Source organism: Ursus americanus, chromosome 16, assembly GCF_024610735.1.
Source record: "Ursus americanus isolate L20-20 chromosome 16, mUrsAme1.1.p, whole genome shotgun sequence".
Lineage (NCBI taxonomy): Eukaryota > Metazoa > Chordata > Mammalia > Carnivora > Ursidae > Ursus > Ursus americanus.
The window spans coordinates 19,071,797-19,143,885 of record NC_142142.1 but is presented as its reverse complement, the minus strand read 5'-3'; the positions used below and the strand labels follow the sequence as shown (position 1 = coordinate 19,143,885).

The window sequence follows — 72,089 nt, the reverse complement described above, 5'->3', positions numbered from 1 at the left end:
GGGATAGGCCGGTGATGGGTATTAAAGAGGGTATATATATATGGGTATATATTGCATGGAGCACTGGGTGTTGTATGCAAACAATGAATCATGGAACACTACATCAAAAACTAAGGGTGTACTGTATGGTGACTAACATAACATAATAAAAAATTTAAAAAAATTAAAAATAGAGCTACCCTATGACCCAGCAATTGCACTACTGGGTATTTACCCCAAAGATACAGACGTAGTGAAGAGAAGGGCCATATGCACCCCAATGTTCATAGCAGCATTGTCCACAATAGCTGAAATGTGGAAGGTGCCGAAATGTCCTTCAACAGATGAATGGATTAAGAAGATGTGGTCCAGGGGCGCCTGGGTGGCACAGCGGTTAAGCGTCTGCCTTCGGCTCAGGGCGTGATCCTGGCGTTATGGGATCGAGCCCCACATCAGGCTCTTCTGCTATGAGCCTGCTTCTTCCTCTCCCACTCCCCCTGCTTGTGTTCCCTCTCTCGCTGTCTCTCTCTCTCTCTGTCGAATAAATAAATAAAATCTTAAAAAAAAAAAAAAAGAAGATGTGGTCCATATATACAATGGAATATTACTTAGCCATCAGAAAGGACGATTACCCAACATTTGCGGCAACATGGACGGGATTGGAGGAGATTATGCTAAGTGAAATAAGTCAAGCAGAGAACGACAATTATCATATGGTTTCACTCATTTATGGAACATAAGAAATAGCAGGGAGATCGGTAGGAGAAGGAAGGGAAGAATGAAGGGGGGGGTAATCAGAAGGGGGAATGAACCATGAGAGACCATGGACTCTGGGAAACAAACTGAGGGCTTCAGAGGGGAGGGGGTGGGGGATTGGGATAGGCTGGTGATGGGTATTAAGGAGGGCACATATTGCATGGAGCACTGGGTATTATATGCAAACAATGAATCATGGAACACTACATCAAAAACTAATAATGTACTATATGGGGACTAACATAACATAATAAAAAATTTAAAAAAAAGAAGCAGTGGTGTATATATTTACAATGGAATACTACTCAGCCATAAAAAAAGAAATCTTACCATTTACATCGATGTGGATGGAACTGGAGGGTATTATGCTGAACAAAATTAGTCAGTCAGAGAAAGACAATTATCACATGGTTTCACTCATATGTGAAATATAAGAAACAGTGCAGAGGATCATAGGGGAAGGGAGGGAAAACTGAGTGGGAAGTCATCAGAGAGGGAGAAAATCCATGAGAGACTCTTAACTATAGGAAACTAACTGAGGGTTAGTGGAGGGGAGGAGGGTGGGGGGGATGGGGTAACTGGGTGATGGGCATTAAGGCGGGCACGTGATGTGATGAGCACTGGGTGTTATATGTAACTGATGAATTGTTGAACTCTACATCTGAAACTAATGATGAACTATATGTTGGCTTATTGAATTAAAAAAAAAATAGACCCAGTATGATTAGCAAAATGAAAATGTAACCTACAGAATGTGGGGAAAATTTTTGCAAACCATATATTGGAATATGTAAAAAAACTCATACAACTCAATAACAAAAACACACACAAAAAACAATTCAATTAAAAAAATGGCAGAGGAACTAAATAGACATTTTTCCAAAGATTTCCAAAGGGCTAACAGGTACATGAAAAGATGTTGGAAAAAAAGAAGGATGTTGAACATCACTCATCATCAGGGAAATGCAAATCAAAACCACAATGAGATATCACCTTAATGAGATATCATATTGTGTGTGTATATATATATATATTTATATAATGGAATATTATTCAGTCACGAGAAAGAAGAATATCCTGCCATTTGTGACAACATGGGTAGATTTCAAGCCCATTATGCTAAGTGAGATATGTCAGAGAAAGACAAGTACTGTGTGATATCACTTATATGTGGAATTTATACAATGTCAAATATATTTAAAAAAAAGACCCAGTACAAATGCTTCCATTTGGGAGCCCTTAACAATAATCCTTCCATTCTCAGGCATAATTTTTCTTTTCTTTATGGTATCACAGCACTCACTTCTATTACATTCTATTCTATCCAGCCCCCCTCCAACTTCTCCAGGTCAGAGAACTATATGTTAGATTGTTAAATATTTTACTTGTCCTAATGCATGGTAGGTGCCTTATGCAGAGTAAGTTAATAATATTTTTGAAAGAATAAAAGAAACAATATAAATAAGTTATTAAATTAGTGCTGGAGATAGACTTTAAGAATACTTTTCTGTTCTTTTATGATCTTGTTGAGTAAGGCTCATTGAGCTATCTGGAGTTTGAAGTTTGAAATATCTACCATATTACTATTTTTTGGCACTTGAATAGTATTAAATGATATACATAGCATGATTTGAAGCTTTTCCTATAGCACAGAGATCACTTGGTGAAAATGATATATTCCAGGTAGAGGTGATCAATCCTGGTTATCCAAGGGGATTGTTACTTGTTTAAGATTTAAAATGCTAATTTTTATTGTCTCTTTTTCACTCTCCAAATTGTATATTTATGTGTTTTATTTTCATCTTTTCCATGATCTTTTTTGCTAAAAGCCTGTCTATTCCCTACCCCTTATTTATTTATTTATTTATTTATTTATTTATTTATTTATTTATTATTTATGATTTGAAGAGAAATAGGAACGTGGGGTTTGTCTATTCTGTTAGTCTTTTCAGGAAACCAGGTTTTAGTTTTGTAAATTTATCCTTTAAAAATTTTCTGTAGCTTTGATTTCTGTTTTACTGTTTTCTGCTCTTTATTACTTCTTTCATTCTGTGTTCTTTAATTTTATATTTTTCTTCCTTCTTAATGAAGATACTTTGCTAGTTTATATTTGGCTTCTTTTCTTTTCTAATATAAGCATTTAAAGATATAAATTTTCTTCTTAGTGCTACTTTAGCTCTACACTGTCCAATATGGTAGTTATGGGGCTATTCAAATTTAAATGAATTAAAATTAAATAAAATTTATTTCCTTACCTGCATTAATCATGTGTCTATAGCCTTTGTGTCTATTTGAGCAGATAGACAACTGTTTTATCACTGCAGAAAGTTCTATAGAACTTTTTAAAAATTTTTATTTATTTGATAGAGTGAGTGAGCACTGGGAGGGGCAGAGGGAGAAGGAGAGAGAGAAACTTTAGCAGACTCCACATGGAGTGCAGAACTTGATCTCCTGACCCTGAGATCATGACCTGAGCTGAAACCAAGAATCAGGCGTGCTTAACTGACTGCACCACCCAGGTGCCCCAGTTCTACAGAACTTTTATGTAGAACTTTTTATAGACAATGTTGCTCTATATCTGTGTAATTGTAATTGAGAAAAGAACTCAAAAGAGCATAGTTTCCTCCCTGATATATTTTGTAAGTTGGATTTTTAGAAGAGTTCATTTTTTAGAAAATTCTTTAGAATTTAAAAATCTATCTTACCCTTTAGAACAGCACAGCCCATCTTTGTTTCCTGGTTCACCTATCAATTACTGAGAAAAATGGGTTTTAAAACCTCACCGTGATTGGGAGCTTGATAATTTTTTCTTGTAATTTTGTCAAATTTTGCTCTATGCATTTTGAGGCTGTTGTAAGATATATATAGAATCAGGTTATTTTTTCAGTTTTTGTTTTATGCATTGAGAGATCATGTTGTAAAATAAATATTGGTTCAGGCTTGTTCTATCTTCTTGGTAAATTTTTCCTCTGATGATTACATAAATACTTTCTTTTAAAAAACTTATTTATAACTTTAATTTTTTAAAAACACATTCTTTACCAATAATAATCCTAGCTTTGAAGTCTATTTTAGCTCATACCAATACCAATGTAACTATACAACTTTTTTATTTAACTTTTTCATGAACTGCCTTTTTCACATGTTTGCTGCTAGCTTTTCTTCATTATCATACTTTAGGTATGTCTTTTGTAAGCAGCATATAGTTGGATTGTAAAAAAATATAATAATTTAACAATTTAATATATCTTTTAAGTATCTAATTATTCTTTTTACATTTATTGACGTTTCCCATTTGTTTGGAATTATTTCAACCATCTTATTTTTTTTGTTTACTAATTTTCCTATGTTTCCTTTTCTTTCTTGCACTGTATTAGATTGATTATTTTCTTTATTCAATCTTCCTTTTATTTATTTAGAAGTTGTGATTTATTTTCTATTCTTGTAAGACTTCTCCTTATATTTTAACATGCCAATTTGACTCAATAAACTCTAAATTCAACCAGTATCTCTACTCTTTTTCTTAATCATAGAACACTATCTTTTTTATTTTTTCTATCTTCCATAAATTGTCTAATATATTATTTTCATCTTGATTTTTAAATCTTTAAAAAGTGCTCATTATTTTAATACTTTGCTTTTATAGTCAAAGCTTTTTCAAATGTACTCACATATTTACTAATTTATTTCTTCATCTTGGGCTCTTCTTTGGTGTTCAATTTATATCTTCATTAAGTATTTTCTTTAATAGTTGATTTTTTAAAGCAAATATATACTAATGGTAAACTATACCTTTTTAAAATCTGTTTGAAACTGTTTTTCTGTACCTTTGTTTCTGTACCTTTGAATCATTATTTAAGTGGGCATAAAATTCAGGATTGATAATGATTTTACCTTATTATGTAGATATTATCCTATTATCATCCAGTGTCTATTGTTGCTCTTAAGATGTTATATTCGGTAAAGGGTTGTATCCAAAATTTATAAAGAACTTATACAACTCAACACCCAAAAACCAAATAACCCAATTAAAAAATGGGCAGAAAACATGAACAGACATTTCTTCATATCCAGATGGTCAACAGACACATGAAAAGATATTGAACATCACTCATCATCAGGGAAATGCAAATCAAAACCACAATAAGATATCCCCTCACACCTGTCGAAATGGCTAAAGTCAACAACACAAGAAAAAGCAAATGTTGGTGAGGATGTGGAGAAAAAGGAACCCTCATGGACTGTTGGTAGAAATGCAAACTGGTGCAGCCACTTTGGAAACAGTATGGAGGTTCCTAAAAAAGTGAAAAATAGAAATACTATATGATCCCAGTAATTCTACTACTGGGTATTTATCCAAAAAATACAAAAACACTAATTCAAAAAAATAAATGTACCCCTATGCTTTAGTGTAGCACTATTTACAATAGCCAAATTATGGCAGCAGCCCAGTGTCCTTCGATAGGTGAGTAGATAAAGAAGAAGTGGTATATATATAATGGAATATTACTCAAGCATAAAATAGAATGAAATCTTGCCATTTGCAACAACATGGGTGGATCTAGGACATATAATGCTAAGTGAAGTAAGTCAGTCAGAGAAAGACAAATACTATATGATTTTACTCATATATGGAATTTAAGAAACAAAACAAACAAACAAAGGGAAAAAAAAGAGACAAACCAAAAAACAGACTCTTTTACTATAGAGAACAATGGTTACCAGAGTGGGGAGGTGGTTACCAAAGGGGGGAGGTGGGTGGATTGATGGGTGAAATAGGTGAAGGGGATCAAGAGTACAATTATCTTGATGAACACTGAGTATTATATGGAATTGTTGAATCACTATATTGTACCACTGAAACTAATATAACACTGTATGTTAACTAACTGGATTTTTAAAAAAATGTCGTGTTGCGGTTCATTGTAGGTAATTTTATTTTTTATAATCTAAGATTACTTTAATAATTCTTTGCCATTGGTGCCTACATTTATGTGTTTATTTTTAATTTTGTGTGCTTATTCAACATAAAAAGTTATATCTTTTCATAAACTCTTGAAAAATGTCTGCCTTTAGTTTCTTTAAGAGTATTACCTCTCCCACATTGTTGCTATTTATTTTCTAGGACTTCTCTTAGGTATATATTGGACTTGATCATTCTAACCTTCGTATTTCTTAACCTTCTTTGTTCTTTTTCTCGTCTTTATTGCTTTGTATTGCATTGGGGTAAGAATATTAAATCTCTTTTTTCTATTCACTGGTGCTTCCTTCAGTATTGTCTAACCAGTTTTTAACCAAAGCCATTGAGTCCATTGAGTTATTATCAGTGACTACATATTTTCATATCTAGAACTTTTCTTTGATTCTTTTTCAAATTTGCCTATTTTTTTCTTCATGTTGTATTATTTCTTCCTTATAGTTTTATGACTTATTTTATCTTTTTACACAGTTTAAATACTGCTATTTTATGGCCTATTTCAAATTGTTCTCCTTTCTCAAGTTCCTAGGGTGCTCATCCTTCTGTTTGATATTTGCTATCTTTCATGGTAAATTATATTCCTATGTTTTTGTGAATTTAGATTTTAAATGCTAAGTTTTAAGAATCCAAATTTATTGTGGCCGATGTCAAAGGTATTGCTGCCTATGTTCTGGTTTAGGATTTTGATGGATTCCTGTCTCACATTGAGGTCTTTCAACCATTTGGAGTTTATCTTTGTGTATGGTGTGAGAGAGTGGTCAAATTTCATTCTTTTGCATGTAGCTGTCCAATTTTCCCAGCACCATTTATTGAAGAGACTGTCTTTTTTCCACTGGATGTTTTTTCCTGCTTTGTCAATGATTAGTTTCCCAAAGAGCCGAGGGTCCATTTCTGGGTTCTCTGTTCTGTTCCATTGGTCTATGTGTCTGTTTTTGTGCCAGTACCATGCTGTCTTTGTGATCACAGCTTTGTAGTATAGCTTGAAATCCGGCAACGTGATACGCCCAGCTTTGTTTTTCCTTTTCAACAATTCCTTGGCGATTCGGGGCCTTTTCTGGTTCCACACAAATTTAAGGGCTGTTTGTTCCAGTTCTTTGAAAAATGTCATTGGTATTTTGATCGGGATGGCATTGAAAGTGTAGGTTGCTCTGGGTAGCATAGACATTTTAACTATGTTAATTCTTCCTATCCACGATCTTGGTATATCTTTCCATCTTTTTATGTCTTCCTCAATGTCTTTCAAGAGTTATTTGTAGTTTCTAGAATATAGATCCTTTATGTCTCTGGTTAAGTTAATTCTGAGATAACGTATGCTTTTTGGTACTATTGTAAATGGAATGGATTCCCTAATTTCTCTCCAAATGCAAGAGAAACAAAAGACAAAATGAACTTGTGGGACTTCATCAAGATAAAAAGCTTCTGCACAGCCAAGGAAACAGTCAACAAAACAAAGAGGCAGCCCACGGAATGGGAGACGGTATTTGCAAATGACACTACGGATAAAAGACTGGTATCCAAGATCTACAAAGAACTTCTCAAACTCAATACACAAGAAACAAATAAACAAATCAAAAAATGGGCAGAAGATATGAACAGACACTTTTCCAATGAAGACATACAAATGGCTAACAGACACATGAAAAAATGTTCAAAATCATTAGCCATCAGGGAAATTCAAATCAAAACCACACTGAGATACCACCTTATGCCAGTTAGAATGGCAAAAATGGACAAGGCAGGAAACAACAAATGTTGGAGAGGATGTGGAGAAAGGGGATCCCTCCTACATTGTTGGTGGGAATGCAAGTTGGTACAGCCACTCTGGAAAACTGTGGCGGTCCCTTAAAAAGTTAAAATTTGAGCTACCTTACTATCCAGCCATTGCACTACTGGGTATTTATCCCAAAGATACAGATGTGGTGAAGAGAAGGGCCATATGCACCCCAATGTTCATAGCAGCAGTGTCCACAATAGCTAAATCATGGAAGGAGCTGAGGTGCCCTTCAACAGATGACTGGATTAAGAAGATGTGGTCCATATATACAATGCAATATTACTCAGCCATCAAAAAGAACGATTTCTCAGCATTTGCAGAAACATGGACGGGACTGGAGGAGATAATGCTAAGCGAAATAAGTCAAGCAGAGAAAGACAATTATCATATGGTTTCACTCATTTATGGAACATAAGAAGTAGGAAGATTGGTAGGAGAAGAAAGGGAAGAAGAAAGGGGGGGTAAACAGAAGGGGGAATGAACCACGAGAGACTATGGACTCTGGGAAACACACTGAGGGCTTCAGAGGGGAGGGGGTGGGGGAATTGGATAGGCCGGTAATGGGTATTAAGGAGGGCACATATTGCACGGTGCACTGAGTATTATACGCAAGTAATGAATCATGGAACTTTACATCAAAAACTAGGGATGTACTGTATGGTGATTAACATAATTTAATAAAAAAATTATTAAATAAAAAAATAAAATTTATTTTTATTGTGAATGTAAACATGAGATTTCTGCAGCAGAGATTAAAGCTATTATTTCTTATATCAGTTAGTTCTCCTTGCCCTAATTGTTTCCTCCTTCCAGGGTGGTATGTTGAGAGTCAAAGTCACTCTACTCTGTCTGTACTACAAGAGAGGGACCCTGGAATTATGAATCTGGCAGTTTATATAGGATTGTTTAAACAGCTGTGGCACTCCTGGCACTCCCGGCACTCTGGTAGAGAGAGGAAGAGAAACCTCATCTATCTAATGTAAACAAGAAAGGGAAGAGGAAAGAAAGGTTTCTGGGTTCTTACTCTTTGGAATGTGAATACACATCTCCAAGGAGAAAATAAGACTATTGTCTCTGGGTTTAGAATGCCTGGTATGTCTCTCTGTTTTAACCACCTTTGAAATCTAAGCACAACTTCTCAGGAAGTAAATCTCTAGGAGCTCTCTTACTGTCTATCTATTCAGTCATCATTTAATTTCTGGCTGTAATCTAACTCAGGGTCCAGTAAAATTTGCTCAGAAAGTCCTAAACCTGTATAAACATGAAAAATCTCATTTCCTGACAGTAACATCTTCAGTGGAACTTGTTTTCCGTCTCATGGGAACCCCATGTGGCCTAGTTTATAAGAATTTTCATCTGAAATGGTTTTGTTTTTCTTCTCCCCAGTGTCCCAGGGATATCACCAGGCCAGGATTATTATTTTTTTATGTTAAATTATTGGATTGGGGATTTCTATAAAAAATGGGTAGTTTAACTTGGTTTTTATACATTTATAATTTCCCATTAGAGAATGGGAGCTTTCTTTGCCTTGTGGGTATCTGCCTTGTGGGGTGAAAATGTTCAAGCAGAAGGAATAGCAAATGTGAAACTTGATGGGGTTATTGGGCAATGTGGCTGGAGGGGGAATCAGTGATGGGCAGAATGGCAAGAATGAAGTTAGGGGTGTGTTGGGAATTAGAGCTAAAGTAAGGGCTTTGGGTTCTGCCCCAAGTGATATGTGAAACCACTGGACGGCTTGGAATGGAAAAGGGTTATTATCTGACTTTTGATTTAAATGGGTCACTTTCACACAAATGGTTGTATTAAGGATGGGTTATATAGATGCATAATTGGTTGGATTATCATATTTAATACTGATCCTCTTCGATCTGGCCTTTGAGAAAGAAGGTGACTTCTTTTAGAGCTCCATGGAAACCAAATACTTAAGGCAATCAATCTTGGTAGAACGCCAAAGAGCAAAATAGGTCACTAGTCTGTAACATCATATGATAGCAACTACAAGCTTGCTACACCCTGGGAAAAAGTATGTTCTCCTAATTAAAGAATGCTAACATGGTAGAAGAGGGTTGAAGACCAAGTTTCTGCCATGACATAATTACTATAGTTGGATCTCTTTGTAATCATACCAGGGTAGAGATTGGTGCTTCCCTAATTAGGTAGCTTAAAAGCCCTACAACCCAATGGCTGGAATTTGATGTCCAATCCTGTTAGATCCTTGTTCATTACTTCAGAACTCAGTGGGCAAAGGGCAACTCAGACACATGCTACTACTCCTTTCACTATGAAATTCCTGCAATAAGAAGTGTTCCAGAAAGCATGGTGTCACATTGTTTGCTCTTGTTTTCATGACTGGGGGCTGGAGGTTAGGCTAGGAGGTGGAGTGTGGGTAGGAGCAGGGAGAAAAAGTAGCTATTGAAATTACTCAGGTGAGAGATGATGGCTTCTTTGACCAAGGTGGTGGGATAGAGTTGGTAAGAAGCAGTCATATTTGAGCTATATTTAGAAGGGAGAGTTGATAGGATTTGCTGATGGATTGAATGTGAGAGAAAAAGATCATTTATAATAGTTTCATAGTTCTTGTTTTTCCTACTTAGAAGAATTGAGTTTCCATTTACTGAGGTGGGAAGAATATGCACATGCAATAATTACATGTTTAATGAAGTATGAAGGAAAAAATGAATAGAAGATTTAAAAAAAAGTGTATGAACAAAAGATCCTGTACCATCAGCATGCTTTTGGTAACTAAAGTATAGGTCCAGCAAGGCAGGGACTATTGTATTCACCATTGTATATCTGGCAGCTAATATAGTAGCTAGTATATATAATGCAACCTGTCTGTCTGTAACTCTGTTTTTCTCTGTGTGTGTGTGTGTATATATATATATATATATATATATATATATATATGTATTTATACATATGTCTCTCTTTCTCTCTCTCACTCCACACACACACACACATGCACGCACACACATGCACACACACGCATGCACACACACACACACTTTAAATGAAGGAATATAGGAATAAAGAGATGGATGCACGTAACATGCTTTGCTTTTTAGGTGCTGCAGAAATTTCACAATGAATACTGCTTGCTTGGTGCCAATTTAAGTCTCTTTTTTGGGACTGATGGAGACTTAAGCTTTGCACTTGTACTTGTGCTTATGATCTTACCATAGCATTATAACTTAATGAAATTAGTTTTTCAGTATTTAATATGGCAAATATTTTTTGTCTAGAGGAACTTTACTGTATAAATGCTGCAGAGAGCTAGAAATTATCACTCTGTTTTTTTTCTTCTCCTGGTAATAATAATTCTTTATCTTTTTAAAAACTTGCTTAGAATTTATGAATATATTCACAATTGTATGAGGCAGGCAGGGTGAGCATTATTAATCATTATTTTAGCTAAGAAGATCTGAGATCAGAAGAATAACTTGACCTAGATCACAGAACTAGTAAGCTATGATGCCAGGATTTAAATTGAGTCTGTAGCTATTCACCTAAAGGTTTCTGCCTCTTAACCAGTTGTAGTAGTAGTACTAATACCAGCATTTAAGACTAAGCACTTTGTGTTCTACAGAGAGATCTGTGACATACTCAAGGAGATGATGGAGTAGAGGACAATGGCTTGAATCCTGGCCTATAATTTCTTTTTTTTTTTTTAAGATTTTATTTATTTATTTGACAGAGATAGAGACAGCCAGCAAGGGAGGGAACACAAGCAGGGGGAGTGGGAGAGGAAGAAGCAGGCTCATAGCGGAGGAGCCTGATGTGGGGCTCGATCCCATAACGCCAGGATCACGCCCTGAGCCGAAGGCAGACACTTAACTGCTGTGCCACCCAGGCGCCCCTCTTTTTTTTTTTTTTTTAAGATTTTATTTATTTATTTGAGAGAGAGAGAGAGAGAGAGCATGAGCAGGGGTGGGGGAGGAAGGAGTGGAGGGGCAGAAGGAGATGGAGAAGCAGACTACCTGCTGAGACCCTGAGTTCATACCTGAGCTGAAGGAAGATGCTCAGCTGAGTCACTCAGGTGCCTCAGCCCTACAGTTTCTTTACCAGGCTTTTTTATTCATTTCTCTAAGATTCGCTTTCCTTATCTGAAAAAACAGGTACAAATCTACTATCTCGAAGGGTTCCTGTGAGAACTGAGTAAGGTAGTATATTAAGTACATAGTATAATGCTTCCTTACAGAAAGTACCAAGATAATAGAGCCTGCCATTATTATTATATGCTCCGGTGCTTTCTATCATCACTGTCTCTGGTATGGTTCTCTCTCATGGAGTAAATACCAATACCTGGGGATGATTTTTTTTTAACCTGCTCCCACATTTCTCATCTCACTTATCGTCCTTTTATCTCTCCTTAACCTTACATGGTGTATTAATGTGCTGTGAATATTCTGATGCTTTCTCTCTCCGTGAACATTATCTGTTAATGATACCTCACAATTCTGAAGGATGTTCAAGAAAAGCACAGTATTGCCTATTTTTCCTCTGACTAAATTTTCATTTTTTACCAGTTTTCAGTTATTATTGACTAATTCTGTATGAGGCCCTTGAAGCAAAGAATATATCCAATCTGAAGTATTCCATAGATCATCTGGATTGGTTTTTGTTCTTAGCTCTATAGCGTGAGCCACTCCAGCCCCAAATTCTGTATATGGTGAACATATCTAACTAGAATAGTTTCCCCCGTCAACTTTGGCAATACTGTCTATATGCTTTCGTTTAGTTCAACAAACATTTATTGGGTCCCTACTATACCGTTGGGAATTACATTCACCTGCAAGTAATAGATACCTCAATATTGTGCTTATGAAATGAGTTTTTTTTTCTCTTTTGAAACAAGAAGTCCAGAGGAAAGCAGGTTGGTACTGATGCAGTAACTCTATTAGTTTATCAGTTTCTCATCTTCCTACTGTCTTTCAGTTCTACTGCTCATAACATGTGGCTTTTGTCCTCATGGTTGTCATCTCATTATAGCAAGATAGCTACCACACATGCAAATTGCCAGGTTGGAAGTGTAAGAAATAAGGAAAAAAAATAATTGGGAGCATTAAATGAGGGAAAAATAAGATCTTCCCTTGTGCTTACTGCTCAGAACTGAGTCACAGTTACATAGTTCTACTACCTGAAAGGCAGTCTAAGAAAGTGAATATTTTAGCAGAAAAAAAAATGGGAAAAGGGATTTTGGGTAGGCAGCTGGCAGTGTTTATCACATCTGTGTTTTGCTTAATACTGGGACAATATAAAGATAAATAAGTCAGAATTTTTTTCTTTTCCACAGTCAAGGGAGAAAACATGGAAAGAAATTATTATGAAAAGATATAATACTGACAAATTGATAATAATAGTTGAAATGTGGTATGATGGGAACACACAAGAGGAGAGGAGGGACTGAATCAACCTTCAATTTTGATCAAAATCAACCTACTGGTTACTGAATGTTCTAATACTCTTGGGGATGCAAAGAAGATTAAAACATATTTCTTCATTTTGGGGAGTGTGTTAGTTTTCTAGGGTTGTCATAGCAAAATACTGGAGACTGGGTGGCTTAACCAAGAGAAGTTAATTTTCGCACAGTTCTAGAGGCTAGAAATCCAAGATCAAGGTGCCAGCAGAAGTGATGTTTGGTGAAGGCTCTCCTGTTGGGTTGTAGACAACTACTTTCTTGCTGCGTGCTCATGTTACCCCTTTTATGTTCATGTGAAAGAACAAGCTCTTTCATCTCTTTTCTTATAAGGACACTAAACCTATCTGATCAGGCCCCCACCCTATGACCATTTAACCTTAATCACTTCCTTAGAAGTTCCATCTCTAAATACAGTCTTACTGGGGTTCAGGGCTTCAACATATGAATTGTAGGAGGACACAAACATTCAGTTCATCCCAGGAGTTTATCACATGCTTGGCTGACATCTCCCCTCTGCAGTGTCCATGTCCTGAGGCTGTGTGTGGCTTGGAAAAGTGAAGACAGTAGAGACAGTGGAGGTCAAAACCAGGGAATATTCTCTCTGGTTTAAGTAAACACAGTAAAAGCACTGAAATATTGGCTGAGTCCCTCCATCTTTGGTCTCCCCAGTCACAGGAGCTCAAGGACTTCTCTTATTCTCCCAGCATTGCTGTGCAGAACTGCAAAAGTGGCAGTCACTACACACTGAAACTGTGTGTAATAGACATCACCCAGGAAACTGCTAAGCTATTTTTTGACCAGTGTCATGTTTTCTTGTCTTCCCTTTCCTTATAAAAATAAGTTTTGTCACAATTGTCAATACACCTGAAAGGAGAGAATAATCTGTTTTCCCCGTCAACTATATTCTTTTCTCTCTTCTATTCATTTTGGCAAGCATCCTGACATTCAAATGGAGTATATAATAAACTTGAGGCTGAAAAAGGAAACCAAGAGAGGAAAGATGACAGGAAAGGTGTTTTACATCAAGCAGGGAGAAAAGATTTTAATATATATCTATTCTATAGCCTTTCTGTCTTTATATATGCTGGATTCTGTAGTGTGTATAACTTCCACAGGAACCCAAGACCAACTAAAATAATTGCTATTTCTTGATGAAGAGTACATTAGGAATAGAAGCTGCTAAAAGAAAAATATCTTTGGGGCAATTCTTTGAAAAATTACCCTTCATTTTCTAGTGAAAGCTAACAGATAAGCACCACCAAAAATTAAAACAGAGCAAAGCAAAATAATCCAAGCACAAAACATGAAACTCTAAAAGCATGAAACTCTAAAATTCCAACTGCCCCTCCTAAATAAAAACTTAACCACCAGCATCACCAACAACAAACCTCCCAAATACATATAAATTATAACACACCTAATCATGCTGTCAATGTATAAAAGCAGGAACTTAACTCACAAGACTCTTCACAAAGAGCAGGGAACTAGAGCTTCTCTTTAGGATCTTCTAATGGAGAACAGCTATGAAGAAATTGGAGCAGAGACAAAGCAAATTGATTAAAATATTGAAAAGTGGAGGATGATTTTGTAAAATAAAAGAATGACTTTTCCAACATGCAAAGATCTTGAGTGAATTTGTATGATATAAAAGGAATTATCACCAATTGTTTTCAGTTTCTATAGGGAACAACATAAAAACAAAGTAAAACAGTAAAAAAAAATGCACTAGGTGCTTACTGCATGCCAGGTAGTGTCTTATATACGATATAAATATTATTGAATTTCATCTTATTAAATTATCACAATAATTCTATGAGTTAGATATTTTTACTGTCCGATTTAATAAATGTGGGAATTGTGGCTGAAGGGTGTTAAAAAGCTTAAAGGAAGTTATAAATAGTAGCAAGTTGTAGCATCAGAATCAGAATCAGAACCATGCAAAGAGCCGTGGAAAGAGTTCTGGGCAGTAGAACTAGAAATGTTAAAGCTTCGAGGTCAGGAAAAGTTTGGTATGTTTGTGTATTTGAAAGATAGCCATTGCGGCTGATGTTCAATAATGACCCTGATGAGATAGGCAAGGCTAGATAAGCTTGACCTTTCTTTTATGCCTAGTAAAGAATTTTTTTTTTTAATCCATGGGCGTTAAGAAGTCTTTAAGCAGGAGAGTGACATGATCCAGTTTAATAGTTGTAGATCAGGTGGGTGTGTGGCTGTTGCTGAGTGAAGAGTGAAATCAATTATCTGTTGCAGTAATGTGAGTAAAAGATGATGGTGACATAGTCTGGTGGTGAAGATGGAGAAGTGGGTAGATTCAAGATACATATATTTTTAGGTAGTATATTTGAGATTTGGTGATGGGTTAGTTGTGGGTTAATGGTAGAGGGGTTGAAGAAGTTATCAAGGCTAAGTACTGGAGTTTTGCAAGAATAACTGGGTGGATGGATGTATCATTTGCAGATATGGGTTAGACTGAAAGATGAAGTCTAAGATGCGTGTTAGAAGTTCAGTTGGAGATATCATGTAGGGAGTTGGATATGTAGATTTTTGAACCTAAAAGAGAATTTTGGGTTGGCGATACACATTTGGGAGATATTGGTATATGATATTTAATGCCATGAGAATAATTGAGATTTCCTAGTATTATAGGATTTTTTCTCTGTCGGTTCCTGTGGTTCTTGGTCACGCCTTTTTGGAAGAATAAAGAGGTAGACCAGACAGAGTGGTGGGCAGCAAAGGAAGGTTTATTGAGTGATGGCAAAATGATAGTACAAAGATTCCAAGGAGGGAGGGGACCCAAGAGGGTTGCCACCAGAGTTTCTAAGTCTAGGGGTTTTTATGGGCTTGTTGGCAGGCTTTTAATCTGATTAACCCTCCCTACACTTGTCATCCAATCAGGTTTTTGTCACATGGGAAAGGGTGGAGGACTCTTTCCAGGATGGTGTAAAATCCTTTTAAGGGTGGTTTCCTTTTAGGGCAGGAGGCCCCTTGTCCCTATCTGCCTGCCTTCCAACTATCCTTCATCACTAGGAAGTGAGTTAGGAGAGGAGAGAAGTGAGTAAGAGGGTTAGAAACAAACTCTGAACAGCTCCAGTATTTAGAAATAGGGAGGAGGAGGAACAGACAAAGGGGTTACAAAAGGAAAAACCAGAAGAATAGGAGGGAAACAGGTTATGGAGTTTTAGAATGTAACTCAGTTATAGTCATATTATGGAAGCCAAGAAAATAAAAGAATGAAAGAGAATTCAACTCCTTTGAAAGCTTCTGAAAGGTCAAATAAAATGACTCATGGAAAACGGCAGATGAGTTTTACTTTTGTGAGTGTAGTTTTAATGTTGTGATGGACGTAAAAGCCAGTCTGGAGTAGGCTGAAGAGTGAATTGAGTTCCATTACCAGCAAAATTGCAGATAAGATGTCCTGAGAAAACCCCTGATGTAAAACACCTAGAAATACTAGATAGAAGAGCAACAGTAATGTTATTTGCACAGGTAAGCGCGCAAGTAAGTAGGAGAAATCCCTGGGGGCCAAAAAAGGAATTGGAAATCAGAGTTGTAGGTGGTTGCTGATATCATGGCTGTCCCTGAGAGCGTTTGCTGATTTTAATGACTCTAATGACAATGGCAGGGCTGGAGAAAAAGGATCCTTCCTCTCACACAGGCGGAATGGTATTTCTGAAAACCCACAGAAAGCCATGACTTTACCTTTATGATTCATGTGAGGGTGGAGTTGAAAATATTATATCTCTCTGTCAATTAAGGATGATAACAAGGCAAATCGTGTCTTGTGGGCTTGGCCCTGAGTAGAAAACAATATACATATCTGCCTTGAGAATTGATAACCACAAAAGCCTACCCTCATGTGACTTTTAGTTTAGAATTTGTGTCATTTTTGTGGTCTGAGTAATCCAGAGCTGAGAAAAATAAAGTTTTTAAGTAATTCTGGGTTGATAGCACTTTTGGGTGATTGGCAGAAGCAAACACCTATCATCCTTCAATGAATGCAGCTTCAATCCAGGCTTCACAATTTCCTCAGAAAAAACTTCAAGAAAACATGAACTGGGAATCCAGATTACAAAATTCATGAGAAATATGTCACCATGAGTGAGACTCAGAAGAAAATATCCCTAAACTCTTTGGGTAATGTTTAAAATGTTTAAATAAAGAGCGGACTCTCTAAGTATAAGAAGGGAACGAGATGCAGTAAGAGATGAGGCAGGTTAGGGATATACAAAATAGAACTTCTAAAGATGAAGATTACAATAATTGAAATAAAAAAGTTAATTAGATGTTAATGAGATAAGAGATGAAATTGTAGAAATTGTCACAAAGAGATGAAAAAACGTTGAAGAGAGATTAAGAGGCATTAGAATGAGAAAGCCTGTCCCTCTCGTAGTAGTTGCAGAAGAGATTAGAAATCATGTGGCAGAAGCAATTGGCAAGACCTGAATGAGAATTTTCCAGAATTGGTGAAGGACAAAATTCTCTGTTTCAGGAAGCACAGAAAATCCCAACCAAGAAAAATAAACATATTAGAAAAGAAGAAAGGATGGAAATTAATGGCCTGGGAATTTAGAAAGTTGGAAAAAGGACAGAATAAACTCAATTAATAGTAAAGAAGAAAATAACACAGTGGAAAAAACACTGAAAGAGAAAATAAACAGAATAAAGAGAACGTTAAGGTAAATCAGCTTCTGGCCAGTTTGATAACAGAGAGAGAGAGAGTGAGAGAGAGAGAATGAGAAAAAGAAGGTGGGAGGGAGGGTGGCGAGGGAGGAAAGAACAATTAAGAATGAAAAATGGGAACTACTTTAAATGTGTCAGTGTTTGATAAGCTAAAAGGAGAGAAAAGATCAAGGCCGTGTGTAAGTGATTCAAGTATTGGTGTCAATGTGTACTTATGGTCCTGTTTCCTTGAAAGCAATAAAGTCAAGATAGATTTGGAATACAGTGTCCTAAAAACCCTGCCCTTATCTGAAACTATTTGCCTGGGTCCTAAATAAAGGCTGCTTATCTGTGTCAAAGTGACTTAGATCCTCCAGGAAAGAGTGGGATATTTTATTCTTACTGATATAATTTCAAAAGCAGTCTCTGATCGTTTATGATTTTAGAGTAAAAAGTTTCTCAGTGAATGGAAAGCAATAGTCATTGAAAAAAAGGAGTTGTTATGACATTTTATAGCTACAGCATGTCCTTGGAAGAAATATTGCTTCCTATTAAATTTGCAGCTGGCTTTATCTGGGTCTATATTCCAGTTTTATGAATGACAGGGCAGATTTATTATGTCCAATTTTTTTTTAACTTTTTCAGCACAAATCTGGTCTCAGGGCCTCTGCTCAACATTTGAAATTTCAAGGAGAATTGAGGAAATGTTAGAATATCAAATATAGTGTTTTAAAAAAGAAACTAGTAAACTTGATGTTGCTTGTCAGTATTCTTAGATTAGAAAGTCATTGATATCCTTTTCTCATAGGGTTTTTTAAATTGGTAGATTAGGAAAATTATTCCTCATCTTTTTAATATGTTTCCAAATGTACAAATTATTTTAATTTTGATTATCTCATTTGATTCTCACTATGAACTTCTTAATTTTCATATTAGGAATTGAGGCTAAGAAATGCTAAGGAACTTGCTCAGGGTCATGTAGCAGATTTATCTGTCTTTAAGGTCCATGATTTACCCATTGCTCTGGGCTGCCTTCAAGTTGAAAGAATTCCTAAGAATTAGACATTTGGGAAGAAATTTGCAAGGAGGGGGGTTGATATCAATTTGGGAAATGATTGTGTGTTTTGTTTTGTTTATCTCAAAATCGTTCTTTTCCCCTCCCCATTTTTATTGATATACAACTCTAATTTCAGTTAACTTTCCAAAATGAAAATTCCCAAGCGTTCTCTGATTCTTGGGATTTCACCATGTTCATAGTTTTATTTGGGAACTTTAAAGCTTCAAATTTTCACATGAGTGTTTAGGGTCATTATTGTAATAATAATAATAAATAAATGTAATAATAAATGTATGTAATAATAAATAATCATTACATAATAATTATCCTAATAATAAAAGCAAAATGTGTTTTAGTTTTCTAAGGCTGCTGGAACAAATGACACAGATGGCATAGCTTAAACAAACAGAAGTTAGTTTTCTCACAAATCTGGAGAGTAGAGGTCCAAGATCAAGGTGTCAGCAGAGTTGGTTTCTTCTGAACCTTTTTTCTTGGCTTGCATATGGCTGTCTTCTGTCTTTGTTTTTAAATAATCTTTCCCCTGAGTGTATCTGTGTCCTAATCTCTTCTATGACACCAGTCATGTTGGATTAGGGTGCACCCTAATTACCTCATTTAATTAACTTAAATACCTCTTTATTTCCAAATATAATCAGATTTTGAGGTACTGGGAGTCAGGGACTTCAAAATAAGAATTTTGGTATGGGGGGAGAGACACAATTTAGCCCGTAACAGATATATTGTTTATCATATTTCTGGAGTTTATTACAGTTATTACAGTTTGTTATAGTTTCTAAAACTTAGTATTTGTTGAATTAAAAAAAGGAAGTTAAATTATCAGGATGGGAGAAGTTTGAAGACTTGAAATCATCATAAACTTAAGATTTACTATCAGTCAACATACTGTCAGTTACTGGGACTCATTCTCCCTGTAGGGCTGATAGCTTAGGATGATCTTCAAACTTTTGTGGTAACCATTTCTCACTTCAGCCATTCACTTTTTTATCCTACCTAATTGGTGTATTGTCAAAATTGTAGCCATCTTATTCAGCAAAGTGAAATTACCTGAAATAAGAAAACAAAGGGGCAGATTTCTCATATGAATAGTTAAATTTAGAAGCCAATTTAGTTACACATAAAAGATTAAGTGGAACAGCTACTTACTGATAATTACATTACAATTTGACTTTTTATACAATCAGTGAACATTCTGTTGTCTTTTCTCTTTCTAAATAATGTAACATAACTGTGATTCATTAGACTAAAAGGTTTTGTTAAAATAACAGAATGTATTTTTCTTTAATATAAAAATGTTTTTAATTAAAACTTTATCATTTAAAAATAAATTTATATTCTAGGGGCGCCTGGGTGGCTCAATTGGTTAAGCATCTGCTTCAGCTTAGGTCATGATCCTGGAGTGCTGGGATCGAGCCCCAAGTCAGGCTCCCTGCTCAGCAGAGAGTCTGCTTCTCCCTCTCCCTCTGCCTCTCCCACCCACCCCGTTCACGCTCTCTCTAGCTTGCTCTGTGTCTCTCAAAAATATAAAATCTTTAAAAAAACCAAAAAAATTTTTTATATTCTAAATTTAAAAAGGATATATATATATATGTGTGTGTGTGTGTGTGTGTGTGTGTGTGTGTGTGTATAGAGAGAGAGAGAAAGAGAGAGAGAGCAGTAAAAATACTTGTAAAATACCATAATGATGGATACATGTCATTATACATTTGTCCAAACCCATAATATGTACAGCACCAAGTCTGAACAGTAATGTAAACTATGGACTTTGGGTAATTATAATGTGTCAATGTAGGTTCTTCAGTTGTAACAAATGGACCACTCTGGTGGAAGATTTTGATAATGGAGGAAGATATGCATGTGTGAGGGCAAGAGGTATGTGGGAAATCCCTGTACCTACCTTTCCCTCAACTTTGCTATGAATATTAAATTTCTCTTGAAGTATGAATGAAAAAAATATATATTCATATGCACACACATACACGTATATACCCCTTCCCCCCAAACTGAAGGTGCCACTGAGTAATACCTTTTGTAAGGTGGATCTAATTGAGACATAGAGGAGTTAGCGTGGGTGTTAGAGTTAGAACCATGTGGGTTTGCACTGTGGTTGTATTATTCATGCTGTATGACTTAGTTAAGTATTTAAGCCTTATAAGACTGTAAAATGTGAAAAATAGTATGCTGTCTCACAGAGTTGAAGTGAGGATTAGATGTTTGTAAAGTGCCTAGAACATTTACCTACTCAATAATTTACTAAATATTATGACTGATTATTATTTAACAAATTCATTTTCATGAGAATCTCAAAAGTTTATCATTATTATCATAAGTTGTTATTTTTTAAAAAGTATGAGCAACACTTTGCAGTTACAAAAGTAAAATCCCACTTATTTCCCTTAGAAATATGTAACAAAATAATTTCCTTCAAAGTTAACAAATGGCACTATTATTTATTATGCTATTTAACAGAACTTATTTTGGATTTGATCTGTAAGCATGATTGCAGTAGAGTGTGCATTTTGTGGAGGCATGTTAACTCAATCAGACTTGAAATGCCTAGTGGAGTTAAAAGATCTTCAAATGTCCTCATTTTATCTTTAATGTGTCTCACTTTAAAGAGTTTATTGATTTATTTTAGAGAGGGAGAGTGCAAAAATGTGAGTGGGAGGGGGAGGGAGAGGGACAAGCAGACTCAGTGCTGAGTGTGGAGCCCACTTGGGCCTTGATCCCATGACTCTGAGATTGCAACCTGAGCCGAAATCAAGAGTCAGCTGCCTAACCCACTGAGCCACCCAGGCTCCCCAGTATGTCTCACTTTTAAGTAACTCAAAACTGTGGAAAGAGCCAAGATGCCCATCAACAGATGAATGGATAAAGAAGATGTGGCATATATATACAATGGAATATTACTCAGCCGGCAGAAATGATGAATACTTACCATTTACATAGATGTGGATGGAACCTGGAGGGTATTATGCGGAATGATATAAGTCAATCGGAGCTAGTTATAATATGGTTTCACCCATATGTGGGATATAAGGAACAGGGCAGAGGACCGTAGGGGAAGGGTGGGAAAACAGAATGGGAAGTTATTAGAGAGGGAGAAAAACCATGAGAGACTCTTAACTATAAGAAATAAACTGAGGGTTGCTGGAGGGAAGGTGAATGGGGGGATGGGGTAACTGAGTGATGAGTATTAAGGAGGGCACATGATGTGATGAGCACTGGGTGTTATATGCAACTGATGAATTATTGAACACTACATCTGAAACTAATGATGTACTATCTGTTGACTAATTGAATTTAAACAAAAAAATAAAGTAACTGAAAAACACTATGCTAACACTTTATTTTTCAAACTGATAAATTCAGAATATTATAGTTTGTAAGATAAAATTTGTTATTTTTTTTAATGGGTAAGGGATCCTTTAAAAAACAAAGCCACAAGTTATAAGGGATGGGTTTTGAAGCAGCAAATGTGTGTGTGGCTTTGGACAAATTGTTGAATATCTCTGTGCTCATTTGTACAATGCGTACAGTGTACCCGATTACATAGAGTCTTTCAAGATACTGAATTCCTCAACAACATGCTGTTTAATACATAGCAAGTTTGTTGGGGAAATTGGTAAAGGTTAATCTATCATTATTTTAGTGTATGTAGATTACCTGGATTTATGTTTTATCTGTTCTTTTCCTTTGTTTATGAATCTCCTTATCAAACTGCATTTTTATTAATTTTCACTGTATTTTATTTTGTAAATTTCATTTTCTTTATTACTTTTAATACGTTATCTTTGGTAACTTTAAAATTTTTATTTCATTGGTTTTTATGCTTTTAATCTCTTTTAAGTTAATCAGATTTATTGCGTCTGTCTCTTCATTTAAAATTTTTGGTTTTTTGTTTGATTTAAAAAACCCTCATGTCTAGATTTCACTTTTATTTTTTGAAGTTTTTCCACTTTATTCTCATTCACTGTTTTCCCCTAAACATTGAATTTCTATAATTTATTTAATTTTTCTTTTTATATTTTATTTTGTGATTTGTTTATTAAGTGTCATGAAGCATGGGTTTAGGGTGGTAAAAAGAGGAAACTGCACAAAGAAGAGAAATGATCACAATCTGCCTTCCTCCTGGTGGTCTCTATTGTTGTCCCCTGGCTCTCCTACAGATATTTCATCACTTTCAAAGGAAACTCCTGAAAAACACCACTCCTATGTGACTCATCAGATTCAGGTGGCTCATCAGATACAGGGGTCTACTTGCCTCACTGCAGGAATTATTCTTTCCATCCAGAAGGCACACTTGATTTTCTGTAGTAATGCCACTTTCCAACATCCCACACACTCTGGACTGCTCACTGCGAATTGGACATTGTGAAATCCCAGCTATGTGACGTATATAATCATTAAATTTTGAGGAAGCTGCCAATGGCATGCTTTAATCTAGAAGGAGATGGTAGGCAGGAGGTGATTTGCTGGAAAACATCTCTGGTCTGAACTTCTTGAGAAACCTGCTGGAAAGGGACACAACGGCCAACTGTTAGAGTATTAGGGCTTTGACTTTACACAAGGATGCTTCTGATAAGTGTATGAGAAAGAAACTGCCTTTCTCAGCAAGACTGCACTTGCAAGACTCATTGAAGGCCACCATGTTGCCAAATCAAATATCTATTTGCTGATTCTCACCTAACTTGTGTCCTCAGAAACATTTACAAGGTTGACAATTTCCTGTTTCTTCAAACACTTTCTTCTCTTGATTTCCAACAATTTTTCTGGATTTTCTCCTGCCTCACAGGTTTCTTCTTAGTCTCCTGGGCAGATTCCTGCTCTTCTGCTCTGTTTTCAAATATTGGTGATTCTTGGTCTTGGTGCTCTCTTCTCTCTCCACTTTTCCCAGCTGATTGCATATGTTTTCATGAGTTAAGAGTTTACTTATAGACTGATGACACCTCAGATTTTATTTGTAGCTAAACCTCTTCCCTGAATTTATTCATTCAACAAAAAATTTTTGAGCACCTCTTATTTACATGTTGATCACGCACAGTGAACAGCATATACATGATTTCTCATAGAATTTGTGTTTTAGTGAGTAAAGAGAGACAATAAAATAAATAATATATATAAAATGTCCAATGGTGATAAGGGCTATAGAAAATAAAGCAGGGAAGGGGGAGAGAGAGTGCCAGGATGAGAAGAATATTGCAATTTTAAATAGGATGGTTTGGGAAAGTCTTACTGAAAGGAAACCTTTGAGCAGGGACCTAAAAGAGAGGAGGTACAAAGCAAGTGACTAACTGGGCAAGAGTATTCCAATCAGAGAGCATAGCAAATGCAAAAGCCTTATGGTGGAGTGTTACCCTGAGCTATCTCTTCAGCTAGTGGGTTTGGATCTGAAAATCGGCTCAGATCTGGATGCTGAGTAAGACACCCACCTTCAGCCTCCTGCTCCTTTATTCTTGCTTTTTGTGATTTGGGATGTTGCCGTGAGGAACACTGTGCTCTATTAATCACCTCCAAAACTCCCCCTGTGTCAGCTCTTGGCTGTTCCTCTGACATTGCCACTCATAACAGTAATTATGGCCTCCTGGCTTTTGGCAGTTAAATTCTTCCACTTTTCTAACTCTGTGACCATCTCTCCTTCCATCATCTTAGGCCTACAAAGAAGAGTCTCTTCCTAATTTCTTAGTGATTCCAGTGCCCTTCTTCACCAGTATGTTCCTTATGGCCTTGGTTAATGATGTGTTCTCTGGGGAGTTAAATAGGTCCTTTGGCCTTTGAAATATATCTATTCCAGCATGCCTACTTCTCTTTATTTTTTATTTTTTTCACTATGTTCAGTTAGCCAACATATAGTACATCATAAGTTTTTGTTCTAATGTTCAACAATTCATTAGTTGTTTGTAACATGCAGTGCTTATCCCACCATGTGGTCTCTTCAATACTCATCACCCGGTCACCCCATTCCCCTCTCCCCTCTGTAACTTTCACTTTGTTTCCTGAGTCCAGAGTCTCTCATGGTTTGTCTCCCTCTCTGATTTCTTCCCATTCAGTTTTCTCTCCCTTCCCCTGTGGTCCTCCATAGCTGCAAATGTTTGGTCAAGCATACTTTCTACCAGTGCTTGCACCCCCACCCCTGTTCATTATTTTCTTCCAGTATTTTTAGATTGTCTAAATTATGTTTCATATTTTAAAAATTATGTTTACTTATGTTTCATCACATATTTTTGCATTTTAAAACATTTTCTATATTGTTATATCTTAAATTGGGATAAAATTTTTTGTAGTAGGGAGGGCACGTATTGCATGGTGCACTGGGTGTTATACGCAACTAATGAATCAAGTCTTACATCGGAAACCGGGGATGTACTGTATGGTGACTAACATAATATAATAAAAAATCATTAAAAAAATTTTTTTTTCACTGCAAAAACAAATTGAAGTAGAAGTTAAATAACACAGAACCATTGAACATAAGGTGAATGTTGTGTAATTGGAGATACATTCTTGAAAAGTTGCTTCCCAATCAAATCAAACTTTGCCATTGGTAGATATTAATAATTAGAGATTTGACAGAATGATAAAAGAGTGGGTTGGTTAAAGAAATATAAAGATCCAGAGGAGGTTATAGACTTGAGTTATATCTTATAAATACACTCCTAAAAAAATCAGGACATACTTTGTTGTCCTTGTAATGATTCACACACAAAAGAACAGCTTGATAGAAGATGAAACAAAGAAAAATCATTAGTTATGAGCGTATCTTTTCAAAATGCAGTATGGCATAATTTAGCAGGTAACGAGCCTCATCTCTTATCACAGATCATGTTAGAAAAAAATTCCCTCATTTACAGCATTCTGCTTACTATTCTAATCATTTGACATTTAAATATGGTGTGCATCATCAATGAGATTTTCATTGAAGGAGAGCATATTTTAATTTGCATTTCACACATGAAGAAATGGAGGTATTGACTGTGTAGCACATTTAAGGTTCACATAAGTCTGGACTGGAATTCTAATTGATTGCTTCTGACTTTCAAGCTTAATGTTTCCATGTATCAGAGAAACTTTAATCACAGACTATTAAGGTTGAAAGTGATCTTGAAGAGGGTCTGCCTTTTATAATTGAGGAAAATGAAGCTCGGAGAGACTAAGTAACTTGACTATTACACAGCTAGTTCACCCATTTAATGCATGGGTATGTAACGAGCACTAAGTTTTAGTTATTGTGCTAAATTCTGAAAGTGAATCCTGCCTTTAAGAGACTCATAGTCTGATGGAGGAGACTGACATCATGAGGTGTATTCAGAGAAATTGTGTGATAGTTGATCAAAAGTCAGTGGTGGATCTTAGGCAGGGGAATTTTCTAATTCAGTTTATATTTTGTAAAGATTATACTGATAGTATTATGGAGATTTTATCCCGTTCTGCTTTTTTTTTGTTCAGAACATTTAAGGTCTTTTTTTCCTATGGGAAGTCTTTCCTGGTACCATCAGTTTATATTGTTTGCTCCTATAATATGCTGTTATATCACTGTATTTCACCTAACAACTTAGACCTGTCCAAAAGAAACGCTTGATTTCCCCCTTGCTATCCCTCACAAACCTTTATTTCTCACGTCCTCATCCCATTTAACAGCAGCACTCTACACCTAGGCTTCTCATACTACACTCTTTGATTCCTCATTTTCCTCACCCCCATGTCCAAACTATTCTCAAGTCTCAGTGACTGTACCCTCTAAAGATACCTCAAATATATTTTCTTGCTTATTCCATTGTGACTACTCTAGTTCTAAGCCACCTTCATCTCTTGCTTGGATTGCTTTCATAGTTGCCTTACTGGTCTACCTGATTATACTTTAATTCCTGGAATCCATTTTTTAAACAGCCCCTAGAAGTCTACTTTAAAAATGTAAATTCGATCATGTCATTTCCCTGCTTCAAACTTTCCAATGGACTTCCAGTGCACTTATGATAAAATTCAAATTTTTACCATGTTTTATAAAACTCTACATGATTACTGATTTTTCTGATTTTATCTCCTATTATTTTCTTCCTTGCTCATTGTGCTTTAGCTTGTCCCTTTCTGAGGGCTTCTATACTGGTTCTTTTCTCCTGCATAGTATACTCTGTTTCTAGATTTTTTTCATGGCTGGTTCTTTTTCATCATTGTGGTCTTAATTCAGATCTGAAAAGCCCTCTTCAACCACCCAGACTAACTAGGCCTCCTTACCTCTCCCACATATTCTTTATTGTATCACTATTTATTATGTTTCTAGTAGCACTTATCACTATTTGAAATTATCCTGGCATTTACATTTAATTTTTTTTTCTTTTCTGAGAGCAGGATCCTTTCTGTTGTTCACTGTTACATTCTTAGGGACTAAAACTGTGCCTTCACATTCTATTAGGTGATCAACAGTATTTTTTAGATGAGTAAGTGAATTATAGCATTTGCCACACTTTGTGCTATCAATACCTTAATTCTCTTTCTCTAGAGACTATAAGCTTGAGAAGAGTGGGAAGCATGCCTGCCTTGCTCATCATTGTATATTCAGAGCTTAGCACATAATAGGGATTTAAGTATTTGTTGACTGGATGAATACATGTTTAATTCATTGATTGAGACTGGAGTCAGAGAGGACAGTTTGGAGACTATTGAGGTGGTCACTTAAAGATAATAAGGTCATTAACAGAACCAATGGCAGAAGGGACAAATAGGAAGTAAGAGATTGAAGAAACCCAAAGGAAATAAACTAGAGAATACTCAGCCCTTATTATAAAGGTTTCACTATGAGAAGGGAGGGGTCAAAGTCTGGGTGAAAGTGAAGACAACGGTACCATTTACAAAGATAAAGAAAAGCAGGTTTTCAGCAGAGTGGGATAAGGGGAAGAAGTGAGTCGAGATAGAGGGAGAAAGGCGTGAGTTTAGGTTTGAACTATGTGAGTTTGTGGTGCTGGCAATGTGGACATCTGGCATCACAAACTCAGTAAGTGGGATATCTGGCAGAAATTTTAATAAGATATGAACTTTGGTGCCCAAGAGAGATGTCTAAGCTGGATTTATGGATTATTGTGATATATAGGTAATATTTGGGCATATAAGAAATTGTGATTGTCTGAATGTCAGACCATGCTTCTCCTTATTGGCAACTCCCTGCTGGCCCATTATTGAGAGAGGATCAAACTTCTTACCTTGCTCACATCAGGCTTGGCCGTGTGACTTTCCTTGGGCTATGAATTGTGAAGTGATGTACCTTTTATGAGAATAAGTTTTAAGAAAGATCTTGTGGCCCACTATCTTTCTCTCTGCTATGAGATGGGTGTTTTTCAGGTAGGGACTACTCCTTTAGTGAACAATATGCTGAGCCAAGTTTCAGTGTTGACCTATAAGAGACATACCACATGAGTGAGAAATAAGCTTTTATTATAAACGACTGAGATTTGGGGATTGTATATTGCTGCAGCATAACTTAGCAAAAGCTGACTGATACACAGAAAGAATAGTGAGTGTCTAGAGTTGAGAATAGAAGACGGTGAAGGGCATAATTCCTAGGGAAATTTAAGGGTGAGTTTGGGAAAAGGAGCTCACAAAGGAGACTAAGCAGACTCCTGTGGTAGAAGGAGAACAAAGGGAGAAGGAATATATCACAAAAGCTGAAGGAGAAATGGCAAGAATAAAAGAGCAGTAAATGGTATCAAATGATATAGAAGGTTTTAATAGTAGGAACTGAAAAGTGTTCGTGGAATTAAAAAAAATTAAATCCATTGGTGATCTTATGAGAGCAGTTCTAGTTGAGTGATTGAGTTACTTAGTGATAAGACAAGCATAGAATTCATCATTCAAATTTTGTCACAAATGCTGCTTCTTGCATGATGTCTGTTCTGATCCTCCTCCAGCACAGTATAAACTTGCCTTTTGTTTGACCTTATTGCCCTCATTATATTCTGTGTTTCTTTCTTTCTTTTTTTAAATTATTATTTATTTGAGAAAGAGAGAGAGAGTACACGTGAGCAGGGTGAGGGGCAGAGGCAGAGGGAGAAGCAGATTCCCTGTTGAGCAGGGAGCCTGATGTGGAGCTCGATCCTGGGACTCTTGGATCATGACCTGAGCTGAAGGCAGATGCTTAACTGACTGAGCCACCCAGGCGCCCCTCTGTGTTTCTTTCTGACTGCTAACCTAGTAGGGAGACTTTCACTTTATCATTTAGAGTTTCAAATGGAAGATGGAAAGAATCCCATTACTAAGCAGTCAGATTTTTCTTTGAAATTAAAGTAACTATAAATGATCCTTTCAAATAAAAAGGAGAAATAGTAAATTTTGAGATGCAAGTGCATACTGTTCAAGAAACAAGTAAAATTCAGAGTATGCATAGACTCTGCTTAAAATGGCAGGTAGCCCTTTGTGAGATGTCCAAAGAGAGTAAACACATGATTTTCTTTAATTTTTGTGACTTATTTACTAGATGGTGCCCTACCCTCACCTCATCTTTGTTTGTCCCTCATTTCGTCTCTGAATCTCCTCCCATTAACTGAGATTTATTTCATTCTTAAGCAACCCCTTCATTCATTCTATCTCCATCTTTAAACCAATCTGTATTTTAACCAATTTCTATCCCCACCCTTTCCCCACCCCTCCTTGACCTCATTTCAAAGGATTGAGACTTAGGGATGATGTGCCTGTCTTAACACATGGTACACAGTAATCATAAAAGCGTTCAGCTTTTAGGAGGTATCAAGATGCCCCAATACCTAAATGTCCCTGAATCAAATCTCCTGAGTTAAATGGACATGTCAAGGTGGTATTGTGTTTCTGAGGGGGGTCTACATGAGATCTTAATAGTTTTGAGTTTACAGAATCAAATTATCTACTTCATAGGGTCATCTAAACTCAACAGACTTTATGATGTCAGTGTCTGTAGCTTCTCCCAGGAATCCCCTTTTCTTTCTGCTCTGCTTTTATACCCACTCATAGACAGTACAAGTTCAATCCTAATATATTGTTAGGCATGATGAGTATATGATTGTGTTTACTTCATATATTTCACTCTTGAAAAGAGAATAATCATCATTATAATAACTTTGTCCTAATTTAGAGAGCCATGTTTTTAAGACTCAATTTTCAAAAATAATCTGTAACCAGAAATTGAGCATAAGGGCACTTATGGGCTAATAAAATATAGTTTGCTGTAAAGCTTCTGCACTCAAAACTTTATGTAGCAAATTAAACAATTGTACAAAGGCATATTCCCAGGAAAATGACAGATGACAGCCTGACTCATAGGAGAAATGAGAGAAATGTCAGTCTTAACAATATAGTAAAAGAATTGGTGATTAGGAAAGGAAGGGAACTAACATTTATCTCATATTTGTTATGTGCCAGTCATCTTAAATACGTTATTTCACTTAATCCTTATGACAGTTCTATAAGGTTTTTTCTTTTTGTACAGATGAGGAAACTAAACTCAGCAACTGTTATATGATTTGCCCAAGGTCACACAACTAATACATAAAATGGAGACAAAGCAGATATTTAAAAATAATAATGGCTAACAGTTTTGTGGCAGACATGATTCTAATTCCATTATGTGTATCAACACTTAATCTTCACAACAGCTTGATGAAGTAAATAGTAATATCACAATTTTACAGATGAGGATATTAAAGCCCAAAGAGGATAAGTGCCTTACCCAAGTCATACAGCGACAGAAGTGGAGTTCAAATGCATAATCTGATTTCAGAGCCTGTGCTTTTTACCCACTATGATAAAATGCCTTTGCTGAGCATTTATGATCTTACTAAGAGAAGAGCTAACTAATCCGTAGTTCCTATTCTCCTTCCTTCTGATATCTAGCCCTAACTTCTTATCTTTCATTCTTCAAGCATTTATTCATAAAGCAAGGCTTTTTAATATGCAGTCTCTCTTCTTAACCACTACTCTACACTCTCTGTTACTACTTGTTACTTTTTGTTTCACACATGTTGTTTCCTTTAATTCCAGCAACAGCTCTGAACAGTTATCTTCCTTGTGTTAAAAGCAGAGGAAACAAAGGTGTAAAGTTTATGTGGTAAACATGCAGCACATTCAAAACTCAAACTAGATTTGGATCACTCGTACATTCTTGACGGAAATGCAAAGTGGCACAACCATTCTGGGAAGGGGTTTAACCCCTTCTTATAAAATAAACATGCAATTACAATATGTTCGTACAAAATCCTATACACAAATACTCACAACAGCTTTATTTGTAGTAGCCAGTATCTGTAGTAGCCAGTATCTGAATGGTTAAACAATTTATAGTGCATTCATACCATGGAACTCAGCAATGAAAAGGGATGAACTATTGATATACAAAATAACTTGGAGGAATAATCATGCTGAGTTGGAAAAAAGCCAATTTCAAAAAGTTACATAGTATGTGATTTCATTTACGTATTTGGAATGACAAAATTTTAGAAATGGAGGATAAGTTAGTTTTTGCTAAGAGTTAGGGATGGAAGTGGGGATGGGGTGAGGTCAGTGGGGTTATAAAAAGGCCAGAGGGATCCTTGCAGTTATTGAAGTGTTCGGTATTTTGACTCTGGTGGTGGGTACAGGAACCTACACGTGTAATAAATTGTACAGAATTAAATATGCATGCATGCACGTGCACACATACATACAAGTAAAACTGAGGAAATATGAATAAAATCAGTGAGTGTTATTAATAGCCATATCCTGATTGTGACAATGTACTGTATGTAATATTGTATTATATAGTATTTTAGTTACCATTGGAGGAAAATGGATGGCATTTCTCTCTGTTATTTCTTAAAATTGCATGTCAATCTATAATTATGTTAATTAAAATTTTTATTAAAAATGTTTCAGGGAATGAATAAACCTGAAAAGAAAGAAAAGAAAGAAAAACAAGAAGTACAACAGTTAAATAAGAAAAATATGTTATAGAAAAGTATTCGCTCTATAGATGCTTATATAACCAAAATATTCACGATAGTAATCTGCAAATGAAGGATTATGAGTAGGTTTTTTTCCTTCACTTTCTTTTTGCTTTTAACTATATATCTTCCTTTTTTCCTAAATCAATTTGTATTATTACTCTTGTAAAAAAAAAAACACATCTGTACTGTTTATAAAAAACAAACTAGGTTTGGTTCGCTCTAAAATATGTGGTCTTAGGTATTATGTGAGGAAATTAATAACTAGATGGTTGAATAGAGTTTAAAATATATAGGCTAAATTTTTTTGAGTCATTTGTATTTGTTTCACCTACCAGATCAGTGAGGACAGGGGTACTGCTTTGTCTGTCTCTTATCCTTAATATTTAGCAAATATCCTGGGCACACAGTAGATGCTCAGTGAATAATTGGTTTTACAGAGTGATGTTGCCACATTAACTCAAATAAATTAATGCTTTCATTTCATGACCTTCTTGGCAGCCAATGCACATAAGATGTGGTCCTTTTTAGAAAGTTTAAAGAATATCACCTTCTCGTCTTTATAACAATTACAAAAAGCACTAATATGCCAATAAATAGCCCTGCACTTGGGACCAATTCTGAACATGATGGCACTTAATGACAGTTTTTTAATTTTTTTAAAGAAGAGAGGGAGATGAACAGAAATTCTCTATGTAATAAAAAACCATCTGTACTTCAAGATCCAGTTCAAACGTTACCTTCCTCACTTACCAAATGGAACTTTCCTGATTGATTATGCTGGTTAGAATTAGTCCTTCCTCCAGTTATAGTCGCGTAACACATCATGCACAACTTCTAGTTTAGTATTTATCCCAGTGAATAATACTGTTTGTAAAATGTTTACCTTTTCTTAGAATATGAGTACTTAAGAATGTGTGAACCATGTTTTGTTCTATGTACTTCCAGTACTTATCACAGTGCTTTAGAGTAACGTTCAAACGTGTTTATCAATGAATGAGTGGGTGATTATATATACTTATACTATGTAGATCGAAGTGTGCCACTTTCTGAGCAAGATAACCTCTGTTCTGTGCAGACTCAAAGTAATAAGGAAATAGAAAGGAAAGAAAAATCGATAAGGAAATAAATATTCAATAAGGAAAAAAGCCCCATACTATAGTATAGCTAAGAGAAGCAACCATGTAGTTAATGTGTTTTGAGTATTTAGGGCAGCAGAGTTGGGTCTTTCTGTATGTTTGACTTTGAGAAATTAAAAAAAAATTACAAAGGCTAATTATTCTAAACAACAAAAAGGTTTTTTACACTGGCTTTCTTTCTTGACTGAATAGCTTTGCTCTTATGAAGATGCAGAATGTTTTTCTGCTTGAGTGTTGTGCTTTTGTGTTCAGTCCCATTAAAAGCTGGCTGCAGTTACATATGTGTGAATTGCCCAAAAAACAGCTTTTAATGACAAATATTATACTTCTACAATTTTGTTCCATTTGCAGGCAAACACTGACGTGAGGTTAAATCTGAGCTACCAAGAAAATATATCCAGAATTGTTAAAATTTGCTTTTTATAATTTAGCTCATATTGCATCATGAACATCTCTCCATGTTGTTAAACTTTTTAAAATTGGATTTTTAATAGATTCAGAGTATTATGTTCAATAAATATATAATAATTTTCATGACTAGACTGCTGCTACAGGATAGAATTTTTCCAATTTTTCATATTAAAAAATGACACCATAATCGACATTCTCAATCATATACATTTTCCCCCCTCTTTTGAATTATTTCTTTGGTATTAATTCTAGACAGTAGGAGTACTAGGTCAAGGGTTATAGGTATTTTCATGGCTCTTCCATCCAATTTAAAGTGTTACCAGTAATGTATGAGTGTACTTATTTTACCATAACCTCACTAAAATCAGGTGTTCATTTTATGATAAATTTTCTATTTATATCCTTGTTCATTTAACTGATAGTCATCTATGTTGTTTTATTATTTTTTTTAATGTTTTTGTGTTACTCACCATACAGTACATCCCTGGTTTCTTTTTTTTTTTTTTGATGATTTTTATTATATTATGTTAGTCACCATACAGTACATCCCCGGTTTCCGATGTAAGGCTCAATGATTCATTAGTTGTGTATAACACCCCGTGCACCATGCAATACGTGCATCCCTGGTTTCTGATGTAAAGTTTGATGATTCATTAGTTACATATAACACCCAGTGCACCATGCAATACGTGCCCTCCTTACTACCCATCACCAGTCTATCCCATTCCCCCACCCCCCTCCCCTCTGAAGCCCTCAGTTTGTTTCTCAGAGTCCATAGTCTCTCATGCTTCATTCCCCCTTCTGATTACCCCCCTTTCTTTATCCCTTTCTTCCCCTACTGATCTTCTTAGTTCTTATGTTCCATAGATGAGAGAAATCATATGATAATTGTCTTTATGTTGTTTTAATATACAGTTGGTGTGTAGACTGGATGTTTGTGTCCCACCCAGCTTCATATGTTGAAATCCTAATGCCAGTGAGATGGTATTAGGAGGTGAGGCCTTTGGGAGGTGATTAGGTCATGAGGGCAGAGCCTTCATTAATGGAATTAGTGCTATTATTATTAAAGAGGTGAGAAAGCTCCCTTGCCCTTCTGCCATGTGAAGATACAATGAGAAGTTGGTGGCCTGCAGCCTGGCAGTCTGCTCTCACTAGAACCTGACGATGCTGGTACTCTAATCTTGGATTTCTAGCCTCCAGAACTCTGAGAAATACATTTCTGCAGTTTATAAGCCATCCAGTCTATGGCATTTTGTTACAGTAGCAGACTGAGTCAGCAGTATTTAAATAAACTCTTATGAAATTATAGATATTAATCTTTTATAGTTTATAGAGTAAATATTTTCCAGTTCCATTGCTTTCCTTTTCGCTGGAGTATTTTTTTTAATACTGAAGTTTCAAATTTTCTGTATTTAACAATGTTTTCCTTGTTAGGTGCTGTGCTTCAAAACTTAAAAAATCAACATCTATTGAAAGACTTGGAAGTAGTCTATTCTGTTTTCTGTAATTTATAATTTGTTATTCACTTACATTTTCCCCCCTGTTTTATGGGGTAAGGCATAGGTTTATGTTTTTTCATTCTCCAGAAGATCTAAGACCAGTGGATAAAGGCATCCTTAGGAAGAAACTAGGGGAAATGAGGAAAACAACTAGCAGCATGACGTAATGGAATGAATATAGGCTTTATTTACATGTTTAACCCGTACTACATGATATTAGATCCGTGTTTTTATCCTCTGTAAGTCTCTATTTCCTCATTTGTAAAATGGAAATAATAGTGCTTACCTCAGGATTGTTGTAAGCTTGTAAATCACTTAACAGTGCCTGGCATGTGCTAAGCATTCAGTAAATGCCTGCTATTTTTATTATTGCTCTCATTGCCATTATTATTATCATTGTTATCAATAATATAGAATCTCTATTGTCGTCTAAGTCACTGTACTAGTTCCATAAGTAAAACTTAGATCCTATCCTTTCAGATCTTCTAGGCTACTTGAAGAGATAAATAAATGTGAACACATATTCATAATAGAAATTAGAAAGTGATTGTATCACAGGAGAAATATGAAAGTTTATAGGAAATTAAAGGAAGGAGGAATTATATCTACTTGGTGAAGAGGGTTTTTTATGAGCATAATTTAGAATTAGGGTAATGGAGCTAAGGGAATTCTAGGCAGAGAATGAACAGAATGAGAGGGAAAAAAATAGGTATAATCTTCAGTTTGACTGGAATATAGTGAGCAAGAAAGAGGAAATAGGAATATATGGTTGGAAGCCTAGATTAGGATCAGATTGTGTGAGGACTTGAAGTCTGATCAAGGAGTTAAGTGACAGTTTTAGATGGGAGCATCACATGCAGTGTATGTTTTATCTATCAAACTATGAACTGTTTTATGGAAGACACTATATTATATCTTATTTTTATTTTTTCTAATTATTTTATTTTAACCTTTTTATTTTAAAGTAATTTTAAACCTAGGGGTGCCTGCCTGGGTGACTCATTTGGTTAGGCGTCTGACTCGTGGTTTCAGCTCAGGTTATGATCTCAGGGTCGCTGGATCCAGCCCCACATCAGCTCCATGCTGAGCGTGAAGCTGCTTAAGGTTCTCTCTCTCCCTTGCCCTCTGCCTCCCATCTTCCCCCAGCTGTCACTCTCAATAAATAAATAAATAAATAAATAAATAAATAAATAAATAAAATTTAAACCTTCAGAAAATTGCAAAAATAGTATATGGGTTTCCTGTGTATCCATATTCCCCAGATCTTAACATTTTACCCTGTTTACTTCATCATTCTATATATACCTATTATTTTCTCTGGTTGTAATTGTAAACATAATGCTTCTTTACCCCTGAATTCTTTAGTATTTATTTCCTAAAAACAAGGCCATTTTAAAATATATTCACAGTACGAATATCAAAATTAGGAAATTAACACTAATATCTGACTCACAGTTCCTATTAAAATTCTCCCAATCAACCCACTAATGTCTTTATATCAAGGGAAAAATCTTAACCATGAGACACTACAGACTCTGGGAAACAAACTGAGGGTTTCAGAGGAAAGGGGGGTGGAGGATTGGGATAGGCCAGTGATGGGTATTAAGGAGGGCACATATTTCATGGAGCACTGGGTGTTATACACAAACAATGAACCATGGAACACTACATCAAAAAATAATGATGTACTGTATGGGGACTAACATAACGTAATAAAAAATAAAAAAAAAAAAAAGAAAAAGAACCCAATCCAGGATCACATATTACATTTTTTGAAGAGTACAGGCCATTTATGTTGTAGAATTCTTTCAATTTTTTTGTCTGATATTTCCTAGTGATTAAATTTAGGGTATGCATTTATACAGCAAAAATGATGTATCCTTCCCAGCGCATCATATCAAGAGGCACATGATATCTATTTATGCCATTACTGATAATGTTAACTTTGATCACTTAGTTAAAATGGTGTCAAGTTTCTGTAGGGTTACTATTTTTCCCTTTCTTATTAAGGAGTATTTTGTGAGGAGATACTTTGAGACTATATAAATATCCTGTTTGTGATCAAACCTACCATTAATTATTCTTGCCTGAAACAGGTATTACTACAGTGGTTGAAATGGAGATTCTCTCATTCCATAATTATTTCTACATTTGTTAGTTAGCTTTTCTTGCATGGAAAAAACTTTCACTTTCCTTCCAGTTTATTTAGGTATTATTTATGGATTCTTATTTTAGTCTATGTTATGTAATGAGTTACTAACCTTATCTACTATTGCATTCAGTTTGTCCCAGATTTGCAACTGCAAGTGCCTTTAAATGGTCTTCTATGTCCTTTAGACACATCCTTATCGTTATTTCAATACTTTTCTTACTTTCTGCCATAGCAAGATGTTCCAGTTGTAGGCAAGAATTTTTTTTAAGGTTTATTTATTTATTTGAGAGAGAGAGAATACGAGTTGGGGAAGGGCAGAAGAAGAGGAGAAGGAGAGAGAGAATCCTCAAGCATACTCCCTGGAGAGTGCAGAGCCTGACATAGGGCTCTATCCCGGGACCCAGAGATCATGACCTTAGCTGCAATCAAGAGCCAGCTGCCTAACTGACTGAGCCACCCAGGTGTCCCTAGGCAGGACTATTTTAAATATTTTTATGCTCCAGTGATATACTACCTCACACCAGTCAGAATGGCTAAAATTAACAAGTCAGGAAACAACAAATGCTGGCGAGGTTGCGGAGAAAGGGGAACCCTCTTACACTGTTGGTGGGAATGCAAGCTGGTACAGACACTCTGGAAAACAGTGTGGAGGTTCCTCAAGAAATTAAAAATACAGCTACTCTATGATGCAGCAATTGCACTGTTAGGTATTTACCCCAAAGATACAAATGTAGTGATCTGAAGGGGCACCTGCACTCCAATGTTTATAGCAGCAATGTCCACAATAGCCAAACTGTGGAGGGAGCCCAGATGTCCATTGACGGATGAGTGGATAAAGAAGATGTGGTGTATATATATATCATGGAATATTACTCAGCCATCAAAAAGGATGCAATCTTACCATTTACATTGACATGGATGGAACTGGAGGATATTAAACTGAGTGAAATAAGTCAAGCAGAGAAAGACAATTATCATATGGTTTCACTCATATGAGGAATATAAGAAATAGTGCAGAAGATCATAGGGGAGGGACGCCTGGGTGGCTTAGTCGTTAAGCATCTGCCTTCGGCCCAGGGTGTGATCCCGAAGTCCTGGGATTGAGTCCCACGTCAGGCTCCTCCACTGGGAGCCTGCCTCTTCCTCTCCCACTCCCTCTGCTTGTGTCCCTTCTCTCGCTGGCTGCCTCTCTCTCTGTCAAATAAATAAAATCTTAAAAAAAAAAAAGAAGATCATAGGGGAAGGGAGAGAAGGAATCAGAGAGGGAGACAAACTATGAGAGACTCTTAACTATAGGAAACAAATTGCTGGAGGGGAGGTGGGTGAGGGTTGGGGTTACTGGGTGATGGGCATTAAGGAGGACACATGATGTAATTAGCACTGGGTGTTATACGCAACTGATGAATTATTGAACTCTACACCTGAAACCAATGATGTATTACATGTTGGCTAATTGAATTTAAATAAAAAAAAGAAAAAAATATTTTTGTGCTCTTCAGGGTTTTACACCTAGTAGATGATGAATAAATACTTTATGAGTGAATGAATGAATGCATGATTAAAACAAACTGCAGGTGTACAGAAGGACATACTGTTTTTCTTTCTTTGTGTTTTTAAACACAAGTCCAATTATTCTTTTCACAAAGACCGAGCCAAAAGAAAGTCTCTTACAGACTTTTTCAAGAGAAGAAAATAATTTTTATGAAGAAGTATAAAATAAGAAATTTACTTCATTCACTTATTATTCAATTTAAAAGTGTACATTGGCACCTACTGTATCCCAAATATTATGTTTGATATTGGAGATACAACAGTGAACAAAACAAAATAGATATGGCCCTTGGCCTTATAGAGGTTATAGTCTGCTGATTAATAAATAGATTGCTGCAGAGATACTTATAAAGTCCATTTTCAACCTGTAGTTTCTTCTATTTTACTTTGTTGCTATTCTGTCAAAAAAGGCATGGGGTATTGGTGAAAAAATAACATATATTTTGAAAGCCTACACTCTAAATCATTCTGTGGCCTCATTTTTGAATGGAATTCTAAAATGTATAAGACCTGCCTCTCTTACTGTCATAAAATTTACTCTCTAGTAGGAAAAGACAAATCTGGTAGTTTATCACAGTAGAAAGAATATAGGACTAGAGTTAAAAAAAATAGGGTTTGAATCTGAGGTCTTTTCCTTCTACCTCATCAACCTTCAGCAAATTACTTAACCTCTCCGAGGTTAATAACACTTAGTGCTTTACTCTTTGTAATGTACAGGAAGATAATGATGACTAACTTCTGCTATTTATTTCAGCAGATATGTGACAAAAATCCCAGTATAAATCCCTGGTTTAAATAACTGGAAATGTACTGACTCCTCTAACTGGACATCCAGTAGGGCAAGTTTCAGGGTTGTTTTATTCAATGAATCAAGGATGTCATCAGGAATCCAGGTTCCTTCTGTCTTACCTCCTTGTCATCCCCAGTGTTGTGTCATCCTGAGACTGTTCCTTCTCATAGTCGGGTGGGCTACCTGCCAAGAGTAATGTGGGTTACATGCTTCCTTGTTCTATCGAACATGAGAGAATGGGTGCCTCCTGTAAGCTATCAAACAAATAAAAATTTCTCAGTCTCATTGGGCCAACTTAGATTACACTCCTAACTTCAAAATGTCACCAGGAGAATGAACTATGTTGATTAGCTCAGGCCTGGAAAAGGGGATATGGTTACCGTAGTTGGTTTAGACTAATCAGAGTTCAAATTGGACCTGCGTTCAATTACTGAAAGCCCGTTGGTGTCATGCCATGGGGGAAGATGACATGGATTTAGGGAGAAGCTTTTTATTTAAACCATAAATACCAAATTTAGGAAAATTTGGAGAATTGGAAAGAGCATTGCAGGCACAAGTGTAGAAGTAGAAGGGTTTTTCTTATGTGTTGCAGTAGGAATAAGGAAGCTGGTTGCTGTTCCATATTCTCCTTATTTTAGACTAGAATAAGAGCTGTCTTTTATTTTGGAATTCTCATATTTCTACCTAGATATTCCTTGCATGAGGCTGAAATCACTGTTTCCCTCAACACCACTTCTCACTCCCACCAATCGAAAAATAAAATAAATTCTATCCTTATTTAGATGTATCTAAGGACAGAGTAATTACCAGTTTCCCATGCTCAAAATGTGGATGTGTGCATATGACTGAATGATATTGACCGTCACAATTAGGCACAATTTGCTGCATCTGTGAAGCAATAGAAACTAGTAGTAACGAAGCAGTATATCGTACCTTTAAACAAACCTGCCAACCAAATATTTCAACAAATTTGTTGCTTGCAAATTCAAATGATAAACTTGAAATCAAATGCAATTTGAGAATTTAAAATCAGTATTTTAGTTGTTTTCTTAATGTAACATGAGAAGTCATTTTGAAATTATCATGCCATACTTTGATAATTGAAGCTTGACTACAAGTAAAAGTAGGTTTTGTGACATTTCTCAAATGTTCTAAGAGACGGAATTTCCTTTTTGAAAATTGCCACAGCTGATGTTATTTCTTATTTATCTTCATCTATGTTTACTGTCAGGAGAAAAAGGGGGTACAGAAAATCTCAACCAGGGAGAGTTCTTTCCTGCCTTACATCAACTCAGGGAAGAGATGGTTGGATTTATTAGGATTCTTGAATTCTAATTTGAAAAACAGGACATTTCTTAAAAACAATTCAGTGTATACAATATAAATATAATTCCACACTTCCTAAATTAGTTAAATTACAGTATATAATTAATTATAGAGCATACGGCACTGTATTTCTGCAAGTTGTCACATCTACTCATCTAAAGTTGATCCATCATTATTTTTCTTCCATTGCCTTTCTTGCCCGCAACGTCTGTACTTGTGCTGTCTTTTACAGTATCTCTGTTCTGTGTTACGAGAGCCCCTAGACTACTCTTGCAAATGTCTTGGAGTCCACCCAAATCCCACTTTTCCTCTCCATTTCCCAGCTTTCTTTTTCCTTTGTCATTTTATGCTTTCTGGTTTTATTTTTCCCTCTTTTTTTCTTTAATTTTCTGCAGTCACACACTGTGCCCTACAGCATACTACTTATGTCACTTGTTTTTCTTCTTTTCCATTGTTCATCCCCCTTTTACTAATTCTTTCTGACTTCTACTTTTTTGTTTTCTGCTTTGAAGAGTATTTTTATCAACTCTCTTTTATTCCCTTCCACTTTCCTTCTTTACCTTCTCTTTCCAGTGGGATGAATTATCTCTGCCTGTCTAACAGTTCTACTCACTGTGAGGAGAGTTTGTGTCTGGAAGCAAACCTGGTTTGTTTTCTCAGTTTAGAGCATCTCTCAGCTGAAGCAGAGGGTGACAATGATGAACATCAACCTGCTCTGCATGATTGGGGCTTGCTGTTTTAGTTTTTATAATCACTGCCAGTAATGTATGGGCAAATCTGTTAACACAGACTCCTTCAGACAGGGTTAGGAATCCCTCCCCTGTGTTTTCATTAACAAATTGTATCACTTTCAAGCGCAGCACTTCCTCCACCACAATGTAATTATTTATTTGATTGGGAGCTTCGTGAAGGCTGAGACTGTATTTTCTAACCATCTATATTTTCAGCATTTAGCACAGTGCATTTTTATGACAAATACTTCATTCATTAAGCACACTTCAAACAGAGCCATTGTAGCACAGTTGTACATGTTTGCACTATACAATCCTAGGGGACAGCATACATATCACACAATTTAAAATTTGTATATTCATTGCAGTTTTCTGGCAGATGGCAGTAAAGTATCTAGTTCTAAGAAAATCATTTTATTATGACAGTTTCTCAACAGATGAAGGTTAATTTTTTTTTTTTTGAGGAAGGGGCACCTTTTCCCAGTTTATTCAGAAATGCCTTATGGGCTGCTGGTGGCCCTGATTTGTATTTGATTTATATTTATTAATACTCCGTTCCCTGCAGATTGCATCTGGCTTATTTTGCTAAAGGCAGGGCTTTCACTTTGAAGAAGGTGAAATGCAGTGTATCTTTAATATAAAAAATTAGGTGCTGATTCTCCTAAAGGGAGAGATGACTTTTCTACCCCTTTCCTTTTCATATATGGTTTCCTCTCCTTTATTTTCACTGACTTGCCAATTTCTTATTTCTTTCTCATATGTCAGTCAATATAGCAGTAGTAATTGTTTTAGCATGTACACATCAAAGTTGCGGAGAATATTAAGTGCTAACACCATACTGTACCGTACCCAAGCCCATCCACGTAAATATCCCTACCTAGCATTGAATTGTACCTTTTGGTTCCAAGATAGAATCCTGTTATGTTTCATTACAGTTCTCTTCTTCCAATTTAAAATAGATTTAATTAAGCAGCTCTGTATATCCGATAATAACACGAATAACATTTACTGATTACTTCCTATGTAGTAGGCACTTTTCTAAGAATTTTTAGGTAGTTTTGTTGTTCCTGTTTTGTAAGTGAGAAAACCTTGATACAGAGAGTTTAAGAATTTTCTGTCAGGTCGTGGTGGCAGAACCAGAGTTCAAACCCAGCAACCTGTATTTTTCTCCAAAAATACATCCTGCCTCCCACTGGCATTATTCTTGATAACCTGTAGAAAGCACTTTCAGGATTCTTTAGCATATGAACACGATTATACTAAAATTGTTAAAACCTTTTCCCTCCAAGATGCATTCAATTCCTTACTCCTATGCAGTTTCTTTCCTCTCTCCATTTGTTTTCTCTTTCTTCAATGCGACATTATACTGATAATAATGAGCAAACATTTATATGATACTTACTCCTAACCATACTATTTGGATTTTAATTATTTAGTACTTACAACTTAATTTAGATGTTTTCATATCCCCTGTTTTAGGGGAAGGTCATACAGCTAAAGTGGCCATGTAGTGTGGCCAAATAGTGTAGGTGCAGATTCCATGTGCTTAAACTTTGTGTTATGGATGAATCAGATTCATGTAAACCAGGACTCTGAAGGCCTGTAATCTTCTCTTTTACTGGCTGTGTGATCTTGGGCTAATTACTTTATATCCTAGTTTTCTCATTTGTAAGATAAAGAGTTTGGCTTAGGTAAGATCTATAGTCAAGATGGTAAGTCTATAGAGAGGAAAAAGTCATGGAAACAGGACATCTACAGCTCAAGGCCTCTTGACCGATAATTAGTGATACAACTTTGAGCAATCCATTCAATTTCTCAGAGACTCAGTTTTCTTTATAAAATGGAGATAATAATCCCTACTCTTCACCAAGTTATTATGAAAACTCAGTAGGAAAAGAGATAACATGCTGTTATAGATATCTATATTTGACATAATATTATAATATCAGGTATCTTATTATATAAGTAATAATATATTTGTTGCAGAATCTTAAAGATGAGTAGTTCACAAAGAAGAAAATAACAAGCACAAATAATTTTATGATTCAGAAATAATCACTGTTAACATTTTGTGGTATATGCTATCAGTCTTTTTTCCTCTTATGGATATGCAGCAGTTGCTTCCTGTGCCCCACCTGTATCCCTCAGATCAGACTACGGCACTGTGCTCCAGAAGATTTCTAACTGCCAGTGTGTGTCCCTCTGTGCCTGAGGGCTTTTTCAAGAACCAAAGAAGGCCATTCTGCTCATGAAAGACAGATAGGGGCAGGCTGGAAGTGCCTGGAAATGAACAATTCCTAGGAGCAGCCTTTAAATCATGACTGACCTGACTTGGAGTATAAATATGATTCCATCCCCCTTGCTCCTTGGGTGGAACAGTTGGTACTGTGTTCTAGTCTGTTTCCCAGTGTTTCCTTATGTGATTAAGTTCCAGCTATCCACTGCAGTGGTTGGTTTGGTAACATACATTTTATAGGCTTCCTTTCCTTGCCTATGTCACTTCCCCACTCTCCTGATGTTATTTCTGTACTTCCCTAATAAGTAAATTGCACTCAAATTCTTGTCTCTGGGTCTGCTTCTGAAAGAAACTCAAAGGTAGAGATGATAGAATAGGGTCTGATGCAGAGTTGATGTTCAGTACAGTTTTTTGGGTTCTTATTTTACATAGGAGGACATCAAGCCTTGAGTATGTAGTTGAGCCAGAGTTTGAACCCACAGATTTCACTTCAGAGACTGAGCTTTAACCATTATTCTTTAAGAATGGATAGCAATTCTGATGTGTCCAGGAATATACTCATAAGAACAGCCTCCTAACCGGTCCTCTTCTGCTCTTGCTTCTACCATCTTTGAACATGTAGATGAGGTTATGTTACTTCTCTGCTAAAAATTTTGTAGAAGTTTTCCAGTTTACAAATATTATAAAAGCCAGGTTCATATAATGGCCTACAAGATCATACATGAGTTGGCCTCTCCACCTCCACTACTTTTTGACCTCATTTCCCATGATATTTTCCTCTCCCTTTGCTTCAAGTATACTAGTCTGTGGGCTTTCCCTATAAGATGCTAAGGACAGTCTTGCCTCAGAGCCTTTGCATTGGCTGTTCTGTGTTCTTACCCTGATATTTATGTGGGTTGTCCCTGTATCTCCTTTAGGTTTCTGCTGAAATGTTAACTGCTCAGTGAGGCCTTTACTCTCAATCCTATTTAAAGTTATTTTCCCATGAGTGCTAGTCTCCCATGTTCCTCATTTTCCCTTCCTTGCTATATTTTTCTTCATAGCATTTAACATCATCTGATATGCTATTTATTTCATTAAAAATTGTTTATTGGACCAGAATGTAAAGCTCTACAAGAACATTATTACTTATCGTAATGTGTCTCTAGTGCTCAGAACAGGGCCTCAATAAATATTTGTTGAATAATGAATGAATAAGATTCATGCTGATTAGTGTTATTATTGAATGCCAGAGGAGTAGAGACTCCCTACCATAGTTTTTCTGAATCTCAGCATTTTTTTTTTTTTTGCTGGACCTCACCAGTCATAGTGTCTTTATGGTGTAGCCATTAAAGTTGTAATTGGGTTTTCTGTCTTAGCGACATGATGACACATCACAGCAGCTGCTTGGACTTAAGAGAATTCAGTTTTGATAGGTTGTCTAATTCTGTTGAGTGTGCTTTCAGTATTCTAATTTGTTTTGGGTTTAAGAATTCCTTTGAGAATTTATTCCACTTCCCTAGAATGCTGACTCTTAGATTCTCCCATGCAGCTTGACTCTTTTCTCAGTGATGCTTATCTCAACTTACACAGACACCTTCATTTTTTTTCCTTCTTTTTTCTCCTGCTGTCGCTGTCAGAGAGGATTTATTACACTTCAGTCTGGTTTTTCATACCCTGTCACAGATATTTGGATATAATTGTCTAATGGTTCATGCATAAGTTTTCCATTTAGAACCTGAGGTTTGACCCTCATCAGTCTACCCTCTTTATATGCACTGTGCAACCCTATGATTGAAGAATAAATTGTGTGGAAAGTTGGTAGTGCTTATGACCCATGAAGTACAATTTACTGTGGTGATTAGATGATAACTGTTGACTTTAAATGAATATATTCAACTTAGGGTTTTTTCATGAAAACGAAACACATTTGGATCATTTAGATCAATATTGTAGTAGCACTTCTTTAAATCACATCTTCAGATCCATCTCCTTCATGAGGCTTTCTCTGACTCACTGCATTTAATTTTCAATCTGTTGATACAATTCTGGACTCAATCTTTTCCTTTGACTCCTCCTTGTAGTTATCCTAATTTATAGATTTAGTTTTGTGGGATGGTGACGGGCATGGGCTGTGGATTCAGATAAATTGTGTTTGAACCCATTATTGTCAGTGATTAGTTCTGTAATCTTGAACAAGCTATTTAACTTCTTTGTCTCAGTTTCCTTCTCTGTAAAATGAAAATAATAATACTTTTTACCTTATTGAGTTGCTATGGAGTAGTAACATAGCATGTATGAAATACTTAGTGTTTGGCAGATGTTAAGAATTCAGTGCATATTAATTGTTCTAAAATACACACAAAATGTACGTGTGTGTGTGGTGAGTAGAAGTGATCTGTATGCTCTCCTCCATTCTCCATATAAACTTTAATTTCCTGCATGTTTTAGTTGTTTTTTGGTCTCTGTTATTAGGTAGAATTGTTATTAAAAAAATAATTCACAGAGGAGAAAATCTTATACATATGGACTTCTTGGCCATGCTGTATATTTTTGCATATTAGTTGCTTATTTCTAAGAGACCGTGTCTCTTCTTTATATGAGTTAGACTCATTGAGCCACAGAATGTTCGGGTGTTCTATTCAAATCACTCATTTTACAAAGGGAAAAGTTAAAATCCAGCATGCAAGTGGCAGACCTGGGACTGAGCACAAGTTTCATGATGCTTGGGAGTGTCAAACCATGCTACACTATCTTGCTGGCATGCAGAATTCTCAGTGACTGATCAAATGAAATGTCATTCAGCAACTTAAAAAACAATCCATTATAATAGTTATTCTTTTCCCTCTTCTAGCACTCTTTTCCATCTAGGGGAAAATACATAATTTCTATGTAATTTCAAAGGACTTTCTAGAGTCCTCTGATTGTTGGAGGATTTCTTTATAGTCTCAATATGGTTAATTTGGGTGTAGAACCTATATAATAACAATTGTTTTCCTTTTCATGGCCTCTTAGACATGCCTCTGTTTCTGTATGATGCTCTCAGAATGTATAAAGTGACCACTGAAAATATTTTGGGGGTGAAGAGTTAGCATGTTTTATTGAAAAGAGCAACTAGATACAGACTGTAAATGCCAACATTCAAATTTAGTAATGTCTGCATGAAATGACATGTGCCAGTACTAATGCTATTTCTTGTGAATCTCTTTTCCTTTCACGATATAACTTTTCTTGGTTCTCCTTTATTTATTTATATTTATTCATTTAAAAATTTTTTTGTTGTGTTCAGTTATCCAACATATAGTACATCATTAGTTTTTGATGTAGTGTCCAACGATTCATTAGTTGCGTATAACACGCAGTGGTCATCACAACACTTGCCCTCCTTAATACCCATCACCCAGTTACCCCACCCCTACCCCCCTCCCTTCTGTAACCCTCAGTTTGTTTCGCAGAGTCCAGAGTCTCTTTAAATAGGTGCCATCCTTTGCTCTCCTTTCAGCCTGTGAAGTTTTGTATTATAGTACCTGTACAACAGTTTTGCAAGAATCTATTTGTTTATGAAACTCATCAGCAATCCTTGTGCAGAAACTCTATCATGTTCACTTTAAATCTCTACTCCCTGGCACATGATTGGTCCATAGCAGGTGATCAATAGTAGTAGAATAATGGGAATAGTTGGACAATTTGGAATGAATATGTTCTTATTTCTTTTTGGTCTCCTTTGATGGCTATACTTTTTGAAATTCACTCAGTGATAGTGTTTCCAGGTCCCACATCTTTGGTCTTCTCACTTCACTTCTGTGCACTCTCCCTGAGTCATCTAATTGTTTCCTATTTTAAGTACATATATGCCAATGACTCCCATATATTTACCTCTAATACTGATCTCTCTTCTGAGCTCAAGCTTGTATTTCTATCTTTTAGGTATCTTCACCTAGATCCTACCCTTGTCTTTAATCTAGGGTGGGTTAGGGTCTCCAGAGCTTTTCCTTTCATAAAACCATTCAAGCTACACTTCCATTTGTTTCTCCTCTGTACAGATCCATAAGTATCTCAGTGTACAAGTTAGAGGCTTGGAGTTTATGTGGTTCTTTTCTCCCCTCTGTATCCTATAAATCATCAGATCCTGTTACTTCTACCTTAGAAACATCTCTTGCATTTACCCCTGGCTATCTTTATGGCCAGTGTCTTATTTCAGGCCTCCATGTTCTTTTGCTTGGTATATTATTACAATGGCTTACCACATTTGTCTTTTTGCCACCAGCTCCTTCCCACTGCAGTCTTTTTCCACATGTCTACCTGAGGCATCTTTTCCCCCAAATAAGTAGATTCATGCCATCATCTTGCTTTCCTCTATAGGTTTTCACTCTCTGCTTTCATAATCTGATCCTAATATATTTCTCCAGTTGCATTTCCCATATACCCCCAACAGAAACTCTGGACTCTAGTTACACTCAAATTCAGTTTTTCTCCAAAGCTAGGTCCTTTTATGTTCTGTGCCTCTATCCATGCCCTCCCATTTGCTTGGTATGCCCTTCTCAGTTTTTTGTACGCAGCTTAAATGTTACCTCTTCTGTGATCCTTTCCTAAATAATCTAATGCTTTGTTCTTTATTAACACCTTTTCCATTTATGTTTATGAATCTGTATCACAATAGATTGTCAGAATAGGGAACTTGTCTTATTCTAGTCTTGAATGCTTGGACATTAGTCTGTGATTCACTGCTTAATAAATGTCTGCTGAATTAATAAAATAATGACTGAAAGCTCAGTTATATTTTCTCAACTTTTTGAGAATTTAGCAATTAGTTTAACCATCTTTCGTGCTAAACCAGAGATGGTCACACATTTCAGTGTGTTTTGGCAGGGTCAGGGCCTGACATCTGCTATGGGTGGCACAGACATCAGTGTTGTCTTTTGCTGTCACTCACCTGCTGTGTGTTGCTTTAGCTCCCGGAGCTTCCCTCTTTTTATCTGAAATTGGCTATTGCCATGCTCACTGGTTCGTAAAAAATTTTAGATGGACTAATGCTTTTTAATCTATTGTTTTCATTTGTTTTTAAACTATTTTCAGGTATACAAGTCCTATAGTTTTATGAACTTTTAAGCAACAGATAAAAAGAAATCAAAAGTAGGGCAAATAATCTATCTTATATAGATGTATTGAATTCTTTCTAGACTTTCCATTTTTAAGATCATTAGACTTTTTACCCATTATTCTAGATCTATTGAACTCAGAGTAACATGGCCCCCTTTAAACATTACTGACTTGACAGAAAGTAAGAGGATGCCCTTCGCACATGTTAGCCAGAAATTAGCCAGTATTCATGATTCACTATTGAGGTCATAAACAAAATACTTGGCTTTCTGACAGCTACATTAGTTGCATTGTTCACCATCCACAGCTGCCAGACGTAGAATGGTTACTTGGCAGCTGGCAAAGCTTGGATTCATATAGTGGGCCTTCCTTAAACCTTAGTTTTGAAAATGTTATGCATTGAGTGTAATTACATTGAGAGCTCACTAGTAGTACTTGTATTTAAATGGGAAAACTAAACCTAACACTTTCTGATTTTTCAGAAAAATTGACAACTCCTCCTAGTCCAAAGTATCACCCAATTTTCAGGCTAGTTAATTCTGAGGAAAATGGACTAAATACCATCTTATATTTTCTTTACCAGAACAACTACTAGAAACTAAAATAATTAGTAAAATGTTATGAAAAAGATTGTGGAATAAACTTTGCAATAGTTGATATATACTGGAATGTTTTTCACAAAGATAAAATATATTTCACGAAGACAGAATTCATTCTAACTTTTAGTTTTTTGGTTAGTTTTTAGTTGCCTTTCTGTTTTCTTCCTTGCTTTCTCTGTTTCTCTTCTTTCCTCCTATTCTAGTTCTTCCCTCTTTCTTTTGCATATATATTTAGTAAACATTTTCTTTATACTAAGCATGGTGTTGGACTCTGTAACAGTTACAAGGGCAAACAAAAAGATAAGCTTCCTCCTTTCAAGTGGTGTAATAACTTAATGAAGAAAAAAAAAGATGTGTATACAAATCATTCAGAGGAGTGAACACAGTGGGGACCAATGCATCAAGGAGACTTTTAAATGTGAGTTGAGTTTAAAACTCCCCTAACATCAATATTTCAAACTAGAACAATTGTATGGAAGGGCTGATTCAACTTAATTTAATTATTTAAAAAATTTTTTTAGATGAAGGTAAGCTCATTTTATTTCAATAGAGGATATTACTTTCTGAAAAATTAAGTCTCTGTAACAATGGGTAAGTAACATAATGAAGAAGATGGAAGTATGAAAATGGAATTTGAAATTTGAGGTCAGAGATTTTGTAGAATCTATTTCTACTATGGCTTGCAATTTGAATTAAATGACCCTTAAGTATTCTTATGTTATTCTTACTCTGTGAGTTGTAACTCAGAAAAGTTAAAACATAGGTGGTTATAATATTTGTTAATGCTAAGTCATATACATAAACTACAGAGCAATTGATACTAGAATTCTCTACATTGTTATCCAAAGTTTCATGAACTTGTGTATTTTCCAGATATTGACAGATTTATCATCTATCTATCTATCTATCTATCATCTATCTATCTATCTATCTATCTATCTATCTATCTATCTATGTATCTTTATATCTATCTGGAAATACTGAGTTCTGGGAGAGATAATGGGGCTGCTTTTAGACCCTACAGCATAATCTGTGTTAATAACCATCATAGTAGAATCTATTTATCATGTACCTACTATATTTCTAGAAAAAGTGCTTCATAAATATTATTTAATCTTTACGATGTCCCTATGAATTCATTCTATTTTATAGTTGAATAAAGAGCAATGAAGAAAAAAAAATATCAGGAACAGCACATAAGTCAATATGATGAGATAGGAGTGTTGTCTCTGGAACTAAGGTGACCACATTCGAATCCTAGTTTTGTCACTTACTAGTTGTGGGGTTTGATCAAACTACTTTATCTCTCTAAACTTCAGTTCCTCATCTTTATTTTATTTATTTATTTTTTTAAAAGATTTTTTAATTTATTTATTTGACAGAGATAGAGACAGCCAGCGAGAGAGGGAACACAAGCAGGGGGAGTGGGAGAGGAAGAAGCAGGCTCATAGCAGAGGAGCCTGATGTGGGGCTCGATCCCGTAACGCTGGGATCACGCCCTGAGCCGAAGGCAGGCGCCTAACCTCTGTGCCACCCAGGCGCCCCAGGTCCTCATCTTTAAAGTAGAATCAATAATAATACCTACATATAGAGTTATTTTGAAGGTTAAATGAGTTAACCTATTCAATTGGTTAGAATAACCAGTGATATGTAAGTGTTATTACAAGCCTGAAATCACACAGCTAGAAAATGATAGAACAGATTTTCTAGATTCCAAAGCCTGTGCTTCATTCACAATTCCATGTTGCTTCCAAGACATATCCAAGTCTTACGGATCACAGAATTTAAAAAATGAATTTGTCAATAATCAACTAAATTTCTGTTTGTTCCTCAAAGGAAACATATACACAAAGGATTCTTAATTCAAAGGCTATTTTGCCTTGGAAGTGAACTCTGGCATCTCAGAACCTATTAGTACTAAACAGTGATGTACATGTCACTTTTCAGGGACTGTGGGGTGAAATAAAGAGGAACTTGGAGGTAAATTAACTTGGGTCTCCTCTCCAACAGGGATTTGAAAATTTGCTAGTTCTTAGGATCATCCTGAGGAGGAGTTCTCCTCTCTCTCCCCAGTTGTTCAGAGCACCTGTTGTTTCTGTGGCTTTCTTTTTTTTCTGGCCTCCTTCAAAAATCCCTTTTGGCCTTAGTGGCAGTAGTGGTGGGGATAGCTTTGTAAAATCACCAGTTTCACAGCCTTAGCACAGCTTATCTAAGTGGGATTATAGGATTGAAGATATGAAGAGTGTACTAATGTGAGCAGGTCAAAATACTATTATTATTTGTTTTCATCATGGTTGAATCTTACGTGAGAGATAATAGACCAGTTCTGGATTTCTCATGTTCATCATTAGGTTGGAAGTTTCCTACTTATAGGTTTGCTCTAAAAAATTCATTGGTGTTTTTCATTCTGATTCTCTTTTCTATTTACTCATTTTTATACAGAACTTTATAAAATGGGAGGAACTGTCAAAATTTTTCAAATTTTTATTCATACCAGCAATGTATTCCAGTTTTTCCAGATCCTAATTGACACTTGTTATTGTCTGTCTCTTATTGTAGGATTTGGATCCATTTTGACCACAACCTTTTTCTGGTGGGAAGTGTATCCCCTTGTAGGTTTTTGTTTGTTTGTTTGTTTGCTATGAAAAGTTTTATTGTTTCCATTTGGTCCATAGCTTGGGAGAGGGCACCAGGGTGGTTAAAAAGCTGCCTGGTGCCTGCCTTCACCTCCTTACCTAGGAAGAGGTTCTCCAGGAAGTTATAGAGGTGGGGATCTGCATGTGCAGAAACCCCAGGCATGCAGATCCAAAGTCTGGTTCAGGTTCTTCTCCAGGACCAGTGTGGCTTTCATGGCATTCAGGGTTTTACTCCACTCATCTTGGGGTGGCTTCTGCACATCCTGGAAGAGGGTGTGGCCACTGCACTGGTTTTGCATTTTCAAGAGACACTCAGCACCCTTGGGCTTCTCATCCGCCAACTCAAAGAATTGGCCCATGTTCTCCAGAGCCACATCACTGTGGTCAAAATAGAAGCCCAGAGAGAGGTAGGTATAGGAGGCCTGCAGATGCATGTTGACCAGGCAGTTGATGGAGGCCTCCACCTTGGTGGAATAATTCTGATGAATCTGGAAGTTCATGGTCGATTAGTAATAAGGAGCTAAGCTCAAAATAAGGTGTTCACTGGTCCTGGAGGCTGAGAAGATGGCTCTGAAGGTTATGACTAGAGAAAAGGCTGGAGGGTGGTTAGAGGCTGGTAGAAGGGGCGTCTCTGGGTCTGTTCCATCCAAACACTGTTGAAGCAAGAGACAGATCTGCAGGACTGCTGGGTACACTGCCTCATTGTGGTTTTGATTTGTATTTCCCTAATGACTAATGATGTTGGACATCTTTTTGTGTGCTTATTGGCCAATTGTATGTCTTCTTTGGAGAAATGTTTGTTTAAATCTTTGTCTATTTTTAAATTAGGTTGTTTGTCTTTCTGTTGTTGATAGTTCTTTATATATTGTAGATAATAGACCCTTATCACATTCATTGTAAATATTCCATCTGTGGGTCGTTATTTGGCTTTATTGATAGTTTCATTTGAGGCATGGATTTTTATTTATTTTTTTCCACTTTGGTTGCTTGTGCTTTTGATGTCATATGTAAGAATCCACTGCCTAACCCAAGGTCATGGTGGTTTTGTACCTATTTTCTCCTATGAGTTTTAGTTTCGTTCTTACATGTAGGACTTTGATCCATTTTGAGTTAATTTTTGAGTTAATATATGGTGTGAGGTATGGATCCAAATCCATTCATTTGCATGTAAATAATTAGTTGTCCCAAAACTATTTGCTGAAAAGACTATTCCTTCCCTTGTTGAATTGTGTTGGCACCATTGTTAAAAATCAATTAACTATAGATGTGACTGTTTATTTCTGGACTCTTAATTCCATTCCACCCATCTATATCCTATCATTATGCCAGTACCACACTGTCTTGATTACTGTAATAAGTTTTGAAATCAGAAAGTATAAATTATTCAATGTTTGTTTCTCTTTTCAAAGATTGTTTTGGCTATTCTGTGTCGCTTGCATTTCCATATAAATTTTAGGATCAGCTTGTCAATATCTGCAAAGAAAGCAAAAACAGTTGGGTTTTTTTATAAAGGTTATGTTGAATCTATAAATTATATGATCAGCTTGCCATCTTAACAATACTGTCTTCCAATTCATGAATATGGGCTATATGAATATGGCCGTAGGCTTTTTAGTTTTTAGTGTACAAGCCTTGCACTACTTTTGTTGTTTATTCCCAAGAATTAAAAAGACACTCTATAGAAATGGAATTGTCTTTAAAATTTTATTTTAAAGGGAGAATTTGAGGGCAGTAACATTATTGGATACCACTGGAAGAACCACTACACTTATTGTAAATTTTGTTTACAAGAGACCGTGTCTTATCATTTTTTGTATCTCTAAAATCTAGCATAGTGCCTGGCACATGGTAGGCTCACTAAATTTGTGTTAAGTGAATATTCGTTGTTGGTAATATTTATATGAGGATTTTTTTTATGTGTGTAAAACTTCAGGGGCAATATTTTGTGAAAAATTAAATGTAGTACTTTTATGTTTTGATGATATAGGTAGTAGGAAATAATGTTTACCTTCTTTTATGTAATTATTCTACAAATGTAATTTGTAAGTGATAAGGCTAATAAGCAGAAAACTTGACATTTTGTGACATATAAAAAAGAAGAAAGAGCTAGCTAGTGATTTTTTGTAATTAAAATTATTTTCTCTGAGTAAAATCTGTGGCCATGGATTTTTAGCATCTTAGGGAGTTAGGTGAAAATAACTTTTTCATGTCCTACATGATATTGCAGAGAAAAACAGCAGCCAGGGGGTATCTTTGGGAAGTCTATAATATCATTGCCAACCACTGGCTCTAGGCTTTTAAGTTGTAGGGAAGCCTGAATTAGATAGTATTTATTTACTTCCTGGAAGTAGCATACTGATTGTATCATTTGCCTTTATAACATTAATGTTTCATCTTCAGTGGCACTCAAATGGCTTTGACATTTGTGTTATATCCCAGAGTGCACATCTTCCAGCTCAAAGAAGAGAATTGTGTTGGGTAGTCTTAATATATTCAATGGAGCAATGGATGTGAAGGCAAATTATGTAGTTAAACTCACAAATTAAGCCAGTCTTTTTTGAGGAACATGTATAGGGAGATAGACCTAGAGGATAATTTTTTTAATGTTTTTTTATTATATTATGTTAGTCACCATACAGTACATCCCTGGTTTTTGATGTAAAGTTCGATGATTCATTAGTTGCGTATAACACCCAGTGCACCATGCAATACGTGCCCTCCCCATCATCCATCACCAGCCTATCCCATTCCCCCACCCCCTCCCCTCTGAAGCCTTCAGTTTGTTTCTCAGAGTCCATAGCCTCTCATGCTTCATTCTAGAGGATAATTTTTAAAACAGTTTTCTTCTTGGTAATTTCATTATTACATACAATATAATTTTGAAAAGATATTCTTTTTTTAATTTAAATTCAATTAGCCCACATATAGAACATCATTAGTTTCAGATGTAGTGTTCAATAATTCTTTAAACTTAAAGACAGGATTAAAAGTCAGCTGTTGAGAAGGAGTGTCTGTGGTCATCTGTTTGGTGAGATAGTATGAGCAAGAGACAGAGCTGAGGATTCTACCAACTAGTAGCAGACATTTGTGTTTAGAAGTAGAAGTTCACGCTGCTCTTCTAAACATTTTCATGGAGTCCAAGGAAGTTCTTGTTCACTGTAAGTTAATTTGCTTTCCTCTTGACCTACTTATGGTGAATGAAACATGACTGGTGACCTGAAATATTTCCTTATGATTTGTTCATAAATACTCAATTCTAAGAGCTCTGATATATTGTTTACTTTGCTTTGCTTGTTCTCTTTACTACTAAAGCCATTTCTACATTTATGATTATAAAACCAGGGATTCGTGTGCTGACAAAGGGCTGCCAAATTGTCTAGTTACTTGGAACTTTACTTTAAAGTTGTGTGTGTATTTCTCCTGTCAGAATGCCTATATTGTAATTTGACTAGTAAGTGCATGGAGAGATGTATTCAAACCCTTATGTTTGTAACTTTGTAAGTGCTGAAAATAAACTTGTAATTTGGTTTGCCATTTTGGTGTAGTTAAATGCTAGACTGAAAAATATCTTAATGGAATATATTAAATATTGATCTGCCTACTTAGGAACTGGAAGAAAATATTGTCTCTTTGTTCCCTAAGTGGTGTTTCCTATGTGATTTAAAGTGAAATAGCTACAAACATTAGTTTTCCTTGTACCAAAATGGCTTAGTTCATTTATTCCTTCTAGTATGTATGTAGTGATTTTTAATATAGCTAAGGATAGTGATAAATTTAATGGACTATTAATCATTAATTAGTGACTGGTCATTAAATAAAATGTTGTATACCAAGCATTTTGTATGTTTTGTCTCATTAAGTAACTTTAGGAGTTAAGTATGATCATTTTCATTTTATGTACGAAGGAATTGAAGATCAGAGCAGTTATAGTCTCCAAGCTTTTACATGCTAGAGGTAGGATTTATATCTCTCTATATTTATATCTATATGTGTGCTTGTCAACCTGACCCCAAAGCTGATGCTGTTAATCATTACTAGACTTCATTCCATAAATAATCACACAGCACACAGTAGTATTGCCAGTTCATATCAACCAGAGGAATGGAAACATATTCAAGATGTGGAAATTGTTTCTTCAATTTCTGTCTAAATTGTTTAGAATTGTCACTGAGCTCGTCTCAGAGGAAGTGAGGAAAAGACAACATTTTCCAGCAAGTTTCTATATATCATATTGATTCTGCTGTCTTTTATAGTGGCTCGACAGTGACATCATGTATTAATCTGCATTCCAGAAAAATATGCCCCATGGAGAGAATGTGTGGGAACAGCTGGTTATGGCAGCTGTAGCTAATGAACACATGAGACAAGCCTGAAAGTTCAGTTTCTTCCTCTTTCTGCGTATATCCCCTTCATGTATCAAAAGGAAGAATTGCAATACACACACACACACAAATTGTACTTAGCAAAGAAACAGAAACACCATGATATTGTTATTCAAGTTCTCTTTCAGAATCATAGAATGATGATGCCAGAAAGCACCTCCTTTGAGCCTTAGTTCAGTCCTTAAGGAAAATGAACAAACTTGGATGAATTTTCTCTGAGAGAGTAAGGAACAATGTTTTTTAAATTACTATATCCCCAAAGTACTTGCAACAGAGCTATATATATAAAGCTCAATAAATATTTGTTGATTGATGGATTGATTGCCCAATTTCACATGGCCGATAGTAGCTGAGGTTATAACCTGAGTCTTTTGATATTTAAGTTGTTGTTTTTCCTACCATAATGGGCTGCTTGCATTCCTATCTCAAAATAATAATTGCCTTCTCCTTTTGAAAGGAAGAAATCAAAACTCTGAGAGATTTAAATAACTTGCCCAAATTCACACAGGTAGGCCAGGGCTGTATAAGGTCTTAAAGTCTACTCTTCTTGATGTTAAGTTGGTGTTCTTAGATGCCCTGTAAACTGCAGCTTCCTAGAACAAGTACTCACATCATATGAATGAAATTTGTATTTGTGTCTTAAAGCCCTCTTCAAAAAAGAAAATATGTAATCTGTTTTTATCAGGCATTAGAACCGAGTGGTCAAGAATAAGGATTCCATAGCCAGAGAAAGTTTAAATCTAAGTTCTACCACTTACATGACTTCAGCTAAGTTTCTCTGTGGCTCAGATTCATCAGCCACAAATGATAATAATAATACCTATATCATGGGAGGCTGTTTGAGAATTAAGTAAGTATGAGGTGTTTAGAACAGTGCCTGACATATAGTAAGCTTCATGTGTTACTATTATTTCCTGGTTGTACACTTCCATTGGAAAAATTTATCTTAATAGACAGTGAAGCTTAATCCTGTTGTCTTCTCTTGTTCTGTTTTCTAGGGACACAAAAACTGATAGGGCATCACCCTCATTGCATGCTACAGTCTCTAATTATTATGACAAAGATTTTTTTAGAGTGGGGGGCAGAGGCAGAGGGAAAGGGAGAGAAAGAATCCCAAGCAGGTTCCACACTCAGCATAAGCCAGATGCAGGACTCAGTCCCATGACCCTGAGATCATGACCTGAGCCGAAATCAAGAGTCAGATGCTCAACCAATTGAGCAACCCAGGCGCCCCTCATGATGAAGGTTTTTACTCTTTTCTAACAGGTTTCTTATTCTCTATCTTTTTTTTAACAAAAAGATTTTATTTATTTGACAGAGAGAGAGATAGCAAGAGAGGGAACACAAGCAGGGGAAGTGGGAGAGGGAGAAGCAGGCTTCCTGCTGAGCAGGGAGCCTGATGCGGGGCTCAATCCCAGGACCCTGAGACCATGACCTGAGCTGAAGGCAGACGCTTAATGACTGAGCCACCCAGATGCCCCAGGTTTCTTAATCTTTAAGTAAAGATCTGATTTCCCCAGTACTCATATTTAAAATACTACAAGAAATTTATTGTACTTAGACCAGGAAATAAAATGAATACTTAGAAGATAACAATATTTATTTTCATATGGCATACAAAGAACAGCCACATTTATTATTAGAGCAGGAATGGGTAATCATTTTTTTTAATGTTATCTTGAAAGAATGTATATTCTCTTGCCTAAAATTAAGACACTTGTTGTAGGGTGATACAATGGATGAGCACTGGACATAAGAATCCGAAAACTTAGGTTCATACCCCTCTTGACTGCTCTGATTGTCTTGTAATGTTTGGTATTTATCAAATAATATTTTATTTTTTCAAGGCCCATATCAAATACTACCTGCTCAATGAAGCCCTCCCTAACTCTTCCAGTTAGATTGCTTCTTTCTTCTTTATATTCTGATAGCAATTTGTATCTCTACAATATTTCATTTCTTTGAGTCAAAATGACCATATCTTCCCACTGGATTGTAAATTCTTTGTGAGTAATATTCTTTTTTGTTTCCTGTACACTGTCTGGTATACTGCCTTAAATATGTGCTCCGTACATATTTACTGAACTGAAATGAATTTGTGCAGTAGTGCTTTGTAACTGAAATATGTACAAATGGAAATTATTATCCATATCCACTTATACTTGGCACTTAATCTTTCTCATAGTCTTTTTTAAATTCACTTCTGCCGTCCTATGTTTAATCAGACTCTACTCTGCATCTCCAAGTACCTTGTCTTGGGGAGAGTCAACCAGGAGCACAATTAAAGTCTTTATTAAGTTCTTGAATGCAAGTTGTATTGTCCTAACTGCTGTCCAAATCAAATCGTCATGGTCTCTGCTTTACAAGAGCACAGTTGAAAATCATTATCAAATGTCTGCATGCAAGTTATGCTGTCCTTAGTACTGTTTAAATTGAATTAAATAATTAGATCAGTGACTTCTGACTTGGAGTGTAAGGGAGAAAGACTTGTGTGAATACATTTATGAAAGACACTAAGAACTATTTAAAAAAATAAAACCATAAAAAACAAACAAACAAAAAAATAAAATAAAACCACACTGACTGAATATATAACAACTTTTGTTGAGAATTATGACTGACATAGGCAGTTTTAGATTTGGATGTTTGGTCTAAGTCCACTAGGCAAGAAACCTTCATATCACCTTTTATTAATAGGGAAAATCTATGTGTATTAAACTTTTCAAAAGTTTTTGATGTAGTTTCTGGAAGTTATATAATGCATTTTTCCTCTCCTATAGTATGCTACAAGGTCATAAAGGTATCCTTCTGTGGCACTTGTCACCAAACCTGGTGTGATATGAGGATGTTTTTCTTTAGTTTCATTACAGTTAGAGAAACAAGACCTTGTGAATGTAGAAAATGGTTCCAGGATACAAAAATAAAAGTAAAAAAGAAGAAAGGAAACAAAAAATAAGAGGAAACAAAGGGAAAGTAAAAGAAATGAAAGTGAAAAGAATTGAAAATAAGATCTGGGCGTTAATATCTGTTATAAATATAAATAAATATTTGGTACTAAACTGTAAGTATATATTATGTGTGAGGTTTAAATGTTTATAAATGATTGAATGAATGAATAGTAGTCCATTATATATGTATACTGCATCTTTATCCATTCATCTGTTAATGGACACTTTGGTTGCTTCCATATCTTGGCTATTGTAAATAATGCTGCAATGGACGTGGAAACATAGAGGTGCATAAATCTTTTTGAATTTGTGTTTTCATTTTCATTGGGTAAACACCCAGTAGTGAAATTACTGGATCGTATGGTATTCTATTTTTATTTTTTTGAGGAAACTTCATGCTGTTTTCCTCAGTGGTTGCACCAACTTACATTCCTACCAGTAGTGCATAAGTTCACAAGTTCTCTTTTCTCTGCATCTTTGCCAACAGTTATTATTTCTTGTCTTTTTGATACTAGCCATTTCGACTGGTATGAAGTGATGTTTCATTATGGTTTTGACTTGCATATCCCTGATGATTAGTGAAGTTGATCATCTTTTCATGTGTCTGTTGGCTATCTGTATGTCTTCAGAAAAATATCTATTCAGGTCCTCTGCCCATTTTTTATTGGATTATTTGTTTTTTTGGTGTTGAGTTTTTTGAATTAAAAAAAATTTAACACCTATGGAGAAATTAAAAGAATATTACAAAGACATCCATATATTCTGAGCTTATCCAGCTGCTGATATTTTGCCATGTTTATGTGATCTCTCTCTGCATATACATATATTTGTTGAGTAATTTGGAATTAAACTGCAGATATTGTGATACCCTAATTCTTCAGCACGTATCTCCCAAGAACAAGGAAAGTCTCCTACATAATGGCATTTTCTGTTTCCTTCTTATTATGGATGTGTATAATTATTGCTTATAGTTTTCTTTTCATTTTTGAAACCTTGTATATTTTCTTGGACCAGCGATCACAGAGGATTCTTTGAAGCAGTGTTAGGTGCTTAGGTGGCTTGCTAGATTTCTTAGTTTGAATGCCCCCTTTTGTTGGTATATTAAGGCGCGTTTAAAAAATATCTGGTGCCTTGGGGTGGAGGTGGGTTTTTATACTTCTGATTTTGTGCTTTTTGTTTGTTTCTACAGGGCTCTTAATTTCAACTACTTGCTTTTTTCTTTCCTTTCACTAACAGCTTCCAAGAGATTTTCCCTTCCAGGTTGCCCTTCTCTCTTTTCCTCTGCCTCCAAAGTAGATTCAATTCAATTCAGTTCAATTCTGGTGAAGACCAGAATTCTTCTGTCTTTGTAATTAAGGCCTGAAGTTTGATACTCAACAATTTCTGCCTTTTGACTGCAGGAGATGAGAGAGTCTCTATATATTGCTAAGGAGTTCTTCTGACTTTCACAATTTGCCTTAAATTGGTGTTGCATTGTCTTTGTCCAAAACTTTGATCACTCTTAGCAACATTCATTCAAATCTTTTGTCTTTATAATTATTATTTCCTCTAAACCTCTTGCATGACTGAGATATTGTACCTGACAATATATTCCCTCCTACCAGTTTTTCATTCCAGTTCACCACAGGTGAAAGTGGTAACAAACTGCACCATCAACATACCAGGAGTTATTATCAGTATTCTACTTAGTACTAGTATTGAGGTTCTCATTGCCAGCTGGCTGATGAGTGCTGGAGCTCAAAAATCCCATTTTAGAATTTTTTTTTTTTCAGACCACTCCTTTCGCCAACTATCTTAGGTCAGTGGTCCTGGCAAACAGATTCTGGGATGAAGGATTTGTGTATAAGAATTTCATTGGGAATGCTATCAGGAACAATACCTGTAAGGGTGTAAGGATGCAAGATTGGGCAAAATGATGAGTTAAGCTGCAAAGTGGTTACCACAAAGTCCTCAACTGATCTATAGGAACCTTGGAGCTTAGACAACCTTTCAGACTTTTTCTAAATTGCAGCAAGGGGACCAGATCTCATAGGCTACCTTTGTGGTAGAAGTGTAACTTCCAGTGAGGGAGCTCCCTTCGAGCTGAAAGCAGTTACTAGGTAGGGACTCAGATATGAGCTGTCAGCAGCCAACAAAATTAGCAGCTAGGGATTTGATGACTTTGGTTCTAATTCAGAAATCTGGGCAGTGCACCATAGCCTACACTAGAAGAGGTAAGAGAGAAAGCAGATAGTCTAATCCAAAGGTCAATAAAATATTTCATGTGAGAGATAATGACAGCTTGGTAGTCAGAGGTGGTTAGATTTGGGATATATTTAAAAGGATTTGCTAATGGATTAGATGGCAGGGGAGAGAGGAATCAAGGATATCTTCAAAGATTTTTGGCCTGAACAACTGAAAGAATAAAGTTGCCTCATTAATTTAATGAGAAATGATGGCTAGCAGAAGATTTTTGTCTTAAAGCAGCTGTATTGACTGAAGAATGTAACTAAGCTCTTATCTCATTTACAATTTCTAGCTGCATTAAAGAATATGGGTTTATAATTTTCTGTTCCTATAATAGAAATTGCCTCAATTGATCCAATTAGAAGTTTAAAAACTGAATAGACTCATCACCTTGGAATAAATTAAAATTTTGTCAAATAATTATCTTTAATGTAATAAACTCAGGATTAAATTCAAATAGTTTTAAACTTTCAAAGATAGGTAATTCTTATGATAAACATCCATTTCCAAAGGCGTGAAATAGTGAGAAATCTTTCTAAGTCATTTTAAGAAAATAGCATAACCCTGATATCAAAACTGAGCACTGATAACACTACAAGAAGAAAATACAGATTAATCTCATTTGGGAATATAGATTAAAAACCCTAGTCAAAGTACTAATAAATTTGATTCGAGAATATTTGAGGACATTAGCAAAGTGGTGGCATAGGAATTTGTGCTGGTCATCTCCTCCCAGAAATGTCAAATAATTATCTATAAATGAAATACCTTCATGAGAGCCTGGATCCCAGGTGAGAACCTGAGCACCATTGTAGCACCTGGATGAAGCACAGAAGTAAGAAAGGATGCTTTGAGAAGGGTAGGAAACATTGATTCACACAACTGCTATTACCCCTCCCCCAAGCCTGAGCAGCCTAGACCAGAGAGAGAAGGGGAATAAAGTGAGTGCTTACCTTTACTATGGACCCTAGAGCCAGCACGCCCTATTGCCAGCTGGAGCCCTAGGTGACTTCATGTAGGCTCCTGAGAGCCCGGTCCCTGGCTCACCCCAGAGCCTGCCTCCTTAAGCAGCCCAGACACATCCTGTGGCCCCAGGGAACTTTGAGGGCTGGGCTGCTGGTGGGCCACCATGAACCAAGCCCCTGACTCAGCATGATGCCTGCCAGATCCAGCAGTCCCAGACAGCTCCCATGGCTCCAGGCTCTCAGAGGGCCCCTGAATCCAGGCTTCCATCCCACTTAGATGCTGGTTGGCTCCTGCAGCCCCAGACAGCTTGTGGCCCAAGGTGGTTCTCATAGCTCCAGGCAACTTCTTCAGCTCCAGCCTCCCAATGGACTCCTGCGAACCCAGATTCTGGCCCACTCAGAACTGGCTGGTTCTTGTGGCTCTATGTATTTCCTGTGGCTTCAGGCTCCTAATCAATGCCTGCAAACCTAGGCTCCAGGGGGGCACCTGTGAACCCAGAATGCTGGCAAGGCCCAGCACCAGACTGACTATAGCTACCCAGGTTTTCAGCCCATCCCAGCATTAGGCCACACAAGTACTCCAGCAACAAGCCTGCCCACAGACACCACCAGTCTGCCTACCTAGAATTTGTGGACAGGCTGAGTGATGAAGGGTTCTGCCTGTTGAAGCCAGTCTGCAGAGACTGGAGGAAGTCCTAATGACCTCAAATGTGCAGACATCAACATAAGGCCAATATCATGAATAATCAAGGAAACATGATATCACCAATTTTATTAAAATTTTAATAACTGTAAAAAAATAAAGATTTATGAATTATCTGATGAAGAATTCAGAAGAATCCTCTTAAAGAAATTCAGTGAACTAAAAGAAAACACAGACAACTAAATGAAAAACAATGCATCAATAAAACACAAAGTTCAACAAAGAAATAAAAATCATTAAAAAAATGAGCAGAAATCTGAGAGTTAAAGACTATAATGATGGAACCAAAGGATTTAATAGAGGTCTTAAAAAGCAGACTTGACTAAGCAGAAGCAATAATGAACTAGAAGAGAGGCCATTTGAAATGAGATAACATTTAAAGAAACAATCTATGCAGTTTAGAGTCTCAGAAGGGGAAGAGAGAGAGAAAGGAGCGGAAACCTCATTTAAAGAAATAATGGCTGAGAACTTCCCAAACCTGGGGAGAGATTTAGATACCCAAGTCCATGAAGCTAATAGGTCAAAATTTCAAACCATTGATCTTCTCCAAGACATATTATAATAAAACTCTCTAATAGAGAACATTTTAAAAACAACAAGAGAAAAAATATTCTCACATAAAAGATATAGAAAACAAAAGTCAACTGAGTAAATTTGATCTAATTGGTTTTATTAAATAATTCGTGAATTGGGCAGCATCCCATCCAGCAAGTAGAGGAGAGCTCCAAGCACTTGTACAAAATGGAAGGTTTTATAGGAAGGACGGTAGGGCAAGAAAGTTATTAATAAAAGAAAATATTGTTTCAGGCAAGGTTACTTAACATTAAAGGGAAGAACAGGAGGTTTTATCATGCAGATTACCTCCTTGGGGGGATTGAGAGGGCCCATGTGACAGACTCATTGGTGCCCATCAGAAAATTCCTGACAGGTTAAGACTTCATTTCTGGGGAGGTCGAACTGCAATTAGATTACTAAGTCCTGGTTTGGGGACTCAGCCTAAGTGATGCCATTTTAGTTCTGTGGTTTTCTTTTTAACAAAGGAAATTCTCATAAGGCTGTCAGTGGGTTTCTCAGCAGAAACCTTTCAAGCTAGGAGAGTGAAATGATATAGTCAAAGTGCTGAAAGAAAAAAAAACTGCCAACCAAAAATATTTTACCCAACAAAGTTGTCTTTCAGAAATGAGGAAGAGATAAAGATTTTTCCAAACAAAAGCTGAAAGAGTTCATCACAACTTAACTTGCTTTACAAGAAGTGTTGAAAAGGGTTCTTCAAGATGAAATGAAAAGATGCTGATTAGTAGCAAGGAAATACATGAAGATCTATTATGCTGGTAAAGGTAAGTATATAGTCAATTCAGAATATTTTAATACTGTAAAAAGGTGACAAATTAATCAGCTAACCTAGTATAAAGGTCTAAAGGGAAAATATTAAAAATATGGTAGCTACAATGATTTTTAAATGGATACAAAATATAAAAAATAGATAAGTTATGACATCAAAATATAAATTATGTGGGGGACTAAAAGGATAGAGTTTTGTATATGACTGAAGTTTGTATTAGCTCAAAATAGACTGTTATATCTGAAGATGTTTTATATAAACCTCATGGCAACTGCAAAGTAAAAACCTATAGTGGATACTCATAAGATGAAGAGAAGGGAATCAAGGCATGCTATTACAAATAATCATCAACCCAGAAAGAAAGACAGCAAAATAATTATTTGGGTCTGGCTCTAGTGTCATAGTTTTATTAATAATTTTCTTTTAAATATTTGTTTTTGCAAAAAGAAACATAAGTCATTTGCATTAGCTATGGAGCAGGCTGAAATAAGTGTGTTCGTGAGAGGATCCAGCGTGCTTTCTTTATCGAAGAGCAGAAAATCATTGTGAAAGTGTTAAAGGCACAAGCACAGAGTCAGAAAACTAAATAAAACAATGGTTTTTTGCTTAATAAAAAAAAAATCAAAGGACCTGTTTTTAAAAAAAGGCAAGGATAGAAGTGGTATTTGTAAAGGTAGGGTGAAATAATGGATATTGTAAGGGCCTAATAATATGGTCTAATTTAGATTCACCTAGAAGAGGCCCTAGGACAAGGATTCAAGTTCAAGTGGTTTATTTGGGAGATGATCCCAGAAAGCACCAGAACGGCAGTGAAGAAGTAAGAAAGTGAAGGTGAGATACTTAGTAAAGGGTGCGTTGTCAAACTAGTGAATTAATCTTACTAGGGAACTCTGGGAGTCAGTATAGAATCAGCCAGCCTTAGTTAATCTCAGTTACCTCCAGGGACAAAAGGGAGTTAGAATATTTATATAACAACCTCTGTTGCTCAGGACGAGTTAAAGGTTACTCCTTGAAGAGAGAGGATATTTGATTTTCTGGCACTTCAGCCAGCCCAGCACACTCAAAGAGAGGGTTCTAGCTCCAGAAAAAGTCCCAAGGCAGTTGGAAGTCTGGCTTGCACCATAGTGGTGAGGGCTGGGGGGAGGAATGAGGCTGGGATATCGACAGTGTGTGCTGCACCATCATAACAACATCTTTTTGAATATTGATACTGATATCCACACTTTTTAGGAGTTAATAATTTTTCTCTGTAAGTAGAATGACAAGAACAGAATCTCATCGTAATACCCGTCTGTTCAGGAGAATTTGGAAAAAGCTTAACTGGACCTCAACTAAGGGGCTTATTTACTGAAGAAATGAAAAAACTTGCTATAATCCAGTTCATCTATAAAATATTGGTGCTCAGAAACAAGTGCTAATACAATTACATCTGCTTGTTGGCAAATCTTCTATTAATAAAAGAGAACATGATTTCTGTTTTAAAATCAGAAGGGACTAGACTTATTTTAATCCTGTGAACCAGTCATCTTGCAAACTGTATGAGAAATGATGCTGTCAACTTGCAATATACAAACTATAATTTTCTTCCATTGCATGGGAAGAGGGACTCTGAATTTATCTTCAATTACAATGGTTACATTCTGACAACTGTATGAAAAGATTAATGAACATTTCCATGTCTTATAAGCATTAAAATATCAAAGCACTTAAAATTTGTTCCAAATGGCTAGATCCTAGCATGTCTGATACATAGTAGACACTTAAAAGATATTTTTTCAGACTCAATTACCATTAGTACTGAGATTTCTGGATTAAATTGATCCATTCTTTTATTTATTCTGCAAACATTGAGTATCTACACCACATCAGGCACAGTGCTGATTTAGAATTTTACCTACATGGATCTATATATTATTTGTCAGAGAAAAAAAACTTGAGTCTTTTAGTAATGTTATACAACATATTTAACCTTAGAAGTGTCCCCAGATACAGAAGAAATCTTCACCCTTAATGCAAATTTTAGAGACTTGTTTGTCTTTCTAAAACTCTTCCTATATCTGTTTAAGCTTTTCTCTCTCCCCATTGCCATTTCCTATTCTAGCTGTTTGGCAGCTTCTTTTATAGGAGAACAGCTCACTAAAAATCCTGAGAACTTAACAGACAATTACACAGAGTGGTAGTCTCCACTTATCCTGCCTTCTTAGTAGAACACTGCATTTAATTGATAGATCAGTTTGAGGCTAGTGAGTACTGTCATGGTTTCACTCGTTCTTTAGATGTTCCGAAATTGTCAATCCTGTGGTAATTTTATGCTTGCCAAGGACTCCTACCCTCACTGCTCTGGAAATCACTAAGTTCTTATGTTTGCTAGTTGTTTTAGGTTTCAATTTAGCCACTTCTGAAATTTTGTATCTTCTGTGATGGTTTTCTGATTCATAGAAAAGAGAATGATTCCTTTTTCCTAGAGTTGTGAAAATACAATGAGATACTATAGGAAACAGCTTTGTAGACAATAAGGTATTCTATGTATGTAAGCTATTATTATTGCTACCACGGTTACTACCACCACCATAGTCATGTAAGAGTTGGTGACCTTGGCTAAGTTACCTAACTTTTCCAAGCTTCCATTTCCTCATTTGTACAAAGACAGCTTTTGTGTTCAGTTCTACCTCAGCATCAGGAGGGAGTTTACTGAGGAAGACATCCTAGAAGAAAATTTTGAAAGATGAATCATTTTTAGCTTTGGAGAAAGGGAGAACAGACATTTCAGGCAAAGTTATCAGTGTGAGCAAAGCTGAAATAGTCTGGTGATTTGGAATTGCAAACAATTTGGCAGGAGACTCTCTGAGTGAGTCTTAATGATAAGGTTCCACAGGGAGGATCAGGCCAAACCAAGCAGTTAAGACTGAATTCCTTAGTAACATGGCGGCCCTGAATGATTTGAAGCAAAAATAAGAGTCATAGCTATGAGGAGGGTGGACGACGTCATGGGAAAGTAGTAGTGAAAGTAAGACCCAACTAATAACAGAATTTACTGTGTACTAAATACTTATTTGACATTGTGTTGAGAACTTTACATGTATTATGTCATTCAATCCTAAGAACAATTATGAAAGTTAGGTTCTCGTATTACCTCCATTTTACAGATGAGGAAATAGAAGCTCAAAAAGGTTAAGTAATTGACCCGTGTTTATACACATAGTAAGTGGCAGAATGTAAGTATTTCAGACTTCACAGTCTACATTCTTAATCACTGTACAGTACTGTTCATTTTATTCTAAAATTCTTGTTTCCTGACCTTATGTGGAAGCTGTTAAAAACTGAGAAAGACAATTATCATATGGTTTCACTCATTTATGGAACAAAAGAAGTAGGAAGATCGGTAGGAGAAGAAAGGGAAGAAGAAAGGAGGGGGAAACAGTAGGGGAAATGAACCATGAGAGACTATGGACTCTGGGAAACAAACTGAGGGCTTGGGGGGGGGGTGGGATAGGCCGGTGGTGTGGGTATTAAGGAGGGCACGTATTGCATGGAGCACTGGGTGTTACACACAAACAATGAATCATGGAGCACTACATCAAAAACTAAGGATGTACTGTATGGTGACTAACATAACATAATAAAAAATTATTAAAAAAAACTGTTAAAAATTAGATCACAGGATCTTTGAGTTGGAGGAGATTTTGTCCATTTAACAAAATCCTTCTCTCCAGTGCAGTGATCCCCTGTGATCGATGCATGCCCTGTGAGTGATGCCCTGTGAATAGTCTTGTTCTGCTTCAGCACAGGCTATGTGACAGGAGCTCAGTATAGAAAGAATGGGTCCCTGAAAATTTTCCTCATATTGAGCTGAGGCATCTGTTTTTATCTGTTGTCATCTTCTCAGTGAATTGAACTGAAGATCTCTTTTAACATAAGAGTTTTCAGTCAGATCTTTCATTTCTTCAATCAGAATTATTATTATTATTATTTTTGGTAAACAAAAGCAAATCCAGATTTCTCCAGTAACCTTAGGCTATTCACTGTCCTTATACATGTATGTTCAGTTATGAATTGCCAGCCATCGGTGAAAGGCAGTATATCTAACAATTAAGAGGGTAGGCTTGGGAGCCACATAACATTGAATCAGACAATCCAAGCTCTACCACCTACTAGCTGTGTGACAATCAGGTTTTTTTTTTCCTGTGCTTCTCTGTGCTTCAGTTTCCTCATCTGTGGAACAAATAATAGAGCAATTAGCATGTAATAGATGTGAAAACATCTATTGTTTTATTCAATCAACCAACATTTCCTTCTAATTAATGTGTTATTAATTCTTTTATAAAGTTTACTAATACAATAGTCATTATGGAAGATTGTTGCAATGATAGTATACTAATGTTATAAAGTTTTTATAATGTGCTGAATTGTTTGCACTGGGAAAGTGGTCTTTAGGATGGAATTCAAAATTCTTTTTATGGTATTCCACACTCTTACCAATTTAAATTTGACCTTGTTCCCTCTTGACCCTAAATGTTTTTTGTGCCTCTCTGTCACTGCTCCTGTAGTTCCTTGTCTTGTGATGGCTCCTTGTACTATATCTGTTTATACAAATTCTTTTATTAGAAACCTCAATTCAATGCCCTATCCCCTCTGGGGTCTTTTTCATCCCCTGACATAAGTAATTGCTCTTATTTATGACCCCCTGTGGTGATAATCACTTTCCACTTTGCACATTAAGTAATAACATGCAGCTCAGTGAGAGTTCTATAAATTCCATGGACTGGAATAACTTGCATCAACAATCTCTACCTCCAATTCTACTGTTTCTTAGAACCCACCTCCTACTTTTCCTCCCTACCTCACTGCTTTCTGACTACTCTGTTTGTTTTTTTCCTCTTCCTTGAACATGCCAAGTATTCTTGTGGTGAAGGCTTTTTTACTTGCCCAGAACACTTTTCCTTCAGATATCCTTTTGACTTGGTCCTTTGCTTTACTTGGGGCCTTCACTAAGTGTTACTTGTCAGAGAATATCATCTTCTCTGACCACTGTATCAAAATAGCAGCCCCAGAATCACTCTCAAAACTTTGCTCTGTTTTTTAAAAAAATATGTATCATGGTTTGATGTTATGCCATATATTAATGCATTTGTATTTCTGTTATCTGTCTCACAAATAGAATGTAAGATTCAGGAGGATAAGAATATTATCTGTTTTGTTCATGGCTAAATTCTTCTTTTTGAGGAGAGCATGTGATATTTAGTATGTGTTCAATAAGAATTTTCTGAATGAATGAACGATGAGTGAATAAATAGAATTGCTTTTGCTAACATAGTTTCCTACCTCTCCACCATCCTGGGAACTTTAGAAATAGGATCTCAGTTGGGTTCTCAATTTTCATATCAGTGCCTTTATTAAAACATAAATTTGGCAAGGGAAACAAAAGCAAAAATAAACTTTTGGGACTTCATCAAGATAAAAAGCTTCTGCACAGCAAAGGAAACAGTCAACAAAACTAAGAGGCAACCCATGGAATGGGAGAAGGTATTTGCAGATGACATTACAGATTAAGGGCTGATATCCAAGATCTTTAAAGAACTTAAACTCAATACCCAAAAAACAAATAATCCAGTCAAGAAATGAGCAGAAGACATGAACAGACACTTCTCCAAAGAAGACGTACAAATGGCTAACACATAAAAAAATGTTCACCATCACTAGCCATCGGGGAAATACAAATCAAAACCACAATGAGATACCTCCTTACACCAGTTAGAATGGTGAAAATTAACAAATTACGATACAACAAACGTTGGCAAGGATGTGGAGAAAGAGGAACTCTCTTACAATTTTGGTGGGATTGCAAGCTGATATAACCACTCTGGAAAACAGTGTTGATGTTCCTCAAAAAGTTAAAAATAGAGCTACCTTATGACCCAGAAATTGCATTACTGGGTATTTACCCCAAAGATGCAGATGTAGTGAAAAGAAGGGTTACATGCACCCCAATGTTTATAGCAGAAATGTCCACAATAGCCAAACTGTGGAAGGAGCTGAGATGTCCTTCAACAGATGAATGAATAAAGAAGATGTGGTTCATATATACAATGGAATATTACTCAGCCATCAAAAAGAGGAATACCTACCATTTTCATTGACATGGATGGTACTAGAGGGGATTATGCTAAGTGAAATAAATCAAGCAGAGAAAGACAAATTTCATATGGTTTCACTCATATGTGGAACATAAGGAATAGCATGGAGGACCATAGGGGAAGGGAGGGAAAACTGAAGGGGAAGAAATCGGAGAGGGAAACAAACCATAAGAGACTCTGGACTCTGAGAAACAAACTGAGGATTACAGAAGGAAAGGGGTGGGGGAGTGAGATAGCTGGGTGATGGGTATTAAGGAGGGCATGTGTTGTGACAAGCACTAGGTGTTATATGTGATTAATGAATCGTTGAACACTATATCAAAAACTAACGATATACTATATGTTGGCTAACTGAACATAATAAAAAAATTAAAAAATTTCACTAAAAAAATAAATAAATAAAAATAAAAATCACATCACTAAGTGAATTCTACCTTAATGTAAAAACAAAAACAAAAAAGCCCCCATAAATTTAATGAATAGCAAAAATACATATGAAAACTGATAGTAGTATTTTTAATTGAAAAACTAAACATAGAAATGGATTCCTCCTTCTCTACAAATCCAACTCTGCTGGCTGTCCTACTCATACTCACAGCAGTTAGAGTGTAACAGAATCATTAGTGCTCCTGTTATTCATGTTCAACAGGCATCACCTTTGTGACTCTGAAGAACTGCACTCAGCTGCTGGAAACATCCTACCTCCGTTTCCAGCTCCCACTGTGGGCAGCTCTTAACCATTGACTAACGGGCATGGAAATATAAATACTCCAGCCCCCTGGTCCTCTTACAGGGACTTCTTCCATGTTTTCTGTATTGTTTTCAGAGCACCGGGTGGATTTCAACTAAAGATATGCTCTGTCAGATTGTGCTAAACACTGCATGCACCTTTGCTTGGCCCCTTTCAAGTCCACTTTCTACTCCTTTACTATTTTTCTCTAGGAACACACTTTCTAGTACATAACCTTCACATGAATCCTATTCTCAGGGTCTAGTTCTGGGAAATCCAAACTGAAGCTAAGAGAGAGGGTGTCTGTATTTGGTCGGTCTCCCCAGTGGCCTATGCTGTGGGTCAGCTAGTATAGAGCCTTGACTGTCTCATCTTCCCTGGGAGTTCAGATGTGGGTATCATCTGTGATCCTTCTAGGCCCCTGAGTGTATCCTGTCTACATACTTGCCTCTCTAGATAAATTTGAAATCTTCTACTTTGCCTATAAATTTAATAGGGGAAAGAGGAAAAAGAAGTGGGTTTTTTTAAAAATATTTTATTTATTTATTTGACACAGAGAGAGAGAGACAGCCAGCGAGAGAGGGAACACAAGCAGGGGGAGTGGGAGAGGAAGAAGCAGGCTCCCAGCAGAGGAGCCTGATGTGGGGCTTGATCCCAGAACGCCCGGATCAAGCCCTGAGCCAAAGGCAGACGCTTAACGACTGAGCCACCCAGGCGCCCTGAGAAAAAGAAGTTTTGTGTGCATTTGTGGGGGAAGTAGGGGACACCTTTTCCTTTTTTTTTCTGTAATTACTCTATTTCTCTGTACTACTCTCCCCACCCTGGCCCAATTCAAAAGTCATTAGAGTTTCTAATTCTGTTTACTTTGTTTCTCTTTCCCCCATATTTCCTCTTTCATATTATGTCCTTTATTAGTGAAGAGTATTGTCTAA

At 36.1% G+C, this 72,089-nt stretch overlaps 1 protein-coding gene across 1 annotated transcript; it reads right to left on the bottom strand.

Moving 5' to 3' along the window:
• Window positions 1–51,849: 51,849 nt before the first annotated feature.
• Window positions 51,850–52,227, bottom strand: LOC123803855 (ferritin light chain-like). The gene has a single exon (XM_045815630.2). The coding sequence runs from the start codon at window positions 52,225–52,227 to the stop codon at window positions 51,850–51,852; it is 378 nt and encodes a 125-aa protein (XP_045671586.2).
• Between the last annotated feature and the right edge of the window lie 19,862 nt (window positions 52,228–72,089).

What these genes read in the sequence shown, in the direction of transcription:
- LOC123803855 (XM_045815630.2), bottom strand. Translation starts at nt 52,227, where the DNA reads ATGAACTTCCAGATTCATCAGAATTATTCCACCAAGGTGGAGGCCTCC.